Source organism: Tauraco erythrolophus, chromosome 1 (genome assembly GCF_009769465.1).
Source record: "Tauraco erythrolophus isolate bTauEry1 chromosome 1, bTauEry1.pri, whole genome shotgun sequence".
Lineage (NCBI taxonomy): Eukaryota > Metazoa > Chordata > Aves > Musophagiformes > Musophagidae > Tauraco > Tauraco erythrolophus.
Genome location: NC_141465.1, coordinates 63,739,117 through 63,800,064, shown reverse-complemented (window position 1 = coordinate 63,800,064; position 60,948 = coordinate 63,739,117). Strand labels below are relative to the sequence as shown.

Genomic DNA, 60,948 nt, shown 5'->3' with positions numbered 1-60,948 from the left:
AAGGCTGCATTTTTTGCACTGAGTGCAAGACCTCTGCTTCAAGTCCCACTTTTTCTGCTGTACACAAATAGCAGCACCTGCATTTAAAACAAAACTTCTGCCAAAACGAAGTAGTGCACTGCAGGTGTAACTTTCACCTTGAAGAAGGGATAGAAGAGAAGTATGTCGCTTATGGCACAGTTGTCGTGATGTTCAGTGTGTGACTGAAAAGCCCATAGCTTTCAAACTGCTCTCTCAATAAAACACACTAGAGAGCACAGCTGGTGCCCATGCAGGCTGTACTTTGCTAGATTTTGTTGTTTATAAACATCTGTGGTTATCACATTGTCTTTCGTGAGCTTGGTATGAGAATGCCTGAAGATTGAACAATTATTTTGGTAAGTCATGTAGGTCCTCTCCTCTCTCATCTGCTGTATGTAAATGCATGGCAGCCCTATCCATATGGAAAGCTAACATTCAGCAGCCCTCAGTGGTGTTCCAAGCAGGGGTCAGGCAGTCGGAAGGCAGCAGACTTCCAGTATCCAGCAGCCTCTCCGTGGATGAACAGCAGGTGAGAGAGTGTGGTGTTAGCTGCTTTTGTTGACAAGTGGTAGTAACCATTCTGATTTAGACCCTGGCTATTCTGATCCATATTCGAATGCTTGTAATGTTACAGTGTGATGACAAACCTTTTGTCACATGTGCTCCTGCATCCATGAATGCAGCTGTGACCAAAAGGCACAAAAGGTACCGAAGGTAACCACTTACAATCTGAAAATTATTTGCTGTAAGGAGGAGAACCATTCAGGGATGTTAAAACAGTTTTAGATTGTTACCTAAAAGGGAAGTGCTCTTTTCTCTTTCTAAAACCTTGGGTATCTGGCCCAGTCCTATGGCGACTTCCAAAATACACCCTCATGTTATCCCTACTATTAAAGGGGAAGGGCCAGTTCTGAGAGTTGATCATAGAGCCATCAGGGCCTCGTGTTTGCTGAATTAATTTCCCCTACTCAAAGCTGCAGCATCATTTTATACAGGTGGATGGGCTTTCAATGCATAGCAAAAGAATACAGGTCAGCATAATTTTTGATCAAAGAAAAAAAAATATTTCCTGCTCCTTGGTTTTGTGTTTGTATTGTATATTTTTCCTCTACTGTCTCAAAAGACAAATATTGACTGAAGCCACAAGTGTAGCTGAAAATACTGTTCTCAGGATGTGGATTTCTCTGTACTATCAACCAGTTTGATATATATATACACATGTGAAGGACAAACAGAGCCAAAGAACATAAATCTTTGCATTTCATGGACTCCAAAGGCTTGAGCAAGCAAAACAGCAGTCAAGTGCCGTTGCCTTCAAATAATCTTTGAACTATGACCAACGTGTAGAAAGATATATTTCATATCAGTATCGGTATATAATGATCAGTATGATCACTATCAACTGATCATAATATAATGGTGAGTATAATATCTCTGAAATATACATACATATATATATAATATATATATTGTCAGATCAGTATAATATATCTGATCTAGTTAAAGATGTCCCTGCTCACTGCAAGAGGATTGGACTAGATGACCTTTAAAGGTCCTTTCCAACTCAAACCATTTTATGATTCTATGATAATATGAACAATAAAGAGTGGTATAAAAGACAGATAGGGACATGCAGAAGAGCAGCAGAAATGGCTTTTCCAGGGGTAGTTCTGTCCACAATTTGTTATGGTCTTAGCTGTACAACCTGTGCTTCACAACGTAATATAATATTTCATGACCAAGAGGGGCTAGATTTTATTCAGATCCCACCTGCACTTCCATTGAAAAGGAGGCCTTGACAGACAGAAGTAAACATTACCCCATCACTGAAGCTGATTAATAAAGCTTGGATTCTGTTGATGGAGAAGGATTGGCAGGAAATGTCGTTATTGGCAGAAAATGTGTCGGGCTCAAGTTTGCCAGTCTTATACCATGGTCACTGGATGGCGGCAATCTCCTCCGGCACAGCAGGGGTTACCAGACTTCTTCACTACTTAACGTAGATTAGGAAAACAACCTAAGACTAAAGAAACCAGTTGACCAATAAATACCCTGGAGGTGAGATGCTGAAGGTCAAATTCTGAGCCCAGTCTATAGCTCTATTGTATTTGAATATCAAAGCACATAGCTGAAGTATGCATAAGTATGCATTCATTCATTAATAAGGGGTTACTGTAGTACATTTTCTCCTGATCCTTTTTTCTCCTCAGCTCAGTACTTTCAGCCATGGTGAGGTCCCCAGAAAGGTCAGGCTGATGTAGGATGATAAAGTCGCACTCAGATAATGATGATGAGGCTTTCCAAAAAGCTCAGCTTCCATATGGGCTCATATATGAAACAGTCCAAATTTTACTGAGGCCTCAACCAGAAACACTGGCTAAACCCAGTCTCTGAGAGTTCTGTGTTCTAACAAAAGGATGACTATAGGGGCCTGATTAAAAAAATATGGCAAGTCTCAGTTGTTTCAAGACTATCAGAAGTTAGTGTCAGCAGCTGTGATTAAAAGCTATGTTGGCTTTGCAGGATGACGAGCAGCACCACCAGTGAGGCAAGCATTGAAAGAGGCTGCGCATACGCATTTTATCTTCTCTGCTTCAGAGGCGTAGGAACTGTTGCTTTTGGGGAAATGAACAAGTAAGTTGTTTTTCTCCAAGCTACAAAGCTTGTGGTTAAACCACACTGAGCTGAAAACGTAAAAATGTCACAAGCCTGCAAAATGCTGTTCACTGTCACACGTAGAATTAGCAACACTACTTACGAGGAGGGCTGAACAGACAAAATCTGACGTTGTATGCACCAATTATTTCTGCCATTGAACAGAACTTCCCAGGTCTTTATGCTTCGGGCATCTCTGCTAAAGTTGAGAGCGAGTCTTTTACATCTGTGCTAAGCTGCAGAAAAGTCTTTCTACTTTAAGAGCTCAAGCAGACTTCCCTGTTTTTAACCAAACCTGGATATTGCACCTAATAGACAACACCACCTCTCTATTTATCCAGATATTTTTAATCCATTAGAAGCAGTCATCCACATTGTTAGGTGTTTTATAATTAAAATGCACAAAAGAACAAGATTAACTGGCAGAACATGAGCAACTACTTACCCAAAAAAAACAGACAGGGCAAAACACCACATTTAATAATATTATTAATAATGAAAAATTACTTTAGATTTAACCATGCGCATCTTATTTCCCAACCTTTTATCAAAGGGTTTTTAGCATGCACTAATAGCTAACAAATTGGGCTTCAGCCAATTCACCATCATACACACGCTGAAACGATCTTCCTTTCTTTCAAACTAGCAGACAGTGAGTACTAACTCTTCTGTCATTAATGTGTTCGTCCATCCTTTATTTGAGGTTCTTCCTAATTCCTTTGATTTCTCCTTGAAGGTGATAATCCACTCTCTAATTTGAGTCGTGTCTTATCGCATTCATTTTTGCATGAGCAAGAAGAAAACTGAATCAATCAATCAAACCTGTGCAGAGCAACGCTAAGCACAGTAACTCTTGATTAAATCTCATTTTCAAAGTAGAAGTCGGCCCAAACAAAGTTAGCATTTCAATAATAATTAATCGCAGCAATAAAAAAAAAGTTGTCTTTTTATGCAGTTCTAAGACTGTGCTAAATTGCTCACTTGAAATTAGAGCTGTAGATGTGGCTTTGTTTTTTGCCTGTTAGAATACCACATTACTCTGGCCATCGCTTGTGCACTTATAAATCCAGCTAAGGAGATGACGCACAAGGAATAACACTACAAAACTTTGCCGATGGCTTCTGGTGTGTTTTATTGAGAAGTTTCAGAGCCCCAACTGAGCAGGGTAGCCCACCGTTTAAAGGAGTTGCTCAGGATAACGCTTACTGGGAGTTCTTGTAATTCCCAGCCAGGCTTCATTAAACTGCAGGAAAGGAGGCTTCATCTTGATACAGTTTTGTTGTAATATACTGTTTGTGTGCAAGGAACTATTAATGAAAGATGGCAGCTGAAGGAAGCCTCAAGATGGAATGGGAAAAAGGGGGGAAAAGTCATTTGAATGGAAAGGGGTGGTTGAGGGTTTTGGAGATAGGAGATTCCTTCAGAAGAAGTGGGGTGGCTATCCCCCTTCACCCTGCCTCCAATTAAAATTAAAATTAATGAACACATGAGAGTGAGCCAAAGGTCAGAGAAGAAAAACTTCTGAATATTTACCCCTCTGGAGCAGCTAGGTGAGGCTCACCTGCAAGGGACTTCATGGTCTTGTAATTGTTCCACTGCAGGAGTGCATTGCCCCTGGCCAGTCTCCACCTCCCCGTCCTCCCCACACAGTGGGGAAGAAAACTGGGGATGCTGATGCATTCCTCCAGATCTCATGCCAGTAGGGAGTCAGATTATGGCTGGAGGTCTTTCCCATTTCTCATGGGCAGATATTAGCTGTACGGAAAACAGCATCTAAGTTTTAGGTATGAAATGGGTGTTGCATAGGCCAACAATTTTCTTTCAATTAAGAAAAAATTAAAGATCTAATTTTAAAATATTTTTCTCTCTGGCCCCTAAGGCTTTAAATGATGGAAAATATTTTGGATTCTAACTTACTGTTGCAGAGTTGAAACAGGAATAATCCATTGTCTACTTGATTATTTTCAAGACAGTAGTGAAAATACATTATAAATATTTGAAAATTTAAAAGATATACTAAAATTAAACATTTGAATTTTAAAAATATTGCATAGTTTATGAATCTTAATTTGGAGGCTATTCTATCCAATAATAGGAAACTCTAATGGATGAATAATTTCCCAACATACTGCATAACAAAAAAGAACTTCACTGATAAATTACCATTTCATCTTGAAAGTTGCATAGCTGAGGGTCTTCAATTTATTTTCCTCATCTGTCAAAAATCATTTGGAAATGACAAAAGAAATTTTATTTTATCATATCTGAATGTACTGAAATTGTTAGGCATGTATCCACAAGTTACTGGCCTCTGTACCTTAAAAGTGAAAAAGTCTTTAAAAGTTGCCTAGATTTTCTTTTTTATACATGACATTTGGAAAAAGAAGTTTCTTTTGTACAGCAGGTTAGGATTTCCCATTTGCAATTTTTATTTTGTTAAAACTGACAAATAGGAAGATGGTGAAGAGGCATGACTTGTCTTGCACTGTGTCCTAAAGTTTGTTATAATCAGTTCTAAAAGTTTCAAAACTTAAAAAGTTTTAAATTTGGAACTAAATTATTTTATATGGATTGAAGTTTACAACATTTCTTTATTCAGGAAAAGGTAAATTACGACAAGTAATGAAAGAAATTATGTGGTCATAAGCGTAGCCATGTAAAAACTCATTTTGGCAAAACAGAAAAAAATTAATCAGTGGTATGTGATTGCTCTTAAATATTTATCTGCACGTTTTTATTTCAGCAAACATGATTCAGTTATTTTCTCAAAAGAACAAGGCTGCCTTTTGGGGAAACAGTAACTGCAGGTTTGAAACATGCTGCAATGCTGAACCTCTGTCTCTTGCACGAGGAATACCATAGACTGAGAAGTTCTGACGAGCCATCTCACATCCCTAGAAAGATTTTATTAAGGTTAGTCTGACATCCCATCCTCACATCCTAGGTTTTTCCCATTTTCACATCTTGTGGAAGTTCCTAAGCCTGGTCTGAACACAAAATCAGCAGTAGAAAGTATATTTTCTTTTATAAACAAATTTTGGCAAATTGCAAAAACTTCTTAAATACTTTTCCCGTCAAGACTGAGCTTCAAAGGAAAATTAATTTCAACTACTACAGGGTAAGGATTTACTTTTTTTAAATTTTAAAAAGTTATTAAGTTTTGTCTATTATTTTTCCCGTGGTTCTATCTTCCATGATGGAAGGATGCTCACGCTACCACTGTTGCAACTGTAGTTGCAATGAGGCTGCCACAGCAGAGCGGCTGTTCCTTGGAGTTGCCTGGTTCCGCATTTTAGATTTTAACACTCAGCAGTAATGTCATTCGAAAGTAAAGGGCAAAACCCACCTCCATACTCTGAAGCACAGAGGCACTGTGCTCTCCAGGTGGACTCCTGCTTAGTAACTAAGCAACCACATCCTCCCTCTCTAATTCACATGCACTGATCTTGCCAGAGGATTTTCTTTGGCAAATTTTACCTTGAATCGCTTCTAGATCTGCAGTTCATGTCTGAAACATTCTTGTTATGAAATTGTGAATTAATTTCTTCAGTGAATAATTGTAGGTCTGCAGATCATCTCCATTATGAACTTTGTAATCCAGATTAAAATTTTCAACTGGGAATGTATCTTCTGCAATAAATCAAGTAACGTTAATTTATGGCCCATGCATCTTTTGATCTATATTGATAGTTTTTTAAACTAACAAGTAGAGTGTGAATGTTAATTGTCCCACTGACTGTAATATTGCCAAGTTTTGTTTTACTTTATCCGCAAGGATTGTAATATTTAATTTTAATAAGAAATCGAAACAAAATCAACAGAAAATTCTGAACTGCCTTTTGGTGACCCAACATTTGAATTAAATGTTTGCTTCCCATGAATAAGTCACATGGGAATTCTCACAGACAAGCATTATGCTAGTAAAGCTTGCATGATCACATATTCAGAGAAAATAAATATGAAAGAATTACAACCACAGTTAAAAAGAAGTTCCTTTTTGAATGTAAATTAATATTTAGGGTATGTATTCACTCAACTCTAGCAATGTCAATAAATGTTCTGCTTATTTGAATGAAAGCCAAGCATGGACAAGTCACAAATGCTTCAGATGCAATTAAGGAAGAGAGTGTGCAGCAATCATGGAATAAATTAGGTTTCCAGGGATGTCTGGAGGTTGTCTAGTCCACCTCCCCTGCACAAAGTGGGGTCCTGGTGGATCTGAAAAACTGAGCTGGGTCCTGGGACTTTCAGATTTCATTATTCCTACAGTGGTTATGTGGTAATGCTTATTAAGTCTGTTAGGGATTTTCCTCTCTCTTCTGAATTTATTGGTAGTCTCAGATACAAATATTAAATGAAAATATCATTTATGTAACTATAAGCAGGGCATAAATCATGCTATCTCCTCCTACATTTTCTAGTGTAAAGGATACAACAAGGTTCGCAAAATAATAATAGGAATATAGGGCTTGCAAACATGAAATTTGGAGAACAGTTATACAACTGTATACAGTTTTAATCATACCACCTCTGACACTACATACACAGAATATTTCTTTGATGTGCCACTTTGGTCTGAGACATTCAAAAGGTAAGAAGACAAAACTACATCACTTATGTAATACATGCTTTACCTTCAAAGAACTATTGAGGCAGGATTTTTATTTGTTATAATAAAAATAATTCTCAGAGGAGATTAACTGTTAACTGCATCATCATTTAATTATGTCAAACTTATGCTGAAGCTTTCAACAAACATTTTCAGGAAAATCATTGCTTAATCTAGCTATCTAAGTGAAACATTTTTGCCTGTCATTTTGAATTTTTTTAAAAAAGAAAGCATCTCTTTTCACAGTAAAGTCTGTATTTATTCTGGTGGATGAAGGAGATGTTTCTTCTCTTTTCAAAATTTGTGTAGCTGGACTTTACCTTGAGCGTATTTCAAAGCTGCCCTTAATGCCATTCCTTCCTTCAAAACGAATTGATTCACTCTGTAAACATTCCTGATGGACAAATACAGTCAAGGGTCGTTTGCGTGTGGTCTGCAAATCAGGCACAGGAGCTAATGTCAGAGCTGCTGTTTGACCCACCAGCCTCTGAGACAGATTAAGCTTTTCTGTATGACTCACCATCTCTTTTATAGTAAAGAAAAAATATTTCATTTCTGTTCAAATTGCTGTAACATGAAAAACCTATTTCAGAGTTTATAGCACAGCCATTAATAATAAATTGTCCTATTACATAGAAAGTTAACTCCAGTGTACATCCAGGATGTAGAAAACAAAACAAAAAGCACAAAAAGAACAAATGGAGGAAGCACAATAAATTACTACTTAGACTTGGAAGAGTAAAAACACAGCATCTTCTGCCAAGCAGAAATGAAGCAGTTGCTTTCTCCTACAAGCATTACCTCAGCCATTTCTGGACAGATAGGCTTTTATCCATATCTCCATCTTCATGAGTCACTGTATAAATTGTTTGGCTGCCTCAAGTGGGTCTGAAGAGGGAGAAATATAAAGAGCAAGTGTCATCAGCACATGGTGGAAACCACAGTCCTCAGCTCCGTAGTCACCCTTCCAGACTCACTGCGTGTATAGAACCCTGTGGGATGTGTTCACACCAGAGTCTCTCAGGACAAGAGAGACAGAGCTGCTCAGGGAGACCCTGCTACTACGTGTGGCAAGACCAAAAGCAGACAAAGAACAGAGACACCTGGAAACGCTGTCATGGTACTGTCATTCTTCATCCTAGTCAAAAGTAGAGCAGTGGCCAACACTGCCCTGGGCAACATCTAGAATCAATGTCATACCAACAGAGACACAAGTGTTTCAGTTACTGCATGGAAGAGATTTCCACCCAGTCTCCTCACCAGACCCTCCAAAACCAGGTGATTTGAGATGATGTAAGGACTGGAGCAGTTGTCAGTGATTGTCCCCTGTCTCAAGTCACCAGACCCTAAGCCTTTCTAATGGCTTCACATCTTTCAAGAGATCTTAATCGTGCAATGATTGCTTTGTTTGAATCAGTTCATTCCAGTCCTGGCACGTCCTGATTTACATATTATTTTGTGCTCCCAGCTCTGTCATTAATGTTTAATGCCTTAATTCAGCCATCAATCCCCACTCAGCAAAAAGATTCAGCTAAGTACATATTTAAAGTTAAGCGCAGTCTTAAATGCTGTGCTGAACTGGGTTTTCATGCACAGAAGAGTTCACTTGCTGTAGGCACTTAGAAGAGGAATCTTCCTCTTCCTCATCTGCATTTATGTTGAAGTGTGTGGCTTGTGAAGGACACAGAGTTTTCTATAATGTCAAAGCATCATATTCAAGGAGAAAGTGGTTGCAATCCTGTTTTGGTTTTGCTGCTGCTCCAAATGTCTTGACACAATCACATATAATCTTTTGTATTTCCTGAATTCTGTCAAGTTGATTTATGTTAAATTAAAGTTTGAAAGGTAGCTAGGACTCTGAAGATCTCTCTTCACAGTAAACTGATCAGCTCAAGGCAATATCTGATCATTAGCATTATTCAGATCTCAAACAAAGGAAAAATCAGTAAATCTTTGCACAGATGTCATTGTGTCCCTGGTAGATCAACTAGTAGAGATAAAAAACAATCCAAACCAACAAAATGTACTGATTGATTTCTCAAAGCAGGATATTTACCCTTGTCCACCAGGACTCTTACTCCACCATTGACCAAAATCTTTAAACTTTTCATATGGAAAATTTAATAATATGTTGCTCCAGGGTCTTGGTTTGGTGGGTGGCGGGGAGGAATTTTGCTTTTCAACCTCTTTTACCCATTTCTTTCTACAGGACAATGAATGAAATAAATACCATAGAAGCCTTTTCAATTTTAGGGGAATACATAATTTACTATAGTCAAATATTTCCATTGCTTCTGATAGTGGTGGAAGCAGTAGTGCATTCACATACTTTCATGGCTGCTTTATAGATACTTTAGTGTTAAGTGCTTAAAAATCTTAGGAAGCACTTATTTTAAATATTTTAAGTGTTTGAGAGATGTTAGCACTTTACTATTCCTTTACAAGACAGCTGTCTCCAGCAAGAGCTCTTACATGGTCTGTTTCCCCCACAAGGTATCCAAATCTCACAAGGTATCCAAATCTCTTCTTAAATATGAGCAGGAGTGTGTGTGGAGTGTGAAGGGAGAGAGTATTCTGAAGAGGTAATTTCATGCTAAAGACATTCGTTACAACATTTTGGAGATATCTGTTACCTCAAAGTTTGACTTAAATTTGTCCTAAATATGGGTGAAAGACACAGGAAAGGAGCTTCTTTAGCGTGCCTTTTAATTGGTTCAACCATAATCCTAATTTTATGTAAAAATTTTATTCAAAGTGCATGTTTATCAAATAGCCTTTCATTTTACACAAGGAGGATGTCCATGACAGCAATAAACAGTTTTGCAACTTTCAGTTTATGCAAGAATAAAAACTTAGTAGAGTTTGACCTAGGGTACATCCACCCAGTCCTACCGACAAGATTAAATTGAAGAAGCAGATTTCAGGTTTTCAATCAAATTCTGTTAGCAGCTTGGTATTTAAAATCAGAATCCCCCTTCTCTTCCCCCCTCCCCCCCCCCCCAAAAAAAAAAAGTATTAGATTTAAATGAAAGTTTAAAGTGATGTTTTCTGAAAAACTGGAAAAACCCTACATCAAATAATATTAGTGTCAAGATCTGAGCAGCACACAGATCTGTCTGCCTGGTTATTGTGATCTGGAAATTGGGCAATGGAAATTCTGTGACCTGCTTTAAATCTCTCAAGCCATGGACAGTAACTGGACAGTTCCTTCGTGCATTGTTTTCTTCCTCTCATCAAAACTTTTCTGAGTAATAGGCGTTGTCCAGGGACTTTCTGATCTGCCGTGACTCCCCTTGCTTTCAGTCTGCCACCACAGAAACAGTCCATTTATCATTTTTCAGTTTTAGGTAAGTTGTAAATGTTTGGGTTTTTTTTTTCTGCTAAGGCATCTTTGGACCTAGGGAGCTTCACGAACTTTGTGGAGTTTCAGATAGTCCCAGAAAGTCAGCTGTTGGTTGTGAACCTTGAGAACTACAACCAGGACCGAGAGGCACACGCAAACATGCAAGCAAGCCAGTTGTTGAAAACTGGAGACGAGGCTTTCTCTTCCTCAGGTTACAGTAAGCGGAAGGCACTGCTATGACTGCAGCATGGACAGGCACGCCTGAGTCAGCAGCGAGTGTGCCAGCCATGGGCACGGCTGCGATCTCGTAGGTGCAGCACAGCCTTCAGCATCTACTGGAAAACCCACCTCAGAAGCTCTCTAAGTACCTACATGGCAAAGCCATATAGGTCTTATGGTTGCTGCAATATGATCACTGCTGGTTCTTATGACACATTTTAAAGTGACTGGAATAAGCTTTCACTCTGCAGTATTTGCAGGAGTATTTGCTGTGTAACCTGCAGGTCAGTAGACTATGGAGATGTAAAATCAGGCAGCAACCAAGAACTGTAACTGAGGGAAGCTTCCACAATAGGTTATTAAGTACAATTATCGATGACAGATTGCACCGGTTACAACGTGTATACTAACCTGTGTTTCAGGCAGACATCATTTTTGAGGCTTTGGTTTGGCGCCCTGTGAGTGAATAGCATCTTCCCACGGGGTTCTCAACACAGCACGAGGCTTTACAGATTAAAAGCAACATGTATTATACATGACATCTGTGTGCACTGCTCCTCAAAAGCAAGCCACATTGAGGGACTAGAAAACCAGCAACCTTCCATCATAAATTCCCCTCTCCTGGTCCCCTGTCCCCTACCCCTGCCTTTCATATTGCTGTCTACTGACACGTTGGCTTTGGCCACCTTGTCATAACAAAGCAAGCGAGCCAGTCTGTGTCATCCGTGGGTTTTCCGCAGCTAATTAACATTAAGGAAGCCATGGGAGTTTCTGAGAAGCCGAGCTCTGATGTAACCCAATCTCATCCACTGGGAAGCTTTTAGACGCTCCAGCCATACATAATTTATTCTTGCCAGTCACATGGCAGTTAAAGCTCATTTGGCATAATAGACACTTGCAATGGAAAAGTGCTTACAGGGTTTCAGCGGAGCAGACAGCCCTTTCATCTATCTGTGTCACAGAGAAATTAAACAATTACGGGAGTTTACAGCATTCCTGTAGAAAACTCTGAAAAGAACGTTTTAAAGGCACGCAAAACCTATTGAGGCAGCACTTGCACTCTTCAAAAATACTGCCGCACGATCGTCCATTTACGCCTCTTTCCAGCGCCTTTGTACTCCCGGTTTCCACGTCATTCATTCCCTCACCTGGCAGTTCCTACAAAATTCACGTTTGGCCGCGCAGGACTCGGTGTCAGGAAAGGCTGCGGGTCGCCCCAGCCCCAGCCCCGGCCCCACCGAGACCCGCCGCCCCCTCGGCGGGGCCGTGCGGCGGGCGGGGGCCGCCCGGGACGCGCAACCGCCCCGCGACCGGCAACGGGCTTCGGCAGCGGCGGCGGCGCGCGACCACCCGCCGCTCCGCCGACCGGTACCCGACGGCTCGGCCCGGCCCGGCCCGGCCCGGCACGACACCGCCCAGGATGGCCGAGGGCAGCTCCACCTCCCCCCTGCACCTCTCCATCGTCCGCTGGTGTGTGCTGCCCCCTTCCCTGCGGCCGGGGACCGCGCCGGCGGGGCGGCTGGGGAGGCCCCGGCTGAGGATGGCGGCGGGGGCGGGGGGGCGCGGAGGGAGGTGTCGAGGCTGATCTTCTCTCGCCGCCCACCTCCCCTTGCCGGGAGGCTGGCAGGACCTGCCGGGTGGGCTTGGTACAGGGAGGGCAAGAATCCGACTCTTAACACTTATTGCAGTTTCGTAGGACAAAAGCCTGGTTTGCTGTAAAGGCTCGGTCGTCATGGCAGGGCGTAAACGATGCCATGAAAGCAGGGACGTTTCCCTGAAAGTCCGTCTCCGGCCACAAGTCTTACTGATGTGGAGGTGGTTTGAAGTGGGGGAAAGGGGGTTTTGTCTCAGCCTACCCACTCGGTGGCATCCGGTCGCTGGGCTGCTGTCCACTTGACGTGATGCTGCAGTGCGGATGGTGAGGACCATCCCTAGCTGGACCACTCGTGTCCTGCGTGCTTCTACAGTGGCCGGTGGCACGCCGGCATTCAGAGCGATTGACATTTTCCAACTTTACGTTTCCATGAGGTGAAGGTAATAGTTGTCACCATCATTTTCTCGTGCTTTGAGAAGAGCATCACCAGCCGTGTGACAGCCAAAGAGAGACCGGGGTTACTTCCTGTGTTTCCCCAAGCACAGATGAGTCCAGCTAGTAAATAGTGTTGAAGCTTTGTGTGAAACAGTAACAACACATACAAAAGAACTTTTAACTTGACAGCAAGTAATCTTAAATCTTTTTATTCCCCCTCTCAGTAATACCTGAGCAGTGGAAGTTAGTCTGAGCTTTTGCTGTGATACAGATACTGCTACTTCCATTTTAAAAGGACTGAAGGAAGATTCATCCAAGGTCATGCAACAAGTTTGAGACACTGCGTAAAAATTAATCATAAGCAATTCTTGAATGGATGAACTGAGGGTTTTTTTCATAACAAAAACCTTCTAAATCACCTTTTCATGTTTTGAAAATTTTTAAATATTCAGCTTCATTTTGTGATTGGTGCATTGTCAATAACTAAGCAGATTTTGGTCCAGAAAGGGTTTAACAGTAGACTTGCAAACCTGTATAATGGCCTGGCTCCACGGGTTCACATATAATGGGTGGCAAACCTCAAAACCTGGAGCTCATGTGAGGTTCTAGGACGGTTCAGATAACAAATCCCACAGAAAGTGTGGCTAGGAAGTAGCAGATAAATGGAGGAGGTGCTTTTTTTTTAACCTCCATCTTCCTCCCTTCCCACTCTTTCCTTTTGATTTTGTTATGTTTATTAACAGTTTTGTTTTGATGCATGCCATGAACGCTCAGGGTTTGAGAACCTAGGGGCTAATAAGCAAAAAGATGAGCCCTGTGTTCTTTGTGTGGATTTTTTTTTTTCCTGATAGACAATATTTTTGTATTATGTGTCAGTGCCGAGAATGCGTTTGACTTGTTATTTGAAAAAGACTGGCAGTTTAATAGACAATAAATTCACAAAACGAAATTCCCAAATATTTTGTCACTAAATAGTTAAATGCTGAGGCAAAACTATTGGCAGAAACCAGCTACCGAAGCATGAATTAATTTCTGCTGCGCTTCCAATGACTCTTGTGGTATTATATTAAGGATGAATTTGGACTTAGGTTTAATCTCCTCTGGGATTGTGCACTTATGAAGGGTTTTGAGATGGTTGCTCTAAAAGAAACAAGCATTTCTGCCTGCTGGGAGGCAGGACTTTTATGTAGAATAAATTTCATTTATCTTTCAGCCCCATGACAGGAAATACCTCATTAGCACAGCAGATCCCCCACCTTCCATACAGGTTCCTGCTTAGGTCTAGCTGTGAAGCCTTTGCTATTGGGTGGTGGGACTGGGGGTGGTGAGGAGCTGGCAGGGAGCCCAGCACAGCTCAGCCCCGGCGCTTGGCAGCGCCAGCGTCTTGGGTTGGTAGGCAGGAAGAGGAGCTACGAGAAGGTAACAGCGAGGCATTTCAGGGCCTTTTGCTAGGGAGAGGGAAACCTGGGGGAGGCAGGCAGCCTTCTTCCCTGGAAAAAGGGGAGGAGGCGTAAATAAAAGGTGAGGTAGACATTGTCAGGGTGCACCGCGATAGTCTTCTTGCTCAGTCTGTTCTAGCAAGCCAGTTTGCCCAGACTGGCAAGACCTAAGATTGGTTAGATTATTGGTTAATCCAAGACCTTATCTGCTATCTACTGCCAATACAGCTAATAGAGAAAGATAAACATTGGGTTGCCTGAAATCAGGCTACTAATAAAAGAGAGAATGCTGACTTAAAATCCAACTGTTTTATCTCACCTGGTGATTAGGAAAAAGTGTGCTTTCCCAATCAACTCGATTATCAGTAAAGACACAGTGAGTAACTGGCACTGTGCTGCACTAGCATTCAGCTGATAAATTAATTAAATATGTATAAATAATTTGGTATAACGGAAGCAGAGTCAGAGTAAGAAAACTGTGTCATACGATCAGTGTGTCATGCTTTGAAAATTAATCTCTCTGCTTCTTTGCTCCAGCTTTGCTCTTGTATTTGTAGTGCAGGAGGCTATTATCTTCTGACACTGAAACCGTTGGCATTATCTCATAATTAAAGGTCTTTTTTTTGTTGTTTTCTGCTGAAGGTAACACCTTAGGCTAAAAAATAACTAAGTTTGTGTCTTCCTTACTTTATTCACAACAGTAGTTGCATTTACTTGAGTATGGCCATTCTGGTAAGCAGGATGAGTAAGGAATTTGGCCAAAGGATGGCTATTTAAACCCCTAAAACAGTTTCAGTCCTGGCAGTTCTGTTACATAGTAACTGTAATTTAAAATTCTGTTCTCTTATTAAACTTCTGCTAAAGTCAGTGAGGTTGTATGAGAACAGAATTTGGTCCTTCATCATTTGTGCACCCTCCATCCCAAAACATCATTGCACATTTTAGTTGGAAAAATGCACTATACCCCACGTCTTGGATGTAGTGGAGACCTTTCTAATTAGAAGATCAAAGTTACATCCTTTGATATAACAATAGTTATCATATGAGAGACGCTAATACTTTCTGCATTGGTGTTAATGTTATAATGATATTAGTAAGTTGTATTTTTTTATTAAAACAATGAAATCTAGTTAATTTCTTAGCAGAGCCTCACATGACCTCTCTTACACTTTGGAAACAAGGAAAGTAGAACTTTAAAAGTAAAAAACAAACATAGAAAAAAATATATATGAAAACGTATTTTTTTTCCCCAGAATACAGATTAACATTAAAGTAGTAACTCATTTTGATTCTATGCTTCTATAAATTCAGAATAACTATTATAGAATTCACTATAAACCTGATGAGCTGTTAACATCACAATCTTACAATTCTTTCTTCGAATTCTAACATAAACCAATTGATATTTTTGTTTTAAAGGATAGCTGATAACTTCTGTTTGTGTGAAGGATCCACTGTACCCCGTTGGCTACTATATGAATTGTATATGGAAAGCTGCAGTCAAAATTCCAAGTATGAAGTAAATTCATCCACCTTTGGAAAGGTACAGAGTAGATAGGGTATACAAGATAAGAAATAGAGACACCTAAACAGAAAATCTGATGATCGAATATACTCACTGCAGATCAAAAGAGATTAAATAACAGAGAAGAATGATTATGTAATATATTAGGGTTTTGTCTTTTCTAATATATTTCTGGTAAGCCCTCATGTAGACACAGTTATACTAGAGAAAAGAGTATTACCTGTCACGGAGTTTATTTTCTTCAGAGAACTGGTGTATGTTATACTAGGAAAGATTTCTTTTGCCAATATATTTTAGAAAGATTTACCAGGGTAAACAGCGCATTCTGTCCTTAAAGTTGTTATATAATTTTATGCTTTCGTTTTTAAGTATACTTGGGGAGATTTTGCTTCAAATACACCCTAAAAAAGTTGTTGCAGAATCATCCAAGCAAAACAAAAGCAGATGTAGAACCCCATCTCCTTTAAACAGTTCCACTTTTCTAATACGTGGAGGTTGATACAATGCACAGAGCAATTACCGCTTAGAAATCCCAACTGCAGCAAACACAGCTATTCAACTTTACTTAACAAGGTAAGGAAGAGAAAATGCCTTGTGATTATTTGTTGCTCAAGACTTTTTGTTCAGAATTTCCTGTTTTTACTGCTAATATTATTCCATTAGTGCCCATGGTAAGAGCTACTAAGCATTGCTTTAACAGAAAACCAAAATAATTTAAGTAAAAGTCATACCTGAAATCAATTTCAGTTGTGCGGATAACTTTGTTTTAGGAATCATTTATCTCAATTTAGTTGAATCTGATTTTTTTACTGGGTAAGTTAAATCTCCCTTACTTAAAATTAACATTTGAATGAGTGATCCAGTGTCATTTATTACCATAGCCTAATGGAACATCATCCATCAGCCAAGCCCACGGGTAGAATTTGTCTGGCTCGGCGTAGATGTCTGCTGTGAAGCTAGTCACCTTAAAATCTCTTGGTAGAGAAATAAGTAGTTACATACGATTCCTCTTACCCTAAATGAGTCACCTCAGGCAGCTCAGATGAAATGTGCCATGGAACTGCCTGGTTTTCTCCATTGACTACAGAGTCTGCAGTGACTAGCTTAGACATCTCTACCTTGTAGCCGTGTAGGTAAGATTGATCCCATCCTGTCTGCACACTTTGAGGTGCTCCAGCGTAATTTAGTTGCCAACTGTAAGCTAAGCCTTCTTGTGGTTTAAGTTACTGCATTTTACTTTTAAGTTGGGGCAAGGCATGGATGAAGCATGAGTCTGGTCAGGCAGAAGAGCTTGGCTGATGAGCCATAGCTGCTATAGGTTGGTGCTTGCAACTGTTTGCTCACAGCCTTCATCGATCCAGCGCATTGCGATGCAAGTTAATACATCTCAAGTGAGCAAGCTGGGGTGCAACTCCCCAGTGGCTTGAAATGGTCTGTCCTTCTGCAGCAGGAGGTGGGACGGTACGGCAAAAGGCTGAGGAGGACAGGAACTACAGCAGCCCTCGTTTAAACTAGGGGTGCACATGTAATCAGTTACCACAGCTTAACTAATGAGCTGAGATATTAATAATTCATCAAGCAGTAGTAACCTGACTGCATTACATGAGTGTGGACTGTAAGGACTTTTGCAGTCAAGCTTTGTGTGAATCAAGCTGTGGTGATTCAAGACACTGCTAATCTCATCTGCCCTATCACTCTGCCCAAATACAATGCTGTTTCTGTAGAAGAGGCAGTGGGAAGGATTGTGCGTCTCATGCTACAGAAGCTCCAGTTTCATAGGCAGGAAATGAGATTATGCTAAAATACCAACTTAAGAAAGGGAGTAGCCAGGATGGGTGCACGCAGAAACGTGCAAAGAACAATATCACTCCAACACCATTAAGACTGGAGATGTACATTAGTGTGAGTTGGGAAAATTTGTCCTTTAGCAGCCCTTTGGACCAGCAAAGTACGCTTTGCACAGGGTCCAGGCTTTGTGTTGCTGAGCCTGGGCTCTCACTGCTCTCCTCACTGCTCGCTAATGTTGGGTACTCGACCCTTGGTTCCTGCTATACAGAGAATGTTAGCTCCAGCTGTCCTAGGTTAGTCTCTGTCTTTGCAGGACACCTCATGCAGAATAATCGTAGTGAAGAGGATTATTACCCTGACAGTATCTTATTACTCTGTAGGGCCTAACCTTGACAGATGCTGCGTGACCTCAGTTCACATTCACCACTGCGGTGGTCAGGAGATTGCTTTGCAGCTTGATGATTCAGGTCCTTTAAAAACAGATAAGTCAGGCCCTATCCTGCAAGTACTCCTTGCAAGAGTGAGTGGGTAGATGGAGTCCCTTGTGTGAATACACCCTACTCAAATGAGTAAGGCTGACAGGTCTGGCAGAGTACTGGAGAATCACGGCACCTTTGAGTTCCCCTGGCTGATATACCCCACCTGACTGCGGGTGGTCTCCTGGTGTGTGCACTGACGGTGTTTCACTGCAAGGTAAAACAGACGAGTCTAAAGCAAATCCCTACCTGAGGGAGGTAATCCCTAACATTACTTTGCTTTTGATCCACAAAAGTCTGATCGAGTTCGGTTCAACATTTACCATCTGAGAGGTATGTAAGAACAGGTATTAGCCTGCAAATGATGGAAAGCAAAAGAACTGATTAAGGAGAAGAAAATGTAGCAGATATGTTTTTGCATTTTAGAATGAATTTTCCAAGTATCTCTAATTTTCTGTTTGTTTTTTTTCAGCTTACTCGGTTAGTTTTCCCGGGTCTGAGTACAAGAAGGCTGGGCACAAGAGGGAGTACCAGGTATTGGTTTTGCATTCTCTGTTTAAAAATATTATTTGTAACTGTTCTAATAAAATTTAAAAATGGCTGAATTTTCAGCTCCAGCACTGTAATACAGCAGCCGAATTGTTGGTTGCAAGTCTGTACTCCATCGCAAGTTCCAGAGTGATTCATAATGTCACCAAGTACATTAAAATAGAGTCAATTCCACAAAAAACACCATGCCAGAGCTGCTTTGGTAGGGCATGAATTCCAGATCAGGCTGGTTTTTAAAAAATTAGCGCTCCGATTTGCACTGGCTATTACAGCATGGCTTGCATGAGGCATCTGCCAGACATCAAAACCTTACTCAAAGCTCTTGAGACGCCAGCTCAGGAAAGCCCGGCTCCAGGATGCACGGGGGTGGTAGCCATGATTAATGTCTGTGTTGTGCTTTTCATCCTTGCACATATTCATGGGGTGACCCAGCATGTACTGGTGGTTAATGGAAATGTTGTAAACAATTTCAAACCATTTAAATCAGACCACCTCAGATATTCCTCCTTCAGCCTGGAGAAGAGAAGGCTCTGGGGAGATCTTGTTGCAGTATTCCAGTATATAAAGGAGGCCTACAAGAAAGCTGGAGAGGGACTTTTTGCAAGGGTGTGTAGTGATAGGACAAGGGGCAATGGCTTTAAACTGAAAGAGGGCAGATTTCAATTAGATACAAGGAAGAAATTTTTTACAATGAGGGTGGTGAAACGCTGGAACAGGTTGCCCAGAGAAGTTGTGGATTCCCCATCCCTGAAGGTGTTCAAGGCCAGATTGGATGAGGCTTTGAGCAACCTGGTCTAGTGGAAGGTGTCCCTGCCCATGGCAGGGGAGTTGGAACTAGGTGATATTTAAGGTCCCTTCCAACCCAAACCATTCTGTGATTCTATGACTCTATGATTCTGTGATTCTATGATTCCATGATTCTATGATTCTGTGATTCTATGTCCTTTCTTTTCCCTTCCCTCTCTTGGTCTAGACCACAGAGAGTTCCATACTCTCTCACTGAGTCAATGTCCAAACCTACAATCACACTCGGAACATTCAGACTGTAAAAAGAGATGTTTTTAAGGGCATTGAGATGCAGTAATTTTACAAGCATTTTGAGTAGCTGTCAAGTACTGGTTTTGAGAATAACGTACCCTTACTTGATCTGTGATTTTTCTCCACTAGTCTGGACTTGCTACCAGCTTGATCCGGCAAGATCCTTTATTTTGGGAGTGCCTCACCGCAGACACTCCCAGGCTTCTCCTCATAGCTGGCAGGATTTGGGATGGTGCGTGATAGCCCCCAGCCGCCATGCTCTCTCTTCCCATCAGCAGAAGGTTACCCTCAGTTGGCTGCTAGCGGCCCAAAACGGCTGAAGCCCTCTGACTTCCCAGTAACACAGTCTGGGAAGAGCCAGCTGGTAGCACCTGGGTAGCAGAGATGGTGATTCTGCTGCTCGCCGAGGTTGGGATAAACTTTACAGAAGGTCTGGTGGGTTCCTCAGGTTTTAGCTCGCCATGATCACCGATGGACCATCCAGTCCCTAAGCTACTGTGAATGGCTGTGGAACAACTGCACTAAATCTTTTAACCTCCATGGGATACAGGGACCTCTGTCAGCTGACACTCTAGTTCCTGACTTCTCTAGCTGTCTTGTACAAACCTGTTGCACCTCGTTCACTGGCTTAAGTTTTTTTTGTTTAAAAGAAGGTATCATTCCAGGGCAAAAACTGTTAAAAAGAGTTTGTAAACAGTTTGTGCAATTATCTTCTGTTGGGGAAACTAAAATCTTGAAGAGAGTTAAAAAAAACAAATGTAGCTTTTTTACTTGCTCTTTTCGTGTTTAAATAGGATGGCAATCTGCTTTCAAAGAGGAATATTAATTATTTGCTGACTTGTTGAAAATCATATGCTTGTCAGTTCATAAATTTTTTTTATTTTCTAGATATCATTATGGTGGACTAGCTATCAAGAAGAGCTCTTCCTTTTATGCACGCTATTGTTCTCTTCTGTCTGAAAAGAATCATCTCAGGTTTGTTTTTTAAATGTTTTAATCATAAAATGTCACATGACCATCTATATATTGTCTGTATATGAGTCTGTAAATCATCTGTCAAACATTGACAATGGTATTATATTTTTCTTATTATTATACACACTATAAAAGTGGTGTGCCATTAAGTGCTGTGGCCTAATAGAGAAGCTCCATTTTGAAAACTTGCCCTGCCTAATCGAGCTTCCTTGAATTGGGCATTTGAGCCATGTACCTCTTAAGAATAGGAACTCATGCCAAACCTAAAAGAGGAATTTAATATATTGACATTCTAACATGCAATCATATTATCTGGGTGTTTTTTCACTATTTGAAACAATGAGGCATGTTACTTTGAAAATATTACCTTCACTTTGTTTTAAAATTTCAGATTTTAAAATCACTCCTTGTAAGGGAACGCCAATGAGAAAATATGTAAGATGAGTATAAACTGATTGCAAAAATTAAAAGTCTGAAAATAATTGATGAATGTAAGATACTTTGGCACACTAAATTGTAGACATGAGCATGTTCCAGTTGTAGGCAGGTGAGGAAGAGTTCTCATGGTTAAGCTCATGTCTGAGATAAAGAAACCATAGGCTTGCATTCTCCTCAGAAAAAAAGGAACGGAAATGCTGCCACCCCTTTGCAGTTTTACATGCCTTTTAAATGCAAAGAAGAAAAATAGATGCAGCCAATGTCTTGGACTTTGGAGACCAGGCTCATATCCTCAGTATCTTACAGACTTGTAGTGACTTTAATGTGCGTATGGATAAATTTTATGCTTTGGTTTCCATTCTTCTACATGGAGATAGAGCGTTTTTCTACAGTGTGAATGTTAGAGGGATACAAGTCAGCCTGTTAAGCACCTAGATATTCTGGCGATGATGAAAGCTGTTTCAGTGTCTGTCATATGTGACATTATAGTTACTTAACTGAATGCATGCTCTGCAAGAGAATGGACCCAGAGTTCTATTGCCTTCCTCCATGGATTTTACAGCACAGTAACGTTGCAGAAGTCCTTAGAGTGATGACGGTAAAGAATGGGACAAAGCAGAGGATCAAGTTCTGCAGATGATCAAAAGGCAATCAGTTGTTGTGAGACCAAAGAAATTATTCATAGGCAACTTCAGGCTTGTTTCCCATGAGACCCTTACTGAAGGACCTTCTATCCAGGGATGGGGCGGATTTGTCTCCATGGGGGAAAAGGCTTCTTGCTACAGAACTAGCTGGGATCGTCAATAGGGCTTTAAACTAGATGTGAAGGGGGTGGGGGGCATTGCCAGGCTTGGAGGAACAGCTGAGGACGGCCCTCCAGTGTCTGACGAGAGGAGTGTAGGCAGGTACCTTCGGCCTGCTGCCTCAGTGAAAGTAGGGGGTGATATGTGTAGTAAGGGGCAACACACAAGTTGCCTTGAGGTAAAAGAAAATCCCAAAAATAACGGCTCAGGAAATAAAGCTACCCCCCCCCCCAGGGGTGCGGTGGGCTCGAGAGCCCAACTTACGTGCTTCTATACAAACGCACGCAGTACGGGCAATAAACAAGAGGAACTGGAAGCCCTTGTTATCCGGGGAAACTATGACATAGTTGCCATCACTGAAACATGGTGGGATGACTCGTATAACTGGAGCGCTACCATGGATGGCTACAAGCTCTTCAGGAGGGATAGGAGAGGTAGGAGGGGTGGCGGGGTTGCCCTTTATGTAAGGGAAGGTCTAAACTGCTTAGAGTTAAATGTTGGGGACGACTTGGTGGAGTGTCTGTGGGTGAAAAATCAAAGGGGAGCCTATGAAGGCGGATATTGTAGTGGGAATCTGCTACAGGCCACCCTATCAGGATGGTGAGGTTGATGAACTATTCTTTAAACAACTGGAGGAAGTCTCGAGCTCACTAGCCCTTGTCCTTGTGGGTGACTTTAACCTACCTGATGTCTGTTGAAAGTATAACACGGCAGTCAGGAAACAGTCTAGGCAATTCCTGCAGAGTGTGGAGGACAACTTCCTATCACAACTGGTCAGTGAACCGACTAGAGAAGGTGCTCCGCTAGACCTGCTGTTTGTGAACAGAGAAGGTCTCTTGGGAGATGTGAAGGTTGGAGGACGCCTGGGGCATAGTGACCACGAGATAATAGAATTCTCAATTCTAGGGGAAGTTGGGAGGGGGAACACTAAAACGGCCAAGCTGGACTTTGGGAGAGCTGACTTTGGACTGTTTAGAAGTCTGGTTAATAAAGTCCAATGGGAGACAGCTCTCAAGGGTAAGGGGGCGCAGGAGGGCTGGTTACTACTCAAAAAGGAAATTCTGGAGGCATAGGAGCGAGCTGTCCCTGTGTGCCGGAAGTCGAGCCGCTGGGGTAGAAAACCAGCTTGGATGACAAAGGAGATTTGGGAACACCTCAAAAGAAAAAGGGAAGTCTATAAGTCTTGGAAGAATGGGCAGGCATCCAGGGAGGAATACAGGGAGGAAGTTAGGGCATGTAGGGAGATAATCAGGGAGGCAAATGCCCAACTGGAACTTAGACTAGCCTGCTCCATAAAGGACAACGAAAAGTCCTTGTATAAATACATTGATAACAAAAGGAGGGCTAAAGATTACCTCCAGCCCCTACTGGACACAGGGGGTACGTTAGTCACTAGGGATGAGGACAAGGCTGAGGTCCTTAATGCCTTCTTTGCCTCAGTCTTTAATAATAAGGTCAGTAGTTCCCAGGTGACCTGGCCTATGGTGTCTGAGAGCAGGGAGGGAGAGCAAATCGAAGCTCCTGTGATCCAAGAGGAACGGGTCAAGGATCTGCTTCATCAGCTGGATGCCCACAAGTCTATGGGGCCTGATGGTATCCACCCAAGAGTCCTGAGAAAGCTGGCAGATGTCATTGCCAAACCCCTGTCCATTATCTTTGGGAAGTCTTGGCTCACTGGGGAAGTTCCGCTGGACTGGAGGCTGGCGGATGTTACCCCCATTTACAAAAAAGGGCGGAAGGAGGATCCGGGGAACTACAGGCCTGTCAGTCTGACCTCGGTGACGGGCAAAGTCATGGAATAGGTTATCCTGAGTGCTATTAATGAACACATACAGGTTAACCGGGTGATCAGGCCCAGTCAACATGGGTTTATGAAAGGCAGGTCTTGCCAATCAAACCTGATCACCTTCTATGACAGGGTGACCCGCCTGGTTGATGAGGGAAGGGCTGTGGATGTAGTTTTACTTGACCTCAGTAAAGCCTTTGATACAGTTTCTCATAGTGTTCTGGTGGAGAAACTGATAACTGCTGGCCTGGATAGGCACACCCTCCTTTGGGTTAAAAACTGGCTGGATGGCCGGGCCCAAAGAGTGGTGGTAAATGGGGCTAAATCCGGCTGGAGGCCGGTCACCAGTGGGGTTCCCCAGGGCTCAGTGCTGGGTCCAGTTCTGTTTAACATCTTTATCAATGACCTGGATGAGGGGATTGAATGTACCCTCAGTAAATTTGCGGACGACACCAAGCTGGGAGGCTGTGTCGATCTGCTCGAGGGTAGGGAGGCCCTTCAGAGGGATTTGAACAGACTGGATCGTTGGGCTGAGGCCAATGGCATGAGCTTTAATAAGGCCAAGTGCAGAGTCCTTCACTTGGGGTATAAAAACCCCAAGCATCGCTATAGGCTCGGGGAAGAGTGGCTGGAGAGCTGCCTGGCGGAGAAGGACCTGGGGGTGTTGGTTGACTACCGGCTTGATATAAGCCAGCAGTGTGCCCAGGTGGCCAAAAAGGCCAATGGGATACTGGCGTGTATCAAGAATAGTGTAACCAGCAGGAATAGGGAAGTGATCCTGCCCCTGTACTTGGCACTGGTGAGGCTGCACCTGGAATATTGTGTCCAGTTTTGGGTCCCTCTCTTTAAGAGTGATATTGAGCTCCTGGAGCGGGTCCAAAGAAGGGCGACTAAACTGGTCAAGGGGCTGGAAAATAAAACTTATGAGGAGCGGCTAAGGGAGTTGGGGCTGTTTAGCCTGGAGAAGAGGAGGCTGAGGGGAAATCTGATTACAGCCTACAAATACTTGAGAAGGGATGGTGAGGAGGTTGGGGAAGGGCTCTTTACATTAGTGATGGGTGATAGAACAAGAGGAAATGGGTATAAGCTTAGTCAGGGGAGATTCAGGTTGGATGTTAGAAAGTATTTCTTCTCTGAAAGGGTTGTCAGCCACTGGAATAGGCTGCCCAGGGAGGTGGTTGAGTCCCCATCCCTGGATGTGTTTAAGAATAGGGTGGATGAACTACTTAGGGATACGGTTTAATGGGGATTAGGGACGGTTGGACTCGATGATCTCTAAGGTCTTTTCCAACCTAGAAATCTATGAAATCTATGAAATCTATGAAGTGATATCCCTCACTATCCATGCACCCAGTATAACCAGAACAGGCCTGAGATTTGACATCTATAATGAGGAAGGATCTTGACCATTGTTCTAGGAACATTGCAGGTCTCTGGCTGAGTCTCTGCTGTCTGTCTTCTTCAGGGAAAGAAAGGTGTTTCCCTGCAGCGTCACTTGAAAACACCAGTCTTGCTGGGCGTTGTAGGAAAGCTGCTAGTTCTGGTCATAGAAGAGATGACAGAGAGAACAGAACAATTTGAATTGTTGCTCTTTTTCATCCCAGAGTAGAAACATGCTGAAAAATTGCAAAAAGAGGAACCAAAGAAGAGATGTTGGTTAAGTCCAGGCCAGGTGCAGAAACAAAGTCTTTAGCCACTGCTGGGAGCCGGAAGCACCACATATGCCAGCTTAGCTTGTGTACTTGGCCTCTCTCATGGAAACAAGCCATGTACCCTGACCAGCTTGAGAACACGCTATGGTTGCAGGTCTCCGTCTCCTTCTCCATCAGCTGCCAGAGGTGCCTGCCTGGACATGTGCTCTTAAAAAACTGTATTTCATTTGGTCAAACCAAGGAAAGGGAGGCCGACATAACCAGCTATCTAGTGATCTTGATATAGTTGCTTGGGATAACTTTTCAGATCTCAAAAAAAATCAAAATGTAAAGATCATATTCAGGTAAAGATGATCTTTCTAGTTGCAATAGAAAAGTCTCTTAACTACAAAATATCTTGTCTGATGCTTCCTTCATCGAAGACAGAAGTCACTAAGCTGATGTGTGAAGCCAGACAGCTGAAATTAGTATAGCTTCTACTCTAAATGCAACCACAGGTCCCTGTCCCAAGCCACCTGCAACACCTGGACAGTCAGCTGTCACAATTACTTCTTGTGTCTGTTAAAGGCCAGCAGGAAAAAAATGGAGAGGAAGCAGTAAAAAACCACAAAACAGCCAGAGATGCATCAATAGCATGATTCAAAAATAAATAAGCAAATAAGCGAGTTTGTTTCCATCTGTACTGAGTTTTGTATATTCTTTGCAAATAATAGGAACACATCAAGAAATACTTAATCTTTTCTGTCCTCTCAGTAGAGTTCAGTACTTTTTGAAATCAGAATTAATTTTTCATAATCCAATGAAGTTGATAAAACCAGCAAGGGCAAATTCTATTTTTTTAAAAATTAGAAAATTGAAATTTAGAAAAAGAGTAATGAAAATGTGAAGATTTTTCTACCTGCAATAACTATTGCTCCCTTCCATGCCTGAATAGCACCCTACATGCAGATGCTTTTTCTGTTGCATCTTTGTGAGGGGAAGGTGGAGTCAGGAGCCCAGTTGAGAGACCAAGGCATCCACCCAACCTGCGAGTTGGTTTCAAAACTATGATCCACTGTCTCTAATTGCTGAAAAGAATATTTCTTGACCATGTTCAGATAGTCAGCAATTGACATGGTGCTGGTAGTGAGGAACTGGGCCTGTGAAGGGTCAGGCAGGTGGGGAGCTTTGCTTGTTGGTGTCATAGAAATGGTAGTATGGTTAACGGTTTGCCTTTAACTGCAAAGGTGGCATTTGCCTTTTGATAGTCAGTGGGGCCTTGAATGTGTCAGTTGGCTGGGTTGGAATATATTCACACAAGGAGTGATGAGGACGCTTTTATACAGCATCTGTGAGTTGGTTCATTTAGAAATCTTGGATTTTTTGAAGATATGTGTACTACAGCTCTGATGATGATGTTGTGCAAGCAGGATAAATAAACACAACTGTACTAAATGAGATCTCCAAATGTATTAGGGAGGTTTAAGGGAATATGATATTTACTGATATATCTTACAATAGGGTGTCCTCAAGGAATGGGAGCTTTGAGGGTGAGCTCTACCTAAAATTATAGTTGCTCTGGCAGATCAAGGAGTCTTGGAGAGTGGCAATGTTAAAAAATGCCAATGAATTTTAGCTTTGTAAGAGTTACTTTATGAATCTAGCAATAGGGAAGGTTTGGGATTCTGACTTTTTAGTGAAGCGAATCCATGATTTTTTAATAAAAAAAGACTGACATGATTCTAGCTAATTAGCTTTTCTAATCTCAGTGTAATCTGACAGTCAACAGCACGCACATTCACCACCCTCTCTCCTTTCATTTTTCCTTTGTCCTTCCCGTTCACCTCCTCTGTTAGTCTTTTCATCATCTCCACCATTGTTTTTCCCATTGTAGCTCTAGTTCCCAACCCATAGCATCATCCAAACTGCAAGAAACATGATGAAACTCCTTGCCATTTTGCTGTCACTCGTTTTCCCTTTCTCCCACCCACCTCCTCTTTCGTCTGTCCTGTCTTTACCCAGGCACCGCTCTCCAGGGAAAGCAAGCAGCTCTGCCTGGCAGCTGAGCACCTCTGCGGGTACCAGGTGAGTCCGAACTCCCTTTGCTACCAGTAGGAGCACACAGATAGGTATTTGCGCTTAATCGCCACCAAGCTCCCGCTGGAGAGGGAGGACCCAGTCATCACCCCTTCTCACACCTCGCCGTCCCTGTGGGGAGGGTGAGTGGGAGGCCAGCCTGCTGCCAGAGCCAGCCCGCTGGAGAAGAGCGATGCTAATATGTGTTGCCATAGCAGCAGCAGAAGAAGATACAGCTGGCCGCCCTCTCCGGGAGAGCAGGAGCTGGAAAATATTCATTAATTTTCTTTCACAGGCTTTAGAAATCTGCAGGAAGGACCCATTTAAAAGAAGCGTTATGAAACAGCTCTACTTACACATTTCTCCCTCTGTCCAGCCACCAACTCTAAAATGTCTGGGAGAAAGAGTCAAAAGCGTTACCAAACATACCCAACATGAATGTCATGCGCTGCCAGTTTGGTTGTTTTACTGGAGCCTTCATGGCAGAGAGTAGTGGCAGAAGAAAAAGTGGCAAGGGTCACTCCTGTGGAAAGCAGAGAAGTGTGAGTGGCTTGAGTTTCCATGCAGATAAGCCGTTGTCTTTGGTCCTCTGTCCCTTTGGGACATATGGTGACACCCTGGCTGATAATACCCCGCAGCACCGAAACCCAGCAGCCGGGATCTGATTAGACAGCCTGAGTGCTGGCAGTCACCAGTGGAAGCACATTTTTTTTACAAAGCTCCTGCCTGTCACCCTTCAAAAAAAGCCGAGTCCAAAAGGACCGTGGAGTTTGAAATGCCTTCGCAGACAGTGAGCAAGTGTCAGTAGCAGATGGGGCCTTGACTGGAGGAATCCAACTCTCACAGCATGCCGCTTTTCCTAGCAACATCACCTCTCCCTCCTCTAGGATTAGCCTACAGCTAAAATAGGCAGGGAGGAGAGAGGTAGGAGATGGTAAAGCAGGAAAGCAGCCTACTGTGCCCGCATCCCTGGCTTTGCAGCCAAAAGCCGGTTATCGAGCCTTTGCAGGTCCAGGTGAATGCTGACTGTGTGGAACATCACGGCAGGCTTGCAAAGTAAATGGGGGACAACTGGAAAAAAAAAAAAAGCCATCTAAGCTGATATAGGGTGCAGAAAATGGAATTACTGTTACATCAAAGCACAAGGATGATTGTGCTTTCATTATTTGCATGTTTATAGTTACTATTATCATTCCAAATGAACTGCAATTACAACTACAAACCCACGATTTTTCAAGAAGTTGAACAACATTGCACTGTTAAATGGCTGATACCTTGCTGTCTTTGTGATGAATGGCTCTGTTTTATCTTAAAATTAAGAAACTGATCTTCAGACTCATTAGAAAATCATGGGACTGCTGAATGACAGGAAAGAGAGTGGGGTTTGTTTCCCAAACACAGTGCTCCAGCCTAGTGCACTCCATCCAGTTTGAGCTCGTTTTCTTACTAAACACAGAATAAATTGATGGGCTTTTTAAAGTTTGTTGGTTTTTTTTTTTTCTTCTGTTGTGTATTTTACCACAGTGGAAATGCCTGCAGTTCTGAAGATGCAGCTGGTTACAAGAGCAATAGCCCAGAAGAAAGAACAGTGAGTTTCAGATACATTAGACTTATAACAAAATGTCTCTCTGTGTGTTTAATTAGAACTGCTATATAATACGTTCTGATGAAATAGAGTTAACCCATCATCTTCTTCAAAATAATCTTTGTCTGTGTAATCTCACCAAACGCTTACTTCCCCCACTCCTCCTTCACCTGGTAGCTAAATATTTTTGTCGTCTTAACGTCGAATCAAATAACTTTATCTGTACTGAGAGTGGAAATTGTGGCTGACAGTCCAGGTTTTCAATATTAAGGGAGTTAGCCCATGGTAACTCGCCCGAGGCCCACGGTAACAGATGATTAAGAAAAAAGAGCGCAACCCCTTCTGACCGACAAGGGCGGATGGGAAGCTAACCTGTGCTGGTTCTCCCACAAGCACGCTGTTAGGGGCTGGCTTGGCACCGGCGTCGTTGGAAGTCAGCCAGGAGAGCAAGAGCAACAAACTTACGTGGACCAAAGTGAGGACAAAAAGGAGAGATTGGATATTTTGACTTATTTTTACAGAGCACTTGGGTGTGGCAATGAGTGCACTGAAGTGGAAGTAATGACAGCTGACGAGAAATGTGCTGTTATCCCCACTGCTGTTATAGACCCAGCTGTCTACAGCCTTATTTAGAAGGTTACAACTGTGACACAAGTGCTATAGAAAATATATGTGTATAGCATTCACATGGTTTTGAAAATAAAATAAATTAATGTACCATTTAGGATTTAAATATTTAGTCTGCCATGCTTGTTTCTTTCATTCAACCCTACTTTCTGAAAAAAAGGACAAGCATTCCTCTGAAGAAATACATCTTAGTAACAATGATGTTATACAATTTCAAGAAAATACTTAATGCCTTTAACAGAACTGACAAGATAATTGGGATTTTTTTTTATTATTTTTCAAAATAAATTCTGATGCATTGAGAGCAAGAATTTGCACTATTCTCCATCTATCATTTATCTGAAGACTGAACAAGAGAGATTTCAGCACCCTTGGCCTCAATTCAGCAGATACTATCTTTTGGAGCAAGAGCTTGGGAAGAAATACTCCTACGAAGGGGTACGTTTACGCATTTGGTCAGCAAGCGAGTTAGCTCTTTGCCTCTGTGCTCTTTTTGTACCCTCTTTTTGGTCACCCTTTCCAGGTTGTACTGCTTGCCAATGAGTACTACAGCCACTGTCAAGATATTTTACGTATGGTGAGAATGAGTGAGCTTGACAAGGTATGCCTTTGCTTGAATAACACTCATTCTGACGACAGCAAACAACTGTAAGGATAGAATTCTTTCTGCATAGCTTATTTACTTGATGGTTTGATCTAAGGTAGGTAGTAATTTATAAACAAAAGGAACATTCAGTCAAATTATTCGGGAATTCCTAATTAACACATGCTCTGAGAATCTGAGTGGGTAGGCAAATCCAGAGCGCTCCTGGCACATCAACAGGTCTGAGCCCAGCACAAAACACAAGGCCATGGACACGTATCTTTCATTATACCTACATGTCCATGGAACAATTCCTTGTTTCTCTCTTTCTTACACTGCCTTGTGAGGTTCAGCTTGTTGCTCCATGATGCTTCCACTTGTGCTGGAGCCTGGCCAGAATGGGCCCAGACAAAGAGCCCAGCTCCACGGTTCTTCTTTTGCTTCTGTGCCTATGTGTGTTGTTTTACAGAATTACGCTTCACATTTCATAAGTGTAAAATCAGTGAAAATTCATAAAGGACTTTGTGCAACAGGTGGAAGGCTGTATCAAGTCATTCTGGAGGTCTCTGCAGCCTGAAAAAATAACACTAATGTCCTTGCCAGATGCATGCCAGCTGTTCAACAGCTATGACAGGCAGCTATTCAAGGTACCGTAGACACACTTTTTTGTTGTAATTGTGTTATTACGTGTTTGTGTCTTTTTGGTAGTTCTACCCGAGGACAAGGGCCAGCTGTTTCTTGTGTGCTGTACAATGGGATTTTCATTTGTACCTCAAGTGCGTTCTTTGGCTTCTTTGGCATTTTTTAAGGAACCAGTGGAATTTGAGATAACTTCCATTTAGCTGCTATATATTCCTTTGAAAGTCCCTGATATCAATGGAGTATACTGTTATAAATGTCATTTGTGGTTCTAGCATGAGGTTATGTGACTGAAATTTTGACAGATAATGGTTTTCCAAATTACAAGAGTTATTTTTCTTTACAGAACAGTATTACATTTCTTGGTGACATTCCACGTAGAAATACACAGTTTTCTGATCAAAATAATTTACCTCTTATTTACAGCAGGTTATTAAGTAGTGCCTAGTAACTAATTCAGGAAATTACATTTATTGTTAGAATCTTTTTCCTTCTGCTAATAAATGTAGAATCATAGAATCATAGAATCATAGAATCATAGAATGGTTAGGGTTGGAAGGGACCTTAAAGAACATCTAGTTCCAACCTCCCTGCCATGGTCAGGGAAACCCTCCACTACACCAGCTTGCCCAAAGCCTCATCCAACCTGGCCTTGAACACTTCCAGGGATGGGGCACCTACAACTCCTCTGCGCAACATGTTCCAGTACCTCACCACCATCTGAGTGAAAAATTTCTTCCTTATTTCGAATCTAGATCTGCCCTCTTTCAATTTTCAATTTAAAGTCATTGCCCCTTGTCTTATCACTACACGCCCTTGTAAAAAGTCCCTCTCCAGGTTTCCTGTAGGCCCCCTTTAAGTACTGGAAAGCTTCAATAAGATCACCCCAGAGCCTTCTCTTCTCTAGGCTGAACAGCCCCAACTCTCTCAGCCTGTCTTCATAGCAGAGGTGCTCCAGCCCTCGGATCATCTTCATGGCCCTCCTCTGGACCCGCTCCAGCAGCTACATGTCCTTCTTGTGTTGGGGACTCCAGAGCTTAGCTATTGGTTAATTGGAAGAAAAAAAAAGGGACTTGTTTACATTTACATTTAAACTATCAATACAATTTTGGTTTATGCTGCTGTAAATATCTGTAGTACCCCAATTATGTGTAGGTCCATGAATTTGTATTCTAGGAAATAGAGAGCATCCTATTTCACGATTTCCTGGAGGATATGCCTGTGCACTACATGAATTCAATCACTTTTTTCGCTAAAAATCTTGAAATTTGTCTGCTTACTGCTTTGAAAGGCTTTCCAGTACCACTCCAAACATCCAAATCTAAAGGTATGTTTCAGTAACAGAGAGATTTTCATAAAATAATATTTGCTTAAACTGCAGAGAAGATTGTGTTACAAGACTCTTACAGAAATTATTTCAAACACTTTTTTAACTGATGTAACTTCCTTAGTAGTGGGGACTAGAGTGAGTTAGGATATAGTTAAAAATAGTCTCAGATAATGTGTGAGAACAAATTTAAGCCAAAATTATTCCCAATTCATGGTAAATTAAAGTGTATTTGAATCCTTTTAAAGATCTGTCTCTTGCCATGATCACTTCGGCTGTGTAGATGACTGAATAATATGCAGTCTGCCCTCTGAAATTTAGGTATTGTTCTACCTCTTCACCTTGCAAGTGGTTTTAGGCAGATTAATTAACGGCTATAGCGCAATACAGTATAAAGGGGAAAAAAAGCCATAGTCCCATAGAGAAATTATGACTGTGTCATTAGAGGAGGATTTGAAAAAATCTGTACTATACAAAGGTGTGTGAATACGTGTGTGTTTGTAAATATGTATGTACATACATACACACAGATATTTATATATGATGCTGAAGATTCTGGCTAAAACGTAATGCTGCTCAGTTGCAGTGAGCAACTCAGTTGAGTGAACAGCAAACTCCTCAGTGGAAAAGCAGGGCTCCTGTGTAGACAAAAGATTCTATTAGCACTCATATGCTCAAGGAAGACTTGCAGACAGTCTTAGTTCTGGCATTTCTTACATTTGATTGCTTGACAGAGTAAATTTAGTAATCTATTTTAACATGTGTTTGTGGAAGTATATGTAATTAATCAGATGCAACCCTTTGGATATACCTCCTGGTCTTTTGGGCTTGTATAAACTTCAGGGAAACAGAAATTTTTCACTTGAAAAACCATTGCCTGTCTACAGAAGTTTGTAAGTTGCTTTATACTCAATTTTCCTGTAACTAAGTGTCGTGGACTGCTGGTATCTCATCTTCAGGAATCACAACCCAGAAGGCCGTTGTGATTCCCCTCATATATCAGAAGGCTTCATCTCAACTCTTAAGGGTCTCAATCCTAATAGACCCAATCGAAGGCTATCCAACAGAGAGCCTCAACTCACTGCTCTCTCAATCAGAAGGCTATTCAACCAAGAGCTCCAATACACCGCTCTCCAAGGGCTCCTACCACTCCAGTACCCAGGAGGGAACTGCCCCCCTCCCTGAGGGGAGTGCCCCACCTTTAAGCCTCCCATAGGTCACGTGGTCTCCAGCTGGCCAACGTGACTCGCAGCACCTGTCTCGACAAGGCACAGGTGCTTCCCATGTAGCAGCCAGGAAACTTCCCCGACAACTAAGAATCAATCATTTTATATTTTATTGCTAAAAAAGATATTCTTGGACCATGCTGGTCATAATTACAACACATTATAAACAAGAGAAAATAGAACAAAAGAAACCAACTCCTATTAACAGTGCTGCAGAATTACAGATACATAAAGGTGGAGATGTAAACCCTCTGCATAAAATATAGGAGGTTTAGAATTAATGTTGCTTTCATTCACCTTAAACCATACATGTAAAAGAGTATTAGTCCTGATCAAGAAGTATTTAATGTAAAAAAATATTGGAAGTATTTTTCCTGTGTGTCATGGGTTAACAGATTTGCGGTGAAAGAAGAGTGGTGACCTGGGCAGTTTCTACTTGCAGGCTTTAAACGGCGAGGGTCCTCAGTCTGGCCAGTGCCCCTGGCTCAGTGCCCCTGTGGACCCCTCTGCTAGCCCGTTGCTCCTCTAAGGAGCTACTTTCTAACTTAAGAGATCTGTTTTCATTATTGTCTTTTAGACGGTAAGATATTAACAATACGAAACATCTGCCTCTTTTTCTTTAACAGAAGTTAAAGTTTTTACAAAAAGACTCAAGAGAAAGACAGACCTTTCTAGCATCATCAAGGTATGTTCCAGAATCCATGAAACAAAAAAAAAATGGGCATCTCATTTACTCAAGCAGTTTGGACTATTTATGAGATGCTCCATTGTAGGACAACAGCAGCAGCACAGGTGTTCTTAGCTGTATACTGACCGTGGTCCAAGTAATTCTCACCCTCCTACCCATCTCTTCCCACATTGTAAGTATGCTGATGAGGCCTTTTCCTCCCTCTGGATTCTATAAAAGCCTCGAGATATGATCAATGGCCCCCATGGAGAGGAGAATGCAGCAGCTGGAAGGGTCAGATGAAAGTTTCCAGTATCTTCTCCCAGCCATGCAAAAGCCAGTCAGATAGCACGTGCTGGAGTTATTCTAAAATTGATTTTACATAACGTCCTGATCATTCTTTCTGACGAGTGCTGCAGCAGCCCGCATGGGGGAAATCGCTGATATGCCAGCTGCAGAGAAGCTGCATGATCAGGGAGCAGGATGTGAGGTCTGTAGGGGCACAAGACCTTTTCATGGATTTTGAGGATCAGCTGGCAAAATCTTCTCTATCCTCTGACAGGACAGTGCTGGAAGGAGCACTGCAGGGAAGCAGCCTCTGAGTTTTCCTTCTTACGGTCATCATTCAGATTGGCTTTTTTCTTTGGGAAGAAAGAGATAAAATCTAGCAATGTTTATCTCTGCCTGCTTTTTGATCCACAGCATCATTCTTCTCAGCCACAGTGACAAAGGAGATGCATCCAGGAGCTACATTTTTAACCCTTTGAACACTATGAAGTAAATTGTTTCATTCAGTGCTGCGTTATTATGAGGGGCTGTACCTTGCCTGCAACTTTCCTTCCATTGGTGTCCTTGGATATTTCCAAAACCTTGGGTTTTGATGTGTTCTGGGCCACAACAGAACAGAGAGGTCACGAATGGGGAAGAAAGCAGAAGAGAACATGTGGTATATTGTTTCCTCTCCTTCAAACAACAAGTACAAGATTCTCTCAACATGCCGCCTGGCTTAAATCACTACATTGTGTCCCCACAATAAAGGGGAGGGAGGAAGGGAACTATGGCCTCATGAACTGCATGGCAATGTCACATTCTTCCTTAATAAATGTAGCTTCTTTTTATGGGAAAACTCATCATCAGCAACACATAAATGACACATCTTATTTAAAAAAAGTTTTAAAAAATCATAGTAATGCACAAACATGCATAGGTGAGCTAACACAGGCAAAAGGTTGAGTTCTGTGAGGTGCTGAGCACTGGCAGTTTCCATTTTCTGCAGCAGCCCTTGGAGATGCTAAATACTTGAAAAGCTCAGCTTTATGTGCTTCTGAATAGTGCTTCTTACGCATTGAAGAACATGATCCAGGAAGACTGCAAGTGCCAGCTATTCCCAGTCATTTGCGTTTGATTTGCGTACTCAGACTTTAGATCATCCTTCTTGTGCTCGAGCTGCAATGTCAAGGGGCTGGTTGCAGCTATTTACTTCTCTGCCTATTCCTAATGTGCAGAAAAGTCGTAGAGAGTCAACATTGAATTTACGCCCTCAAGATTTAAGGCAAGAGAATTTCAGCCTAGTTGGGAGGAGCTCTCTAGTGTCAGCCTCTGGCTGCTCTACATCCCCTTTATGCTGTTTAACCGGCACAAAATGAACCTCCAGACCTGAGAATCGGGGTCAGATCTACTCTTACAGCTGAGCACATTCTGCGCATGGTTCTCGTTCATGCTAAATGAGCTCTTGGCACAGTTCTCACAAGTAAATGATGTTTGCAACTTCTCTAGAGCCTCTTTAAAATACAAGGGAAGGGCAAAGGAGTTCCAGTGTACCTGATGATTAGTCCCATCGGCAATTTAAAAACAATGGTTTCAATGAGTGAAATCATGTAAGTCTTGTAAATGAGCAGCCCCGTAGTCTTTCAGTGGTCACATAGCCTCTATTACAACTTCTGTTAGAGATTTCACCAAAGCCATGGATACTAAGCTTCAGTGAAACAGAGAAGGAAACAAATACCAGCTAAACATTCTCCTGCAAATGCACCCCCCTGTCCAATGCACACCAGAAGATGGTTAGCTGAATAGCATAGGTGTTTAAAATTTTCAGGTTGTGAGAAACACACAAATGCTTAGTGGGGAGGCAGATGTCCTTCAGAAAGCACTGTTGAGTGTTTCAGTCAGCCAGACCTGATTCTCAGCTTATGTGGACCCATGTCGCATTTCCCTTGATGGCCCTCATGAGATGGTCACGTGAAGTGGGTATGAGTAATGATACCTCACTTCTTCTCCATTGTACTCTCCTGGCTTCCAGGAATCTGAGATGAAGGTTGTATCCACATCTTGGTATTTAATATCTTGATTTTGGCATCCACAACATCTTGGCATAGTGAGTTCCAGGGTTTGAGTGCTTTTGTATGTACTTTCTTTTATTAGCTTTAAAATTTCTGCCCTTCTTCATGCAATTCTTCCTGCAAACCTTCATCTTATCCTTCCTCAGTTATTTCTATCTGAAGTTGAAGTTTATTCAATCTTCTTACATTGGAGTAATTTGATATTTCTAATCATCCTTCTCATTTTTCTCTAAAATGCACATTGAATTTCAATTGGAGACTGATGGTCAAAGCAGGTGTCAGTGCTCCTAATGAGAAGCACTATGGAGGAGCTGTGCAGCTGCAGCCTCCTAATGGTGTAACCACACTGTCCCTTGTAGAAGAGTACTTTGTAATCATTTAGCCACCTGGTGAGAAAATAGGAATAATTTTGGTGGGATCAGCATTCAAAAGAAAAAAAAAGTAACTTTCCCATCCTGTGTAGATAAAGCAGGCTGACAGCTGCTACTACCTGGGCATGCAGAAGTAATTAGAGCATAAAAAGGTGTCAATTCCCTGCGAGAAAAGAATGTGAATATGCTGCTTGTCATTTCTTGAGGCTGATTCCTGCCTCTGGTAAGTTGTATTCAAGTGTTGTCAGAGCTGGCTCTCAACCATTTAGAGAATTATATTTAGCGTAGCGAAGTGCAACAGCTGAAGGGACTGGGCTAAAACACTGGGGCACGGAGTCGGGCTCTAGCAGCGTGCTGAAGGTGTTGCTCCTGGGACCTCCTAGCCTCCTGGTCATGTGTTCCTGTTGCAAGCAGCAGCTCTTCTTCTGACACTGCAAACTCCAAGTAAAATAAGAGAAAAGACTTTGTCTTTAACTCAGCTGAAGGGGATTACCAAGTGAGAATCAGAGCACTTTTGGCATTTCAGTAAAGCTAGCAGTATGTTGAAAAATGGCCAGATTGGGAATTATGTTTGCAAACAAACGGGCAGCTGCATTCACTGCAGTTTGCAAAACCATAGTAAGCACCTGGTGAATGGGACTGGTTAAAGTGTTTATGAATCCTGAAGTTTTTATGAAGTTTACAAGAATTATTCTACTCTGGAAGGCCAAAATGGACACGGATTATTCATATAAAGGCCCAAAATTCAACAAAGGCTTTAGGATCTTACTGATTTCAGTATGGAAGTGAGAGACTGAATGTATGGATTAACAAATTTTAACAGGTTTAAGTTTAATTTCCTTCACCATTTTCATAATTTCATCAAGAATCTGAAGCAATACTGCTTGATATTAGCAATTAAATTAAAAAAAAAAAAGTGAAGAGATGAGGATCAAATATTAGGCTTAAAATTGATTGCAATATCTATGTGAGTAACACTTTTTGAGACAAATGTTAAGCCAGATTCATTCACAAATTACTCGTAAGCAGATAAATGGGATAAAATCCCAACTAATATTATTTTAACTAATACTATATTTCTTATATTATTTTTACCTTCTCAAAGGTTTGGGCAACCTCAGAAAATTTACCTTTGAATTGTATTGAGACATGTACTAAGGACAGGTAACATCAAGGGAAAGTCAGCCATGATACACCATTCCATGTTTTAGACAAAATACCATTATTTGGCCTAACTACAATAACTCTATGCAAAACCAACTGCCCAGTCAATTGCCCAAATACTTCAAGCATGTTAGCCTTGTCTGCTCCATCACAGAGTGTCATTGAAAAGAATATCTCCCATAACAAAAAACCCTTGAAGACGACTTAAGATTCATCTCCTTTGATTATTTTTTTTTCCCAGTTTGGAGACTGGTTATATAAAGTTTAGTATTGAAGAATGGAAGCTTTTTGACTTAGTTCAGGGTTTGAGAAAGTGAAAGGCATTAACTGTTTTCTTATTATCTATAGACAATGAGAACAGTCTTGAACAGCAACAGCAAAGTCACTGTTCTGCAATCAAACTTGCGTGCTGTCATCAATCAGGGATTTCTGGATGTGCCTGGAAACCTCTTTCAAGTGGAGTCTAGGAAACCAAGGGAGCTGCAGAATGGCCTAGAACTCAAATGTAATTTTCTTTTGTGTGTTATATTTTGTCTATCCACTTAAGCCCTTGCTTGCCATTGTTCAAGCTCCAGCATTTCCTCTTGTTTGTTCATGGTATCTGCCCTAATGGGAATTACAGGCTTGCTGTAACCCGAAGTACTGGAAAAGAGCCAGTAAAATTGAGAATGGAGCATGTAATATTACCCTTTTGACTTTAAAGGTTAAGAATGAAAGGCTTTCCGTTCTTGACTCTCTCTTAAAGCTTTCTATGGCAGCAAGAGTGGTGTTTGTGTTACTAAATGATGTATCTTCTAGAAGAAGGTGGACAAACAGGGATACTAATTTTTTACCTTTTTCTTCAACAAGAAAGAAGTTTCCAAGAGTTGTATTTCACATTTTCCTCTGTTATTTATCAAAGTACACAAAATCATTTCTTCTGGCCAGATTTTAAAATATTGTATGATGAACTGAGCGAGGACTATGGGCCTTTCAGGTTTCGTGTCCTTTCACTGTATTGCAGCCTGTGGAATTGATGCGCTGCTGTAAACAGTAAAATACAGTTTGCATGCAGCCATGACATAATGCACTTGCCAGCTTAATGAAAAAGGATGGGAACATAACGGCAAATTAATTTTTAGATTAGTGGGCTGCCATTTAAGTTATTAGCAAGAGACAGGCAAGTTGTGCATGGAACTGACAGGGGGAAACCTCAGCTCTTTGTTCCTGGCCTGTCACTGACTTGCTCGCTGACAAGGGATGCACCACAGCCTTTCCATGACTGCTTTCAGTGGGAATAATAATTTGCCTTCTTCACAGAACCATCAGCAGAACCATTTAAATAATATTTATATATGGCTTAAAATCAAAAACACTACGCAGAACGCTTTTATTACATTTGCTCATTATGTTAATGATGATCTTATCCTTTCCGAGGTGTATTCTCTGTTTTCATTGCTTTTCCAAATTGTTATTCATAATAAGCAAAGTTTCACAGATCCTATCTATATGCCTTCTTGAAGGAAGATGTCTCAGTTAGAAGGGTATAAACTCAGAGAGATGCCATAATGATGTACCTTTTGGCACTGGGTGGTACGTTCTAACCTTTTGGGCGAACAGCTGCACAGATATGTGGCAATATTATATATGTTTCTGTTGGTCTTCAGAATATTCTGCATTTTCTGTTATTGTTTTAAAATTGTTTTCTGCTCCGAACCGATAAACCAAGATATTTTTTTTCTCAACCACATAAAATCTCAGATAAGTAAGTTGGTATTGCATATAACCAAATTCCATCTTTCACATTGGAAGTGTTTATTCATGCCACCTATGCCATGATGACTAGGTCAGTGTAGATATGGTGGAAATTGACAGAATCACGAATTCTGACTGGTTTCAAAGTAGGGTACTATTCCTCACTAATGGAATATAATGATGCTAATCAAAATGCTATAAACAGATGTCTTAATATATTTTAAGCTAAAGATAAAAGAAAAAAAAAGCTAAAAACGGCGTAAACGAATCAAAAAGCAAGACAATCACTTCAAGTAATGATCTTCCTTCTATATTTCATAGGTTTGAACGACTTAGTGTCTTTGCTGGCACCTTCCACAGATATTCGGTTTCTCCTGAACTGTGTGTCTTCAAATATTCAGACTTTCATCATTCAGGTAGAAAATTAATTTAATAATTTCAGAAAAGAAAAAAGTGGTCACATCCTTTATCCTGCTACATGCTGACTGTCAGTAGCCTGCGGGAGCTACACTGTACACTAGCAACCTGACCAGACTGCAGATTTGCATAAATACAATTTATGCGTGCTGCAGAAAAAAGGGAATTAATTGGCATACAAAAATTCCATCTGTGCAAACAACTACAAGCATATTTCTGCTCATAGATCCACTTGGGTGGTTTCAGTATCTGCTCTCATTTCGTAGACACATAATATAACAGTCCCTAATAAACCAAAATTCAGAAGAAAAATGTTAGCAAAAATGAAGAGAACATTTAATGATTCCTGAAACTGTTGATTCAAGAACTTGTTGACTTTTAACAGGTAGTAGGAGTGTGGCAATTTCTAGTACAAGGTCTCTAGCTCTTGTGAAAGATTCAAGTACGATCATCCTCGCCTATGCACCTTTCCAGATGTTACCAACTCTACTACCCCTGTTCCGTCACTGATTCAGAATTAGCAGTAGCTTGATGGTACCACTGCATTCAGTTGGTTGCCAGACCAATTAACTTGGGTTTGGGAGGTGGTAAAGGTGGGGTTTTTTTTCCCTTTCTAAAGAAGCAAGGCAAACAGTACTTCTTTAGCTTGATTATTTCCTAATTTTTTTTTTTTTTTGAACTAAGAATAGTACTTTGCAGTTCCGCAGTGCCTTCATCTCATGGTGCATGAGACCTAATGAGAACCCTCAGCTACCACACCGGATGGTACAGAGAAGATGGAGCAGGAGTTTTCCTGGGGGTTCACAGTTATAGGGCATAAGGCAATAGACACAAGTTGCAGCGAAGAGAATTTCGAACAGATAAAAAGGAAAAACAAATTACCATGAGAGTAGTTAAGCATGGGAAGGGATTCCTGGAAAAGCTGTGGAATCTCCATCCTGGAGATATTCAGAACTTGGCTGGACAACGCCTGAACTAAGCTGACCATGCTTTGAGCAAGAGATTGGATTAGATGATGTCCAAAGATTCCTTTCAACCTAAGTTATTTTGGGATTCTAACAAAATAACTGCTTGTTCCACCTTTGTATGCAGTTCGTACGGGGAAATACTCTGTAACACAATAAGGAATTCTTTTAACCAACTTTATCCTAAAGCAATTTTTTTTCTCTATCTGCAGCCAAGCAGGAGTAAAGAGGAGTTTAGAAAATGGGCAATGGATTTCCAGTTGAGATGGAATTTCCTACTGAATGCAGTAGGCAAGGTTATAACACTCAACTATGCAGACAGTTTTGGTAAGTAGGATCTTTGTGACTCTCATCTGACACGTCCTTCTGTGCCCTGAGATGGCAGAGGCACCAAATCATTTTACCTGACATAAATTCAAGCTACAGTGAAGAGGGGCATTGCTTCCGCCTGCTCCATTCCTGGCATCAAGCAGCACTGTTCACCGAGTGATGTGGCTAGTCAGATCAGGGAAATTACATGCCTGGTTTCCAATCGGATTTGTTTTCTGATCCAAAGTCTAGGACAAGCAGAAGGGAGGAAAGTAGGAGTATGCAGCTGGAGATGGTGGGAAGGGCAGGACTCCCTCTTTTGGCAGAAGCCGTCGTTTGTGGAAATATGGGGAACAGCTGCCTGAGGTGTGTGAACTTCTGCTCTCCCTCCCTACAAGAGCTGCATAACCCAGCAGAAGGGTGTGATGGAGAGCTGGGGCTACTAATATCCCAAACCAGAAAAATTCCAGATCTCTTAAGTGATAGCTCCCAGTCCTTCAAGTTCTTCCCGCATAATTCAGCCAGAGCAGAGCCACTGCGATAACTACTTGCCAAAAAGGCAGTTAGTTCCTCTGACTACAGCTAGATGCTCCTTTCTTTTCCTTATACCTTGCACTGACATGAGTGCTTGCCTAGCCAGCAGCAAGCCTGTTTAAGGTGATAAACTGACTGAAAACTAGTCATTCCTTTAGCTGGGTTAGTTTTCTCTCTGTTTTAGGGATCTGGGCTGTCAAGCATCAGATCCATCCCACACCAGTGCAAGGCAGGAGGAGTGAAGGGACTGTGCAGTCACATTCACTCAAAGTGGCTCGAAGTGGTACAACCATGTCTTGAATCAGTTCAGTCTCTTCCATTTCTTTATTGCATCAACCCTACCTGCCTCTCTCCTCATTGGTAAAACCTCTCAGAGGCTCTCTTTCTATTATTCACTCTGCAGAAATGCACCATCTCCTGTGAGCAGCATCTGACCCTAAACTGCATGAACTGCTTTTTAGATTTTCAAAGGAGCACCTTCATATTTTTTCCCTCTTCTGTCAGATGAGTCTTCACACAAATAGCCAAAGAAAACCTCATTGTAGTCTTTGAAATTCCCCTTCAAAACCATACTTTCATGTGTTTCCTACAAAGACCTAACAAAGGGGTATGTTAAGGTCGTTGCCTTTTGTAGTCTTCAGTATTCTTCCCCCGCTGATGCCGGTGTTTGTGCACGTATGTGCACACCCCTTTCTGCATCTAGCTGCTACCTTTTGCCTTATATCTAGATTGCAAACTCTCTGGAGCAGGATTCGAGTTTTGTTCTGTGTCTGCAGGGAACATAGCATAGTCGCGTCCCTTGTCCATCAGCTGCTGCATTACAGTAATAATAAAATAATCATTCCTTTCTCTCTCTCCAGCGGAGTTCTGCACAAAACTCTCCAATGTCACATGCACTATTTTGGGCAATGAGGAAATTAGGAATGAATTCCAACGACAGCACTGGAAGCATAATGTTTATTGAAATTCCCCATGATGAAATCCTTTTCCCTCTTTCCACCACAAGAAGAGTATAATGAATTGCTTCCCTTTTCCACAGTTGTCAGTAGTTGGGAACACAACTGACGAAGAGCATCCCTTCCTTTGCTGAGCCTTGCTTAAACTAGTTACAAACGATATTTTCACTCCATTTATGACAGTCTTCCCACTATACTTCAGTAGCTCTAAGATTTAATTTATTCTCACATATGAGAGAGGTAAAAAAATCATAGAATCATAGAATTGAAGAATGGTTTGCGTTGGAAGGGACCTTAAAGATCTTCTAGTTCCAACCTCCCTGCCATGGGCAGGGACACCTTCCACTACACCAGGTTGCCCAAAGCCACATCCAACCTGGCCCTAAACACTTCCAGAGATGCGGCATCTGCCACTTCTCTGCGCAACCTGTTCCAGTGCCTCACCACCCTCATTGTAAAAAATTTCCTCCTTATATCTAATCTAAATCTACCCTCTTTCAGTTTAAATGTCTTTTAATCTTTTTCTGTGATGCTCCAATTAATTTGATCATTATTATCTTCTTTCTTAATACCTTTGGTTTTTTAAGATGTTGGGCTATAGGACCTAACAACATCCCTTCTTTCCCATGTTTCTATTCCAGTAGTATTTTGAATTTTAGTGGGCAAGGCTGAAGCCGTTATGTTAACAAGACATCTGGTGTAAAAGTTCTGTGCTCAGAGTCATTGCTTTTCAGAAATTTCTTAAATCTCAGCATTTCTTGCAGGAATGACGGGCAGCCTGGAAGTCAAAATATATAGCACCCACACTGAGGACACACAATTACTTAGGGAAATGTGTGAGTGTCATGTTAATGCAGTGTGCCTCCCCACAAAATAAACCACATATCAGTAACCAAACCCAAACTTACTTCTGTCTGGGGCTTACTCTTGCCTTGGAGCTTGGCACTTCTGGCACATGTAATAAGCTGGCATACTCACCCCTCTGAATTTAGGATTGACTTTTACCCTTTTCCAGCCCAGCCTCCACATGGGTGAATGTCCAAGTGTGATCAGAGGAATGTGCAGTTACCCCCGCTGTAAGGCAGCAAGGAGCAAGTGTGCTACAGTAGTCAGGGCTAATGGGACCTTTACAGCTCTTTCAGTTCCACCTCCTTTCCAGCAAATGTACCTCTACATATCTCCATCAGAGAGCTTCACGTCAGCTGGTGCACCTCCTTTTCCTTACTGGTCTTTCTTCCAAGGCATTCAGGGATGTGCTGCTGAGCCACGCTGGCTGGACTGTGACCTGTGCATTCCTCTTTTGAAAGCAGCTGCTTCAGCCTACTACGTTTTCAAAATTGTCCCTTTGTATCATCCCAAGGGACAACTGGAGTGATAGCTTTTGTTTCATGCTTACTCTTACTGAATATATTGAAAACACCTGTAAGACTGTTAGAAACGCTCACGGACGAACAGCAGAAGCAGCAGCTTGTCAGACACATATAACATCAAAAGAGGCAGTATTTTTCATTTTTAAAGCTCTGTAAACCTTGGTCATTCATATAAATTGTGGTATCTCCTTGTTGTTGTCCATGTAAACATGTTTGTGGGATGCAGAGGTTATGAATTGCTTCATGAATTCCTATGCGGATTTATGGCATGGAAGAAGGCCTACTCCTTATCATAAGGGTTTTCAACCAAGGTATGATTCAAGAGTCAGTGGCCTCAGTGAGTCTCTCTTGACTTTTAGCAGTTATGCCCCAAGCTGCAAGGTAGGCCATTTAATGTCATAGATACAAGACACACAGATGTCTGTAGGAGGGTTTGCTCAGGAAGAGGTGGAATGATTAATCTATCTGAGGGGAGAATGGGGATAATACGTGGCTGTTGGTAAGCCTTGTAGTAGCAGTGAATGTGGGGGAAGAACTTGAACAGGAAAGCAAATAAACACAAGTACACTTTCCTCTCTAGCTAAAATAAGGGGAAAAGGCTTTTGCTTATGTTTAAAATCTGCAGTTTGTGCCTATTTTGCTGTGATATTTGGAAGTACATAAGTTTGTAAGTACTATTTGATGAGTGGTATTCCGCTGCTTTGTCTAGCTCATTACTATAATGAAGCCTTTCAAAAAAGAACACGCAATGAAGATAAGCAAATGAAGAGGTTGTTAAAATTATTTTTGTTTTTCTTTAAACCTAGGATCCTGGCATTTGTTTAATTTGCTACTTATGGACTTTGTGGCTCACATTTTCCTGTCCCATATGGAGGAGGAGGGAGATGAAAGTTTCTGGGTCCCAAAGCAAAACGAGTCCCCTGTTCTGTGGGTTTATGAGCCCAGCCATCTCTGGGGCTATTCTGCAGAGGGGCAACCTCACATCAACGCTCCACAGACAGCTGTCATGACTTTGACACAGAGCCAGAATAATTTAGGATTAAATGAAATTTTCCCAGAGTTCTGAGTTGTTCGTTGGACACAGCCACAGGCATCAAGGTGAAATAAACATTAACTTTAAAGAAAACTACAGAAAAAAAGATTTATAAACTGGGTAAATGGGAAGGATTGGGAGGAGTGTGGTTGGTTGGTTGGTTGGTTGGGAGTTTTTATGTGTGTAAAGTAGAACTAATGAAATCTAGGTTTGCATGGAGCTGTATCCATTGTCACCTAAACCTCAGGCCACAAAGCATCTTCCACAGCCCTCACCCACTCCACAACCCTGTCGAGGGACGGTGATCTCCACACTACTCACCTCTCCATTGCTGCAGTTTCCTGGTTCTTTCCTTAGGTTTCCAGCAGACTTTTGGCGCTCCTTCAGATTGCCCGAGCGTGGTCTAAGCAAGAGCAACGCTGTTCTGGTGGGTTGGGAGCAGCTTGTGGGCTAGCTGACAAACCAGCTGCATGCATTTATTGGTGGGATGAGAGAGCACGTGGTGTGGTCTTTTCTTGCTGTTGGAAGGACTAAGAGACTCTCTTTCCTCCACCTACCTGTTAGTTTTATCAAAAGATGCAGAAGTGTGAAATCCTTGAGACCTTTCTGCTCTACCAGTCTTCCTTGCAGTCAGGCCACTGCTTCAAACTTGCTAGCATAAGGGATGACATACAGATAGAAAACAAGATAGGCTCTAAGTCTTCCTAGGATACAAGGCTAAATATAAGGACATATGGGAATATGGATCAAGCCTCTGTGCATAATAGAAGTGATGAATTAGACATTCAGCTGTTTTCAGATTTCTCTTCCATTCAGTAACAGCACTTGTCTTACGTCTCAGAGAACACTGTGTTTTCTAGTGCTGGACAAATATTAATGGCACCAAGACTCACGAAGAAAGTTACATTTTTGAGGTGATCCTGCTATAGTTATTTTATTCACAAGATGTATTCAGCTTCCATGAACTAGGAGCAGTACTGGAAATTAACTGTTTTAAAAACATCTTTATTAAAGACCCTTGGTGGACTCTTGTATTTAAATATAAGATATGCTAAAACTAGCTTAGCAATGAAAATTGGAGGGGAGAAAGAAGGCACCAAGGGGACAAACCAAGAATGATTTATACATGTGGTGGGCATGTTTGACAGCTTTTTTTATTTTTCAAAATATAATGACTCATCCTGCCACACCACCTTAACATCAAAAAACAAACTGAGCTGGGTGCAGGCTACGAGCAAGGAATCTCTAAACCATTGATGGTCAGAAATTAGGAGAGAAAACAGTAGAAATCTTATTCCATATCTGCCCTGCTTCCTATGCTCTTTCACTGTGCTGCCCATACGGGCTTTTGTATGGCCCACTATGCCCATTACAATGCTCTTATGCAGCTGTCAGCAGACAAGGGTTTGACCCAGGTTTTGTCTGTGTAAGTAAGTGATGTGCCTGTAGTTATGTGTATTGGTTTTGCATATTTTACACATGATCTCAAGAACAGAGCAAGGGTGATTAGAGTGAGGGATGAGGGGTGTTAGAGTAAGGGAGTAGGAGGACTTGAGAGAAAGTATGGATTGGGGAAGGAGACAGTGAAGGACGGGGAAACTGCAGAAAGAGCTTGGAGATAAAATATCCCAACAGCAGATTGATTCTACCAGTCCATGTGCAAGATGCTGATAACGATGGAATGAAAAGAAGATTCTTAGTAAGAGCCTGCTGATGCTGTGGTTCAAGCGTTTGCAGTTTGTGAGGGAGCTGAAAAACTTGAACTTGCCACTTAAAAGGGTTTCAGGAGCTGTGACAGAGTGAGTGAGCACTTCTGCCTACTTGTCTCCTTCAAACGGGTGGTAGCTCCCACCTCAACCATTGCAGGCTCCTTCTCTGGGTGTCAATGCTCATTCCACAGGCTGCTGAAAAACACAGCTGTCAAAAGCATCTCCATCACCCACCACTTAGTTCATATCACCATGTCTGTAGATTCGCTGAATAGATTCCCATTGCCTAAGGATTTGTATTCTGTGGCTTTTGATCACCAAAAATCATCATTATGCTCCCAAGCAACCATCTGTCCCTGCTCCTGACTAATCCCCCTTCGGCCACAACCCGTTCTGCGGGGTACCTAAACACTCAGCAGCCTCAGCGGCATTCACCAGCCACGCTGCTGTTTCCTGGACCGCATTTCTGCTGCCTGACATATCCCTCTGTGCATCACAGGTACATTTTATAATTTTTCCTTTTTATTCCCCCACTACACACAGCCTCTGCAGCTCTCTGCGACCCGGTGTCTTTCGTCAGTTCCCTTCCTCCACTCTGTCCTCTGCCAACAACACCAACCTCCGTATCTTTTTCATCTTGTCCCACAAGGCATTTCTATGCCTTCTCTACAGCCTGCTATGCTTGGGAAAAAAATCTGTTCATCGCACCTCCACCCTCATCTCATTGAAATTAGTGCTAAAAACTCGGTTTTGCTGTGAAACCCTGGAAAAATGAGAAGGAGGACTGGTAACAGAAATTAGAAAAGAATTTCCCAACCTTGCCCTGATATCAGCAGCATCAATATGTGTCTGTGGCTCAGCAGATCCCTTCATGATCTTTCAATTGTCACCTTCATTCTTCCTTTTCCTTCCCCATCTGTTTTTGGTCCTCCATTCCTACTTCATGCTAAATACAAATCACACTCCTTGGCAGAGAGACCATGTTTTTCCATTTATTTTGAACAGCACAGCACATTTCGGAATATTTCTTTAATAATTTGAAGCACGAAAATAATTGTTAATAATCTTGAAAGCGGAATACATTCCAAGTTGGTAACATCTCTCGAGGAAAACGTTATTTTTATATAATGAAATACAGGAGGCGGGGAGTAAGGCAATACAAGATTTAAACACGCCGGCTTAAAGGGGAGTGTGGAAGATGAAATACCATATAACCAAACGCACATAGTATGAACTAGGAATTGTTGAAACTGGTGGTGGTAACGAAGATGCTCTGAGTGAGTTGTAATCTACAAAAGTGCAGCTCAGAGAGCATTGGCTTGATCTTTATTCCTTATCACAGAGCTTGCAGTTGCCTTCTCTCAGCACGAATAGCATTTTTTTCATCTAGAAAATCCCATTCTGGGCTTCCTGTCTTTGTTCCCTTGTTACCAAATTAAAATCCTATTAAACTGCTCACCTGCAGTGGGTTTATCTGCAGAGCACCGTGCTGTAGCTTTTAATCCAATTCCACACCTCTGTAGCATACAATATACTGCAAATCAGGGCACGGAGAGACTAAGGTTACAGTGTTCGTAGCTCGGTTGGCAGAGAGAAAATCAAACACTTTGATTTGTTAAAACGGAAGAAAAAATAAGGACACAGTTAACTACTTCACTTAAATGAACACCGAGTGTTCAGCTGAGTGGGCTGTATAATCCAGGATACAGAGATCAAGTGAAATCATTAACTAAAATGACCAAAAAATGAGAGTAAAATATTGACCCTGCTAAAATTCAGTGGCAAAACTTCTGCTGATTTTAAGAAAGCCAGGATTTCAGCATGAAAAAGCAGTCTCCATCAGGAGGAGAGACAGGCTGGGACTATTTGTTTAGAAAATAATAGAAGGGCTTATAGCAGAGATATAAAGTGTGAACGATGTATTAAAAAGTGGATGTGGCCTCCTGTCAGACCTTTGCCACCCTATAAGGAAACCCAATGTGTAGCTCCTCTTGTTGGGTTAATTGATGTAAAATAAGGTTGGGTATCTGCAAAATCAGGTTCAGCAGTAAAAAACAGAAAAGACTTTTTATTCAATGAAAGGAGAAACAATGATTTGCAGTTTCTACAGTCAATACATTGCCATGTATCTTTTCTAATTTTCAGCTCATCTGGGTCGTGTTGGAAGAGAGAATTACTAAAACTTTTACTAAGTTGGATCTTCTGGTCGGAAGGGAGGCACTTCTTACTCAAAAAGATAGATAGACACATTTTATTTTTGCCTCAGATGAACAGCAAATCTTCAAAGTAAACCATTCTTACTTTTTGTCACAACTTTAAGAAATACTATTTTCATTCTCTTAAATTTAAGATCTTTTTCTGGAAATACTAAATGCAAAACTGTGCTAGCAACATGAATTTTTCTCATGATTCGATTGTTTGACTTTATTTGAATAAATCTTCAGAAGAAAAAGGTGAAATATTTGTGGTTTGGTTTTATCTATTTCTTGTATTTTTTGTCATCAGTAAAGCTGAAGGCCTACCTGAAGTCATTGTGGTAAATTTATCTGGAAGCTACAGAACAGATGAACAATTCTCTGTCAATGCTGCTTTGTGTCTACAGTGCATAATCTAAAATTGGTATTTGTTGCATACAGAATTCAGCACTAATCCCTATGTCTTGAAAAAAGTCCTGCTTTGTTTCCATTTCTGCAGGATACAAGAGTCAGTATCTCACATGTAATTCTATTAACTGAAATCAAATAGTTTGTACATAATGTTATTGATTTGTTTATGTCAGAAACTAGGTTGTTTGAATTTGTTCTATAAGCAAAAGAAACCCTGGCATAAATTTGTATGAAATAGTAAATAGAGAGTATGAAATTTGTTTCTCACATGCATTAGATTGCATGAGGAAATTCCCTGAAACACCAGGGAATTTGGGTTTTTAAATATTTTTGAAGAGCTTATCTGCAGGGAGTTGACTGGGCCTGGTCGTTATTTCAAGAAGAGACAACTGCTTTGTTATTTTAAGAAGGGACTTTTCCTGAACTAGAGAAAAACACTTGTCAGGAGCTCAGCAAGCTTCTACACATTTTGGTTTTGGTAATCTACATTTATTTTCCACTTGCATCTACATTCTTCTGTCTCCATTCAAGCACTGAAATGAGAATCAATGTTCAAAAGGTTGCTATTACTGCAGATGTAGACGGGGCCACATGCTAAAGGAAAAAGTAGTCCTATATTCAATTTTGCTGATAAGATTAAGAGTTTGGTGGTGAAATTACACACTCTGGGGAAGTATCTTCACAATCCGAAAAATTCATTTGGGCCTTAAAGCCCGTGACACCCATTTTCACCATTCCTTCAGGTTTTTAATGGTGAAGGTAGAAAAAAAACACACAGGGGTTCTAGGAAAAACATAAGCTAAAAATATCCAATATTTCAATCCACTTTTATTTACAACAGATTATATTCTAGATTAGATATGCAGCATATTCTCATGGAGCAATTAAGCAGAAGTTTTAACAGCAGGCCAACCTTGTGATCTGTTCTTCACAGCTATGGAAAGGTAAGGTCTATTAGATGTACCGGAGAACTTTGTGAAAGGCAAAGGCTCCTGTGAGATTCATTCCTCCCTGTCTTACTGAACCTGTACTCTTTAAATAATTTACAAGCATATATTTTAAAGAATTACAAGTTTGCATTGCCGTACTGAAGGAGTCTGCTGCCAATAACAGAGAAGGAGCAGGGCTGTAAAAAGCGTCTTTACTAAACTGGGCCATCGATATAAACTCAAATATACATCCAAATCTTTGCCTAATTAAAACTTTGCCTGGGAAACATACAATTTAAGAGCAGCTCCACGTACTTACACGTCAAAACGAATTCCACGAGCACTGCAACTAAAGACGTCTGCCTTCCTAGGACTCAGGGTCTCGCTGTTGCTCGACCCCAGCGCCCCCATGAAACTTTCCCTGCAACGAGTGCATTCAGGTGGGTGCGTTCTCCCGTGGATTCTCTCTTTTCTAATAAACGGAGAGATGACTGCCTCAGCGGTTTCATGTGCTCGGTTTTGCAGTACAGGTAGAGAATTATTTCGTGAAATACCTGCGTGGTCCGGCAGCCTCACAAATCCCCGGCAAGCGACACGCAAAGGGAGAGTAAGCCCGCAGCGAGCCCCACGGCCCGGGCTCGGCCCCGCGTGGCCGGGGGACCGAGAGGGGCCGAGTTCCGCCCCAGCTGCCCCCTCTGCGAGGCCACGCCGCGGGTGTCTGTCCCACGGGTGTCTGTCCCACGGGTGTCTGTCCCACGGGTGTCCCCGGCAGTTGTGGGCAGAGCCAACGCCACAGATACCCTAACCGTGCGGGAATGGGGGGGGGAGGGGGGGGGGGTGCGAAACGAAGGCGTGACGCCGGGCCGAACCGGGGCTGCTGCAAATATTTAGGACTCCCGGGGGGAGGAAGCGGGGAACGGGACGTTGCGGGGCGGGTTGCGGGCGCAGCGGCCGGGGCGGGCGGCGGCCGCAGGAGGGTGCTGCCGGAGCGGCGCGGCGCAGCGCGGCGCGGGAGCTGCCGCAGAAGATGTCGGCGGGGCGGTGGCTGCCGGCGTGGAGGTGGTGGTGGTGGTGGTGGTGGCTGCCGGCGCTGCTGTGGGGCGGCGCGGGGGGCTACGTGGTGGTCAGCTCGGTGTCCTGGCCGCTGCCCGAGGGGGGGGCGGCGGCGGACGAGCTGCACAGCTCCTCCACCGAGGATGCGCTCCCCGCGCTGCTGGAGGAGGCGGGCGGCCTCTGGAAGCAGAGTTACCCGGCCTCGGCTTACCGGGAGGACGCGGCCCTCGGCTCCGGGCCGGCGGCGCGGCGGCCGGGGCAGGGGGCCGCCCCCTCCAGGATGTTCTCCTACCGACGGGAGGGCGGCGGGGCGCCGGGCCGCGCCGGGACCGCCCGCTCTCTCGCCCACCACAGCACCTGGGGCTTCGTGGCTACGCGGGCCGCGCAAGGAAAGGTACGGTGCCTCCCCCCCTCCCCCGGTGCCCACGGCCGCGGGCTGCCGCGGTCACGCGTTACCGGCTACCGAGGAGCGAACCTCCCGGCCGCCCGGCGCTGTCGCCGGGAGCGGCGTTTTGGTCCGTTCCCCCGTCAGCGACGCCGATGTCAGCAGCCACCAAATGCGCGGAGAAAAGAGTCAAAACAGTTTCTAGGAAGAGAGATCTTGTTTGGAGTACGGTAAGGGAGGCACGCTGGGGAAAAAACAAAACAAAACAAACAAACAAACAAAAAAACCAAACATAAACAAAACCAAACCACACCGGAGAGGCACAGAAAAATCAAAACCTGTAAGGCAGAACCAGAGCTACAACGTTGGGTTTGGAGAGGGGTTTTTGCGTTCCATGCAGCCAGGGCCAGCCCGCTCCTGGCCGCACTGCCTGCCCCTGTCCCCGGGGGTGAGTGGGGCCCGAGCCCCCTCCGCCTCCCCTGGGCTCTGGCTGTCACTGGGCCAGCAGGAGAGAGGGAGGAGGAGGAGGAGGAAAGTCCGCTGGGCTACCACAAAATCTGTCATTATTTTTTCTAGCTTTAAAATATTTCCCTTTTTAAAATGAAAGGTTGGAATTAGACACAGCGTCCAATACCACTCAGGCAAAATAAATAAATAAAAAAAGACAAAAAATATAGCTAGACAGCTTTAACTTTCTTTTGAACGTATTCACAGATTAATTAATTTATAATTTTAAAAAAATAAGCAAAGGTAGAAGCACGTTAATCTTCAGAAAGCTCGGCTATAGTCTTAACTCTTCTGGTTTATGCTCTCACAAGAAACCCTCGGTGGGATTAACTGCCATAATAGTCTGCAGTTTGCTGTTTCTAGTTACAACACAAAAGTAATATAGAAAAATCAGATTCATAATAAAATTTGGAATTGCTGAGGGGGCCATTGCTGCTCTGAATGCTGAGTTATGCTGCCTGTGATCACAATTCTTTTGAGAATCCACTGTAACATTAACCATGCATGACAGACCAAGCATTTCAGGCAATGGAAACCTGTCCTGCAATGTTACTGACAGCTACTATTTTTTTTTTCATTGTAACTCTTAATAATAAACAAGTGGTTTAGTTTCTAAGTTATGTAGCTTCATTAAAGCATTCCTTCTATGGAATGCTAACAAGGACCATTTATAAGCACTATAAGCATTAAAATTTTAAAGGCATATAAACATTAAAAATCAGAAAGCATGCAATCCAGGTAATAACATCATCCAGGGTTTCCTTATTAACTATTCATACTTAATTTGATTTTGCTGTAAAGGATTTACCAGTTACATTGAATTAATGTATTGACTGATAATTTTGCTATTTAACATCTAATTGACCATGAGGAAATAAATATCTAAAGACATGAAAATATCATAATTCATTAAGTGTCTGTCATTGCGATTTATAATGGGATGAAAAGCATAGTAGTAGTATAAATCATTACAGAGAATATTAATGTGTGTCACTACTGGGCAAAGACTATTTTGCATGCGTTACATCCACTGTGTGTACGCAGGTCAGTGTATGGGAGAAAACGTTTTGAAAACTTGGCTCCCTGGTGTCCCTCCTCCGACACGGGAGGAAGGTTTGCTCTGGCTGGCTTGGTGCCTGAGACCCCCATAGCAGAGGTTCCTGCCCAGGCAGCTGAGCTGACGTCCAGCTTGACTTTAAACATGGCTCTAGCTAAAACGCCTTCCCCTCTCGGCAAACAGATGCAATCACATTGCAAATCAAGGCCGAAAGGGGAGGCAAAATTAGCATAAAAAGCAGGCTGAATCAAGGCTAAATTAGGCTCTGTATCCTCTTGGGTTTGAGAAAAGATATCAGCACTGTTTTGGAGTAAACATTTCTTGACACTGATGGCATTGATTTTAACGCACTTAAGCATTTTTATTTTGGTGGAAGAGAAAGTGTTCTCTATAGTGTCATGGACAGGACTGGAGAGAAAACATAAAGGAGAGATCTGTTTTCATAGAAGCATGATAAATCTAAATTAGAAGGTCTGTTTCATGATGAAAACACAAAGTGGGAGACTAAGCAACTGGGGGTTGCTGTCCTCTCTGCTAGAGCCCTTGAGGGAATCTCGACATTGTAAACCATCTATGTGCAAAGATGTAACCAGTTGCTTATTTGGATTTTGCAGATCCAAGGTATGCCCTATGGGAACTGTTTACTTCTCAGCGACGGTCCTGTCAATAACAGCACTGGAATCCCTTTCTTTTACGTGACGCCGAAGGATAACACTGTGGCAGATCTCCTGAAGAATCCCATGGCTTCTCTGACCCTGCCAGAGGCAGACGGAAATTTTTGCAGGTAATAGAGTTTTATCTTCCTATTACCACCTCCAGTGAGAACAGGGTCCTCAGAACAAAACGCTGGGTCCCCGTGTTGAGTGTCCTCCATTTAGTTTTGGCCCTCACCATCAGCTACAAGCTCCTCCTTAGCTTTGTTTTGCAGTAAGTTGCCCCAGTAAAGCATGGTAGAGAAAAGCAGAAGTGTCATTGAAGTATATTTTAGCATCAACAGCTGCAGTGGCTTTCAGCAACGGTAAGACACCTAAATTTTAATATCTTCTTGGAGGTACCAGATAAAATCTAGGTGTTCAAGATCCCATTAGAGGCCACAGAAATCTAGTTAATGAAGTCCATATTTCACGGGCTATCCAAGTCATGGTAAAGCAGACACCCTTGCTCTGCTGAACAGCTCAGGAGGCCCTGCTGGTTGCCTTGATAGGCCTTCAGCTCTCCGGTGTCTGTAAGGGAATCTCAGGCTCTCAGTTCAGAAGCTATACACTCAGGATCATGACACTCAGTCTAATTTCCACCTCTTCAGAGGGTAGAATTGAATACTGTATCATCACGAATTTTGGCACCTTGTGTATCATAAACCATCAGTAAACAATACCTCACATAAAGGAAGCTGGGTCTGAGATTTACCGATCAACAGCCGGCCCCAGGTTTGTCTCTCCAGAGATGGAAGTGAGTTGACTTCTTTCTTCCTAATCATATGTACAATGAATAACTCCAGATCACTGAAGCTTTACATATGTAAAACGTATATATGTAAACTCAAAGATGTTTCAATTTTTCCCACCATCCTTGTCTCCGTGAAAAAGATGTGTCTCTGCCTTATGTATGTTTACAGTCAAACATGTGGCAAACTTGGCTGGGTCACCCTTGTGTGAAGTGTCATTTCCAAAGGCTTCTTTACGTGATGAGGTACACGACACCGGAATTGTGTCAGGCAGGACTCCATTACCAAAGCAGATCTTAGCTGATATTCCAAGGAGAGAGAACTGGAAATTACAAGCTGCTTCAGAAAGAAACAGGATTGAAAGCTTCTACCCCAACTGAAGGTCCTCTTGGGGGGAGGAGAGGTTTATCTTAAGAACTGGATCCCACATTTCCCCAGCAGGATTCCCTTGGGTGTCAATCTGCCTCTCAAGCGCGGTAGCTGAGAACAACACTGGAAAAAGCAGCAAACGGCAAGTATGAGGCACCTTACTGTTCCACTTGTCTGTATTTGCCTCCAGAACATACTGTCTGTTTTCTTAAGAGTTACATTGTGGCAGAATGAAATGTTTCTTAGTCCTAAGCAGTACAAGTGATTTCAGGCTGACATCTCATTCCCAACAAATGGAAATCGTAGCTTCTTCTTGCAACACCAAACCCCTAATAAGAACCTTCCATTTCAACATTCGTTAAGGTAATTTAGCTTTAAATGCTTGAGAAGGTCAACAGAGTGGTGAAATTAAGACCAGAATGGTTCTGCTATTTCATTAAATATTTCGAATTAACAATTTCAAATTTAAGTAAATGTATCAGTTATTTTATAACAGGCTAATGGAACTTATTGCTGATTTCTAAGCATTTTCATTCAATCAAATAGTGAGCTGAAAATCTAGACCAAGTACTTAAAAATGTATGTTAAGTAAGTCCAACTTCCTAGCACCTACCTAATGCCCTGTTTTCAGAGGCTCAAGTCTCTTCCGTTGATGGTAACTGGTGGCGTTGAGCACTTCTGAAAAGTACACACCCATTTAGGCACTTAAGTGTGCCTTTCATCCCTGACTTTAAACACCCACTCTTGAAAGCCTTTGCCTTTTATGTTTTAGCAACATTACCGCCCGATTTACCTGTTTGGGAAGTGCCAATTCACCAACCAAAGAGAAATGCTGCGTGATTTATAGAAATGTGAAATTCATACCCATCACAACCCTTTGAGAGTATTTATTCACTGTCTTTCTATTGAGTAACTATTAATTTCCAAACCAAACCACCACCCTTTCGTTCCACGTGCCAGAACGTGCTGCTGTTCATCTTGCCGCCAGGGCAATCTGGATCCTGCCACCTGACTCTCTAGTCCCCTCTGCAGCCTGAGATTGTGTTTTCTGGCAAGGAGAGCTCTCTGGGCACTGCCAGGGAACTCTACCTGGATTTCCAAGACAGCTTAGGTCAAACTGATGACCAGTTGCTACATCCTTACTCTCCCTCCCTATTACCAGTCGCGTGGTGTGTCGTGTCCTCCTCCCACCTCCATCAGCTCTGAGTTTTGCCTGACCTGACCCTGAGTTAAAACATAAATCTGAAGAAACTTAACCCGGTGATGAGAATAAGGTTTTCTGCTGATTCTTCTGCCTTTCTTCCCATGGCCACTGCTGCTCCTGGCCAGGCAATCCCACCCCCTCCCTTCGGCTGACCATATGGTGGGTCTATTTTAGCTCGGTAACCCAGCAGAAACCTCTTCCTTTTTTTTTTTTAATTAGATTTCCACTGGGAAAGTAGCTTGAATCAGCTCCCCAAGAGTCAGAGGAGTGCAAAGGAGAGGGGAAAGAAGAAGGTGGAGCAAAATAACACATCCCCATTTTAGCATGTAACCGTACTCTAAATATTGAGCTTACTACTTAATCGAATACAAAGATTCAGAGTCTGATCGGTGCTTCTTTCATTATTTATTTTGTTCATACAGTCAGTTTGTTTTTCATTATTTCTGAAGTTCTCATCTGGAGCAGATGTTGGTTGGCATTAGTGCAAAGAGCAAGCAATACGGGGAAAGAAAAGCTGGGGCATTTGTTGAGCTGCAGTTTGTGGTTTTGATCATAGCTAGCAAAATGTGAGCAAGCTCTGGGGCTATGGGTGCTGGAACTTTAACTTTCTTCTCTCCCTTCCCTCTGTAACCAGGGTCAGGAATGAATTTACTTTTTAAACTAACAACCTGTGAGTAATCTGTACATTTTAAACTGGAAACTTCTTAAACTGCAGCCCTGCACAGCATCCTACCGTGACCCCACAGAGAGGGCTTCTGCAGGCGGCATGACAGTGAAGAAAACATGAAGGGTGTCCAGTCCTTGTTGCCAGTGCTTGGAGTTGCTTGTCTCCAGCACTGCCTGCAGCACTGGGTGCACTGCAGGTAAGACAGGCAGCTTCCTACCTCTGTGGTGGGCAGCTCAGGCATCTCTTTGGGATCCCTATCCCTCCTGAGACAGCCAGGCTGTGCTGTGCAAACAGCACATAGCATCCTTAGTGCAGAGCTTTATGTGGTGGCACAGGTTTGGTATAGCAGGTTTCTTCCTCTCCTTTACTCACACTATATGAGAGGCAAGACCTTTCACTCTGAGAGACCTCAGGTCCTGCTAGTATTAAGATGGTATCTGTGCAGTTTCCTTTTCAAAGGAAAGTGTCATTTATAGATGATTTTAATATGAGAAGTTCTCTCAGCCAAGAGCATTGTTGTTTTAGTTTCAAAATAATTATACAAAATAGCTAAATGAATAATGCTCTACATGAGACAGTTCATGTCCTTGTATGCCAGCAATGTATTTGTAGCTTGTTTTCATACAGAATTTTATTAGAATTTCATTATTAACCTACTCTGAGTTGCAAGAATTAAATAAATATGAAAGCTGGTCAATGCCTGTAGTCAATGGTCCTGGGAGTATTTGGCACTCTCCTGAAAAATGCTTCTGACCTATTGCACGCAAAAGAAATCTCTGGCCTTTAGAAAGAAAACATAGCTGACATTTCAATAGGCTTGTATCTAATGAGTTTCAAGTGACTTGTGTGCATGTACATCAGTTTGATATTAAATTTATTTAGTAGCGAATTTCATTTGTTTTGTTTCAGAACAGACTCAAGTTTCAAACCATGACAATAAATATTTTCACTTTTGGGGATGTGAGGAATACAGAGTGGCCTTTTTGGTGCTTCAGCCTTAATATTTCATCAGCTGGAGAGAAAATTTGAAAAGCCTGAACTAATAAGAGAAGTAACATTTAATAAGGAAAGAAAGAGAGCTGTGATGCATCTGAATAGGCACTAATTGCAAGACATTATAATGTTGCAGCTACAGTCTGGATTCCTCATCTCTGGCATAGAGATTGCCATTTCCCAGAGGGAGACGGGCTGCACTTCTCTGAGAAGGCTCTCTGATGGCCAGGCTACGGAAAGCGCTCGTTAGTAACTACACTGCATCCTATCTGAAGGCTGATAAATGGATAATAGAGGCAAGAAAAATTAAATGGTTCAGGGCTATAAATAGACTAAGCTGGTATATCTATGCCACAGACAAGCTGAAAAGATTGAGTGCCATTCTTACAGCTTTCAGAGGGAGCAAGACAGAGCCCGACATTAAGGAATAGAGCAGCTATTGTTCTAAATGCATTTCCCAACACACAGGCTGCTCAGAAGATCTCCCTTTCCAAGTAAGCTCCTGGGCTTGTCTCATTACAGCTGCAGTCTGGAAAACAGCCAATTAATTTTAAACGTGTGTCACCTCCTTGATATGAGGTTCAGCACATTCGTGGGGACCAACTGCAGCTTTCTTAGAGAAGGAGCAGTTACATGACTGCCGTGAACTGGCTTTCACACAAAGGAAAAAGAAAGAAAAGCAACGAGCTTTGGAGTCAGTCCAGCGGTTGCTTTTCCTTTGCTATTAGTTTGGAGGATGGTGGTTCAAATCCACGCTGAAGACTGTGAGTGATTTTGAGGGACTCAGGTTCCTCTCTGGGTTTATGACCTGCATCAGGGACGGCTCCATCAGAGCCATTTTACCCACCATGATCACCTACTACTTGAGATAGCAGATTGGCATGACCGGGCAGACGTCTTCAGTGGATATAAGATGGCTCTGTAGGTTTCCTAAACTGCATTGAAAAGGCTGACGGGAAGCGCTGAGCATCTCCAGCACTTCTGGATACCACCAGGCCACGGGAAGAGGAGAGTAATTCGGTGGGTTAGGGTCTCTGCTGCGTGGTGGGTTGGCAGTGTGCATGAACTGCTGACTTCATTCCTGGGCAATCCTGAGAGGCAGTAAGCCTGCCATGGGTGGCAGGTATGACCTTTGAGATGTCAGTTGGCCATTCAACGTATAGCTGCCTCTGGGTTTTTAGAGTCACTGTCTGTTAATACAAAGATGACTACTACAAAGAAATTTGGTGCTGCACCTTCACACAAAGAGAAATGACGCATGCAGAAGACAAAGGCTGAATCCAGACATCCCTCAGTTTTTGAGATCCACCTCCTGGTTCTGTGGCACAGACACATTTCTAGTTCTGGTGTTTATATTGGCTGTTTTTAGTTATATGCAAATAATTATGTCAGTAGCTATTCCTGAAAAATCTGTATTTAAAAAAATCAGGAAGATTCCAATTTAGAAAGTCAAATATGAAACCTACTATCATCATGACCCAATGCACACAATATAGCTCTAAATTACTGTTTTTTTCCTGTCTTCTTAAATAACCAACTTCCCAAAATCCCTTTCTAGTAAAGTAGTATGTGTTTCTCTGACTCTCTTTACATAAATAGTTGATGCTGTGATTCTTTTTTTTCCCCCTGTGAATTGTCTATGGTTAAACTATATAAAAGTTTCCTGTCTGAAACATAGAGTTCAGCTAAAGAAATGAGTTGTTATTTTCAATGAAGACAGACAAACAGATTGACTTCACTTAACAAATTCTAATCAAAACATTCTAGGAAGGATTATCTCCTAGGAAGAGTGAAATTATTTAAAACACAAAAAAAAAGATATACTATGAATACAGGCTCACTTAGATGCAGAATAGCCATTGTACCAATATTCTTCAGCTCCCAAGCCTGACTTCAGATTCAGAACAGAAGATTGCTCTTCCAAGAGCGAAAGCAAAGATGTCTTTTAACTATGTTTGCTGGCTCTCAAACGCAGCTGGTAAAGAAATTCTTATCGCAATCAGAGCAGGGCAGGGCAAAACTGCCCAGCCGTATCCAGCTGCAGGCCAGCAACAGCTTTTCAGATTATGAAATTGCTTTCAGCAGAGATTTTGTTTGACGTTCATGCCACGCAGATTAGCATCACCAATACATTCTTTATGCTTCAGAGACTCTGGTAGTTAGTGGTGAGCGAATGAAATGTATAAGGAGGGTAACTTGCTTTTCAAAATTAATTGCATTTATGAATCAAAATTATACGCACTTTACAATAATTCTCTGAGGACGCAGCATTACCTTCCTTTCTGTAGATTTTAGGGGACAAAGATCCCTATGATGTATTGTATGTGCTAGAAAAACAACTCTGAGTCTTCACCTCATGCCCAGTTAGGGGCTAGGCGAACAGGAGCCCTGCACAGGGTGACAGGATGACTACCTTGTGTCCCTGGGAGGTGGCAGGGATGAGCTGTTCCGGCAGCCAGTTCCCATTTCCTAATTGCACAGCTTTGTACGGCTGCTGCTGCTGCTGTGGGAGAGATTAGGATGTGTGGTGACAGTCATTGCTGTGTTGCCTTTATGCCACACACGACCTGCATGCTCTAAAGCAGAAAAAAATGTAGGAAAACTGTTTTCTGGGGCTTTCTTCTTGGCTCTCTGGCTCTCCTTTTGTGCAATAGGAGAAAGACCTTTCCCAAAGTTCTTTTCTCTTCCATTCTGCTCAAGAAATAGAGGGGTGAAAGCAGTGCTTTCTCACAGGGCAGGGAGAACTGTGTTCAGGGGAGACGGGGAGGATTTATGGATC

General features: G+C 42.2%; 2 protein-coding genes across 2 annotated transcripts in view; both read left to right on the top strand.

The window, feature by feature from the left end:
• Positions 1 to 12,267: 12,267 nt before the first annotated feature.
• Positions 12,268 to 45,279, top strand: RFX8 (regulatory factor X8). Its single transcript, XM_086610134.1, has 15 exons — positions 12,268 to 12,317; positions 15,735 to 15,858; positions 18,577 to 18,638; positions 20,580 to 20,666; positions 27,347 to 27,409; positions 28,925 to 28,988; positions 29,916 to 30,050; positions 30,136 to 30,213; positions 30,729 to 30,842; positions 32,011 to 32,161; positions 34,014 to 34,072; positions 38,277 to 38,433; positions 39,984 to 40,078; positions 41,257 to 41,371; positions 45,020 to 45,279. Exons 1-15 carry the CDS (start codon positions 12,268 to 12,270, stop codon positions 45,277 to 45,279), a joined length of 1,614 nt encoding a protein of 537 aa, XP_086466260.1.
• Positions 45,280 to 51,517: 6,238 nt separating this feature from the next.
• The window catches only part of CREG2 (cellular repressor of E1A stimulated genes 2), a 17,473-nt gene continuing 8,042 nt past the window's right edge, over positions 51,518 to 60,948 (top strand). Inside the window, exons 1-2 of the mRNA XM_086610122.1 lie at positions 51,518 to 51,937; positions 54,107 to 54,276. Coding sequence (XP_086466248.1) covers positions 51,518 to 51,937; positions 54,107 to 54,276 — 590 coding nt within the window. The remainder of the gene's footprint in view (positions 51,938 to 54,106; positions 54,277 to 60,948) is intronic.

Coding starts and splice junctions, on each gene's coding strand:
- RFX8 (XM_086610134.1), top strand. CDS start 12,268: ATGGCCGAGGGCAGCTCCACCTCCCCCCTGCACCTCTCCATCGTCCGC. Junction 20,667..27,346: donor TCTGAAAAGAATCATCTCAG/GTTTGTTTTTTA, acceptor GTCTTTACCCAG/GCACCGCTCTCCAGGGAAAG. Junction 34,073..38,276: donor ACCTTTCTAGCATCATCAAG/GTATGTTCCAGA, acceptor TATTATCTATAG/ACAATGAGAACAGTCTTGAA.